Source organism: Euphorbia lathyris, chromosome 9 (genome assembly GCF_963576675.1).
Source record: "Euphorbia lathyris chromosome 9, ddEupLath1.1, whole genome shotgun sequence".
NCBI lineage: Eukaryota > Viridiplantae > Streptophyta > Magnoliopsida > Malpighiales > Euphorbiaceae > Euphorbia > Euphorbia lathyris.
The window spans coordinates 2,725,202-2,797,290 of NC_088918.1; the positions used below are offsets into that span (position 1 = coordinate 2,725,202).

The 72,089-nt window shown below is 38.0% G+C and overlaps 1 long non-coding RNA gene across 2 annotated transcripts; it reads left to right on the forward strand.

Moving 5' to 3' along the window:
- The first annotated feature begins 23,316 nt into the window (after nt 1-23,316).
- Nucleotides 23,317-26,152, forward strand: LOC136205283 (uncharacterized). Of its 2 annotated transcripts, XR_010675881.1 has the most exons (7): nt 23,317-23,678; nt 24,103-24,139; nt 24,564-24,713; nt 24,915-25,099; nt 25,194-25,261; nt 25,592-25,789; nt 25,911-26,152. It is a non-coding gene; the product is annotated as an uncharacterized lncRNA (long non-coding RNA). The 2 variants fall into 2 exon arrangements; XR_010675880.1 differs by lacking the exon at nt 25,911-26,152 and having other exon boundaries at nt 25,592-25,859.
- The last annotated feature ends 45,937 nt before the right edge of the window (nt 26,153-72,089 follow it).

The window sequence follows — 72,089 nt, forward strand, 5'->3', positions numbered from 1 at the left end:
AGAGTTGTTTATCCAATTGAGAGGACGGTGGATTGAGAGATTACCAGGTGAAAGAGTTAGGTCTGAAGCTAATTTATGTAATAAACTTAGGTCTGAAGCGAATTTATGCAATAAACACCCATTGGACTGGAGAAATATAGAAAGGGAGGATTTTGAGAGAGAGGATAAATGTCGGTTAAGATCTTCATCTGGGGAGATTCTTCCGATCTTCCACATCATTATTCTAATTTCTTCATCTGTCACGACCACAGTCACTGTCTACATCATTATTCTATTTATCCTTTGGACCATTATTGTTTCATTAACTCTAACTCTAGCAGCATAAATTGGAAGAAGAGGAAGCAATATAGAGCACAAAAGTTGGAATAATCATGAATAATGCTGATAATAAATACTTTCTTTTTCTACATTTTCTTCTTTTAATTAAAATATAGATCCATAGAAAATAATTGAAATCACATTGTTAAGATAACTATAGAGTCCAATAGATTTGTATGAAAATAAGATTAGAAATTATAAAAAAGACAAAGAAGTAGAAAGAGATTCACCGTGTTAGAAAAGGGAAAGTTTTAATGAGGAGAAATAAGGTAGAGAGAAGTTAAGGTGAGAAAAGGAAAGGGGAGGGGAAGGAGGAAGATGAGGGTACAAAAGTAATTTTACATTAGATGGTCAAATTTTGACTTTTTGACTGGTCAAACTGCTGACATGGCGCGTTGACCTTACGTTGACCGGTCATTTTTACCTGCTGTACACCAAAGTGGGAGGTCACCTATAAGTTCGTACATATTAATGAGACAAATAAACCGGTCCCAAATAAATCTGAATATCTTAATGAAGTAAAAACAAATTATAAGACTATATTATTTGAAGTAAGAACAAAATTAAAGATTAAATTATAAGAGTGTGAAGAACAAAACTAATACATAGTCAAAATTAAAGGTCGATGAAGACTTTGATTTTCGGTGAACAATGAATATAATAGTGGAATACTATTTATCATTCTTTATATATATATATATATATATATATATATATATATATATATATATATATATATTTGTGACTTTTGGATTTCCTTAACTTTATGTTTTTTTTTCATTTTCGTGTAAATCTTACTTTAATTTATTACTTTAATAAATGAGTTAGTCAATTACTATAAAGAATGTGTTAATTTAGAGAATTATTTTATTCTCTTTATTTTTAGGGTGTCAACTCATCCAAAAAGCCTCTAAAACACTTTTATAAATTCTCTGTACTTCAGCTATTTTTAGATATAGTATAGATAAGCTCATTCTTACAATAAAGATAAGCTTTTAAATAAGCAAAGACTCAAAATCCTAATATGAAATGAAAAGATAAAAGGAAAGTCCTAAAAAATGGTAAAATATAATTAATACTAAATTAATTGTAAATTTCAATTGCAATCAATACTAAATTAATTATAATCAATAAAGCCTTTAAGCCCATCGGAAACATAAATCCTAATTAGAAACGAAAACAGAAATCCTAATTGGCGATAGAATCCGACAAACAAAAGGACAACTAAAAAAACCCCTAAAAACACAAAATTGCCAAATTAAGGACTTTACAGTTCAAATTCAGCTCTCGGGCCCATTTTCATGCAAAATAAGATATAAAATCGCAAAGAACCGAAACTTTAGAACTTGACAAAATTTATGAATTGACGGTTAAATTAAATGACTTCATAAACTTCACCATTTCCTCTTCAACCCCATCAAAGAAAGTATCAGGAACAGATGAAAACCTATTGATATTCTGACCCAATTGATTGGCAGATACATCAGAAGAACCCAAAAACTCAGTCTCATTCCCAAATCCATTATTTTCCAAATAACAATTTGGAGTAGTGATATCAGGTGCCAAAGGAGGCAACTCAACTTCATCAGAAGGCATCATCATCTGAACATTTTCACTAATGGATTACCAGAAGCAGCCAAATCATCCAGAATAGTTTTAAGCTTTCGCATATATTCACTAATGGATAGATCATTCTGTTCAAACTCATGTAATTCAATGCTCAGTTGAAATTGTTTACTATCAGTGATGATACCATATGCTGTCTCTAGAGGTACCCATATGCCATGTGAATAGTGAAAGCAGGTAATGATAGAATATACTTCTTCAGTAATTGAGTGCAACAGTAGTGACATAACAACATTTTCTAGATCATCCCATACAGTATACTCAAGATTGAGAAACGGATTATCATTATTTGTCATGAAACCACCACGAGATAGAAATTTTGGTGGTGGGTATTACTTGTTATGTGATCAAAATAATGATGAAATTTGAGGGTGGATACAATAGCCATTCTCCATGCTTTGTAGTTATGTGGGGTGAGCTTGATGTGAGTTAGTGTATGTGCTGGAGGGGGTCGGGATTGAGTAACAGAATATGTATTAGGGGTTGAATGTGTAGAAAAAGTGGGAGGGGCAGCATGATTGGGGTAAAAGGTAGAGGTATGATCATAAGTTGCATTGTTAAGAAAAGAGTCAGAAGAGTGATTGGTGAAGGTGGAAGGCAATTGAGAGCTATGATAAGACGGACGAGGCCCAAAACCAGGCCCAATCGGAGGTTGAGAGAAATTACCTAGAGGAGGAAACATCGGTGGATGTTGTTGTGGTTCAGATACTTGCCGTTGATTATGTTGTCGGGCACGGGGGAACATGCCTTCATCATGTTTGTCGAAGAGGTATGTCGGCATAACAGACGACGGTGCTGTTGTCGTAAACGGCGAGTCGAACCTCCAACCAGATGAAGGTTGCAGGGAGGAGGCCGATGTCATGTTAACGGTGAACTCAGATGTGAAGCTGCCATGTTGATCAACAGCAGGGGACGGGGGCGGCGTGATGAACCTGCTGGATCCACCAGCGACCGAACTGAGAAAAATGAAAGAGGTTGCCACGGTAGCAAGTGTGCACATAGTTGTCAGAGGGGTTGAGTCGCCCGGAAAAACCGACGGTGAATGCTATTCGAGTGAAATAGTTGTCGTCCTATGAAAGGAATCAAGAGGAACAGATGCGGAAGCTGAGCCAGACGGATTGGAACCTTTTCCTGCTCGTGATACCATGTTGAACTTGTTCGATATAATGATTTGAAGATAGAGAAAGAGAGAAGGCCGAAACCTTAGAGAGAGAGAGAGAAAAACCGAATTGTAGAGAGAGAGAGGATTGAATAATTCCCATAATTAGGGTTTTCATTAAGCAAAGGTATATATATGACAGATACAGATATGTATACTAACTAGGTTTCTAAGACCTAATTAGACGTATAGACTAAATACAACTCTATTTAAGTGTTGATTGTAATCCTAGAGATAATAGGAATATTATCTCTAACACTAATTAGACTTGTAGAATAAGTACAACTCTATTTAGTGTGTGAATAATTATCTATAGAGATAATAGAAGTATTATCTTTAACAAGGACTGATATTTTTAGTATTGTTAAAAACGATGATCTTTTATATTGACACTTTTAAAATGACCATTGACGAGCTCAAAATTGAAAAATTCCATGAATTGATAATATTCAAAACAACTTTAATTCTTCAACTTTTCAAATTTGAAGTCATTTATATGTCGTTTAGTGAGGAGAGGGAGTGAACGTTTAGAAATAGAAAACTCCAAAAATAACGATTTTGAAAAATAAAAAATGTGGTTCCATAGTAAATGCGATACTAAACAACTTTAATTCATAGAATTTTCATATAAACGAATACTACAATAAATAAATTTTTCATAATATCAATTTGCTTGAATTAACGGTATATCAACTAAGCAAGAATACAGCTGCAGTCCTGTAAAATCCAAAATTAAATGAATAACAATTATAATATTTATTGGGAAAAGTATCAAATCAATGAATAAAATTCCTAAAATGAATTACTATAAATTTGATTCTAAAAGTAATATGAGACTACATGTGTCATATCTCTATATCACACAAACATCAATATCAACCTACTTAAAAAGTTATATCAAGAGGCAATAAATGAAAAAAATATGATCATCCAATTAAATAATTTTCATTTGAAATAAAGAAAATTTATAATTAATACAACAACAAAGCCTTAGTCCCGAAATGATTCGGGGTCGGCTAACATGAACCATCATATAAAACCGTGAAAATCAAGTCGTGTCAGCGACACAGATTCGCTCCCTCCACTCCGTCCTATCCACTACCATATTTTTCTCAATTCCCAATAAACTCATATCACTCTCGATCACCCTCCTCCAAGTTTGCTTAGGTCTTCCCCTACCCCTCACCACTACATCCCTTTGCCACTCTTCGGTTCTCCTAACCGGCGCATCAAGCGCTCTACGTCTCACATGGCCAAACCACCTTAGTCGGTTTTCTCTCATTTTATTCTCAATAGATGTGACCCCTACTTTTGTCCTAATTATTTCATTACGCACCCGGTCCTTTCTCGTGTGACCACACATCCATCTCAACATACGCATCTCCGCCACCGACATCTTATGGATGTGACAGTGTTTCACTGCCCAACACTCCGTACCATATAACAATGCTGGTCTAATTGCCGTCCGGTAGAATTTTCCCTTCAATCTATTAGGCATGCCGGGATCACAAAGGAAACCCGTAGCACTCTTCCACTTCGACCAACCAGCTTTAATCCTATGAGCAACATCTTCATCTACTTCTCCATCCGTTTGGATAATAGATCCTAAATACCGGAAGCAATCCGAGGCCTGAACAACTCTCCCATCTAGGATGATTGTCCCTGCCTCCCTACTCCTACGGCCGCTAAACTTACACTCCAAATATTCTGTCTTACTTCGACTCAACTTAAAGCCTCTAGATTCTAGAGTTTGCCTCCATAGTTCCAACTTCATCTCCACTCCTTCTTTCGTCTCCTCAACCAACACAATATCATCTGCAAACAGCATGCACCATGGTATACCATCTTGAAGTGAACTTGTTAGTTCATCCATAACGATGGCAAAAAGAAATGGGCTTAGTGCGGAACCTTGATGCACTCCAATCGTAATAGGAAACTCTTCAGTCTTCCCAACACTAGTACGTACACTCGTGCATACTCCCTCATACATGTCCTTTATGATGTCAATATATTTCCGCGAAATGCCTTTCCTTATCAAGGCCCACCAAAGTACTTCCCTTGGTACCTTATCATATGCTTTCTCCAAGTCAATGAAAACCATATGCAAGTCTTTCTTCTTATTTCGATAGTGCTCCATTAATTGTCTCATTAGATGGATGGCTTCCATAGTTGATCTTCCCGGTATAAAGCCAAACTGGTTTTTCGAGATCTTCACCGTCCTCCTTAGCCTTTGTTCAATCACTCGCTCCCAAAGTTTCATAGTGTGACTCATTAATTTGATTCCCCGATAGTTGGCACAATCTTGGACATCGCCTTTGTTCTTATACAAAGGGATTAAGGTACTTTTCCTCCATTCTGATGGCATCTTATTGTTTCTCCAAATTTTGTTGAAAAACGTCGTCAACCATTCGATTCCTCTTTCTCCCAAACATCTCCAAATCTCAATAGGGATGCCATCAGGTCCTACTGCTTTCTTCAACTTCATCTTACTTAATGCCATTTTGACTTCACCCTTTTGAATTCTCCGCAGGCATTCATGATTTATCATATCATGATGGATACTTATATCTCCAACATCTTGTTGGCGATCTCCATTAAATAAGTCATCAAAATAGGACCTCCATCGTTCCTTGATATCCTTATCTCCAACTAGGACTTTCTGGTCCACATCCTTCACACATTTAACTTTTCCGAGATCTCGCGTCTTCCTATCTCTCATCCGAGCAATTCTATATATGTCTCTTTCCCCTTCTTTCGTATCCAATCTTGTATACAGATCCCGATTCACCTTTGCTCTAGCATCTCGTATGACCTTCTTTACTTCCCTTTTAGCCTCTTTGTATTTTTCGTAGTTCTCGTCACTCCTACATTTCCCCAATAGTTTATAGGATTCTCTCTTACTCTTTACTGCTTGTCGTACTTCTTCTGTCCACCAAGATGTGTCCTTACCCGGTGGCATGCTACCTTTAGATTCCCCTAGAACTTCCTTCGCTACTTCCCTTATACTATGCTCCATCTTATTCCATATCGAATTTATATCTGAATCCATATTGCAAGTCCAAATATCTTTTTTGGTCATCTCATCCACAAATTTTTGTTGATTCTCCCCTTGCAATTTCCACCACTTAATCTTAGTCTCTACTTGAGGTGTTTGTTTTCTTATACATTTCCTACTTCGAAAATCTAGCACCACTACTCTATGTTGGGTTGTCGTACTCTCACCAGGGATCACCTTACAATCAATATAACTCTTTCTCCAAGCACTCCTTACTAAGAAGAAGTCAATTTGGCTCGCATTACCGCCACTCCGATAAGTCACTAAGTGGGATGTTCTCTTCATAAACCATGTGTTCATGATACTCAAGTCATAGGCTGATGAGAATTCCAAAATATCATTTCCTGCTTCATTCTTATCTCCAAAACCATACCCTCCATGAACACTCTCAAACCCATCTCGCCTAGAACCCACGTGTCCATTGAGATCACCCCCTAGTACCATTTTTTCATCCCTAGGAACCTGTTGCACCACTTCCTCTAAGTCATCCCAAAAAGCTTGTCTTATAGACACATCTAATCCTATTTGTGGCGCATATGCACTAATGACATTCACAACCTCATCCCCTATCACTAGCTTAACACTCATAATTCTATCGCTCTTCCTAGACATCGCTACTACCTCATCAATATACTCCCTATCAATAAGAATACCTACTCCATTTCTACCCTTATCCTTTCCTGAGTACCAAAGCTTATAACCCCAAGGAGCTATCTCTCTAGCCTTAGCTCCAACCCACTTGGTTTCTTGTAGGCATAATATATTTATTCTCCTCCTCTTCATAACATCTACAATTTCAGCTAATCTTCCTGTCAAAGAACCTATGTTCCATGTCCCAAAGCGTAACCTACTACCCTTACCCCTACCCCTACCATTACCGTGGACTAGCTTATTTACCCGCAACCCTTGCATATTTGACACCACCCCCGGGTCCTGGGGTGGCGCGCCGCTTCGGGGCGACGACCTAGCAACCCTTGCACATTTATCACTACACCCGGGTCTAGGAAGTGCAGCGCGTCGCTGAGTAGGGAACGCCCCAACGGTATTTATATTATGGTTCATGTCATAAGATGTGACTAAGTTTTACGCTGGCCGCCACAAACCTACCGCAACCCTCCTCCTTTGTCCGGGCTTGGGACCGGTTGTAAAGGCCACCAAGTGACCCTCACAGGCGGAGTTAAAATTTATAATTAATAAATTTTAAAAATTTAAGGTAGAAGTGAAATATATGAAGATGTTACAATCGAACTTATTATCATTTATAGTACATATAAAACTGTTGTAAAAACTTAATTACTAAACCACTAATTTACTAACGTATGAATGCCTTTTTGTTCTCCTTCAAAAAAAATACCAAGAGAAATTTCTTACAAAAAGATGACTAATAAAAAACTCTTGAAATACTAATAATTTTGTACAAACCATAATATAATGGCTAGTAACTATAAAAGCCAGTGTTACAAAAATAATTGTCTCAATATCTCATAATTAATGTACATTTTAGGATTTTGAGCATAAAAAATTATTCGTACCAAAATACATAAAAGTAAAACAAATTCAATCCATATGAGTTTTGATAAACACAAATTAAAAAATTAGTGGACTTCACCAAGTTCTGAATTTAGAAAATTAATCTAACTCCAATTAAACCTAACAATTGAGTTCATATACAGCCGAAAATCCAAATTTTAGTTAGAATTAACAATCGAAATGATTATCCCTAGCAACCTATACTAAAAAATAATGCAAAATATGCAAAGTTTTTATTTTAGTCATTTTGAAAAAAAAGACAAATAAAAAAGAAAACATCGATAAAGTAGCGAGAAATGTGGAACAACATAATTGAGAACAAAATAACTAATAGATTTGAAAAAAAAGTAAATAATTACATTTGAAAACATAATGATTTCCTGTAATTTTTGACACATTTGCTTTTCTATTTCAATTGGATTTCTTCAATTGGAGATATCTAAGTCTAGATTCTCCAGATTCTTGAAGAAAATGCTATTAATACAGTTAGCAATATGAACCGGTCCCAAATAAATCTGAATATCTTAATGAAGTAAAAAAAAATTATAAGACTATATTATTTGAAGTAAGAACAAAATTAAAGATTAAATTATAAGAGTGTGAAGAACAAAACTAATACATAGTCAAAATTAAAGGTCGATGAAGACTTTGATTTTCGGTGAACAATGAATATAATGGTGGAATAGTATCTATCATGCTTTATATATATATGTATATTTGTGATTTTTGGATTTCCTTAACTTTATGTTTTTTTTCATTTTCGTGTAAATCTTACTTTAATTTATTACTTTAATTAATGAGTTAGTCAATTACTATAAAGAATGTGTTAATTTAGAGAATTATTTTATTCTCTTTATTTTTAGGATGTCAACTCATCCAAAAAGCTTCTAAAACACTTTTATAAATTCTCTGTACTTCAGCTATTTTTAGATATAGTATAGATAAGCTCATTCTTACAATAAAAATAAGCTTTTAAATAAGCAAATACTCAAAATCCTAATATGAAATGAAAAGATAAAAGGAAAGTCCTAAAAAATGGTAAAATATAATTAATACTAAATTAATTGTAAATTTCAATTGCAATCAATACTAAATTAATTATAATCAATAAAGCCTTTAAGCCCGTCGGAAACATAAATCATAATTAGAAACGAAAACAGAAATCCTAATTGGCGATAGAATCCGACAAACAAAAGGACAACTAAAAAAAACCCTAAAAACACAAAATTGCCAAATTAAGGACTTTACAGTTCAAATTCAGCTCTCGGGCCCATTTTCATGCAAAATAAGATATAAAATCGCAAAAAACCGAAACTTTAGAACTTGACAAAATTTATGGATTGACGGTTAAATTAAATGACTTCATAAACTTCATCATTTCCTCTTCAACCCCATCAAAGAAAGTATCAGGAACAGATGAAAACCTATTGATATTCTGACCCAATTGATTGGCAGATACATCAGAAGAACCCAAAAACGCAGTCTCATTCCCAAATCCATTATTATCCAAATAACAATTTGAAGTAATGATATCAGGTGCCAAAGGAGGCAACTCAACTTCATCAGAAGGCATCATCATCTGAACATTTTCACTAATGGATTACCAGAAGCAGCCAAATCATCCAGAATAGTTTTAAGCTTTCGCATATATTCACTAATGGATAGATCATTCTGTTCAAACTCATGTAATTCAATGCTCAGTTGAAATTGTTTACTGTCAGTGATGATACCATATGCTGTCTCTAGAGGTACCCATATGCCATGTGAATAGTGAAAGAAGGTAATGATAGAATATACTTCTTCTGTAATTGAGTGCAACAGTAGTGACATAACAACATTTTCTAGATCATCCCACACAATATACTCAAGATTGAGAAACAGATTATCATTATTTGTCATGAAACCACCACGAGATAGAAATTTTGGTGGTGGGGTATTACTTGTGATGTGATCAAAATAATGATGAAATTTGAGGGTGGATACAATAGCCATTCTCCATGCTTTGTAGTTATGTGGGGTGAGCTTAATGTGAGTTCGTGTATGCGCTGGAGAGGGCCAGGATTGAGTAACAGAATTTGTATTAGGGGTTGAATGTGTAGAAAAAGTGGGGAGCGGCAGCATGATTAGGGTAAAAGGTAGAGGTATGATCATAAGTTGGATTGTTAAGAAAAGAGTCAGAAGAGTGATTGGTGAAGGTGGAAGGCAATTGAAAGCTATGATAGGATGGAGGATGCCCAAAACCAAGCCCAATCGGAGGTTGAGAGAAATTACCTAGAGGAGGAAACATCGGTGGATGCTGTTGTGGTTCAGATACTTGTCGTTGATTATTTTGTCGGGCACGGGGGAACATGCCTTCATCATGTTTGTCGAAGAGGTATGTCGGCATAGCAGACGACGGTGCTGTTGTCGTAAACGGCGAGTCGAACCTCCAACCGGATGAAGGTTGCAGGGAGGAGGCCGATGTCGTGTTAACGGTGAACTCAGATGTGAAGCTGCCATGTTGATCAACAGCAAGGGACGGGGGCGGCGTGGTGAAGCTGTTGGAACCACCAGCGACCGAACTGAGAAAAATGAAAGAGGTTGCCACGGTAGCAAGTGTGCACATAGTTGTCAGAGGGGTTGAGTCGCCCGGAAAAACCGACGGTGAATGCTATTCGAGTGAAACAGTTATCGTCCTATGAAAGTAATCAAGAGGAACGGATGCGGAAGCTGAGCCAAACGGATTGGAACCTTTTCCTGCTCGTGATACCATGTTGAACTTGTTCGATATAATGATTTGAAGATAGAGAGAGAGAGAAGGCCGAAACCTTAGAAAGAGAGAGAGAAAAACCGAATTGTAGAGAGAGAGAGGATTGAATAATTCCCATAATTAGGGTTTTCATTAAGCAAAGGTATATATATGACAGATATAGATATGTATACTAACTAGGTTTCTAAGACCTAATTAGACGTATAGACTAAATACAACTCTATTTAAGTGTTGATTGTAATCCTAGAGATAATAGGAATATTATCTCTAACACTAATTAGACTTGTAGAATAAGTACAACTCTATTTAGTGTGTGAATAATTATCTATAGAGATAATAGAAGTATTATCTTTAACAAGGACTGATATTTTTAGTATTGTTAAAAACGATGATCTTTTATATTGACACTTTTAAAATGACCATTGACGAGCTCAAAATTGAAAAATTCCATGAATTGATAATATTCAAAACAACTTTAATTCTTCAACTTTTCAAATTTGAAGTCATTTATATGTCGTTTAGTGAGGAGAGGGAGTGAACGTTTAGAAATAGAAAACTCCAAAAATAACGATTTTGAAAAATAAAAAATGTGGTTCCATAGTAAATGCGATACTAAACAACTTTAATTCATAGAATTTTCATATAAACGAATACTACAATAAATAAATTTTTCATAATATCAATTTGCTTGAATTAATGGTATATCAACTAAGCAAGAATATAGCTGCAGTCCTGTAAAATCCAAAATTAAATGAATAACAATTATAATATTTATTGGGAAAAGTATCAAATCAATGAATAAAATTATGATCATCCAATTAAATAATTTTCATTTGAAATAAATAAAATTTATAATTAATAAATTTTAAAAATTTAAGGTAGAAGTGAAATATATGAAGATGTTACAATCGAACTTATTATCATTTATAGTACATATAAAACTGTTGTAAAAACTTAATTACTAAACCACTAATTTACTAACGTATGAATGCCTTTTTGTTCTCCTTAAAATAAAATACAAAGAGAAATTACTTACAAAAAGATGACTAATAAAAAACTCTTGAAATACTAATAATTTTGTACAAACCATAATATAATGGCTAGTAACTATAAAAGCCAGTGTTACAAAAATAATTGTCTCAATATCTCATAATTAATGTACATTTTAGGATTTTGAGCATAAAAAATTATTCGTACCAAAATACATAAAAGTAAAACAAATTCAATCCATATGAGTTTTGATAAACCCAAATTAAAAAATTAGTGGACTTCACCAAGTTCTGAATTTAGAAAATTAATCTAACTCCAATTAAACCTAACAATTGAGTTCATATACAGCCGAAAATCCAAATTTTAGTTAGAATTAACAATCGAAATGATTATCCTTAGCAACCTATACTAAAAAGTAATGCAAAATATGCAAAGTTTTTATTTTAGTCATTTTGAAAAAAAGACAAATAAAAAAGAAAACATAGATAAAGTAACGAGAAATGTGGAACAACATAATTGAGAACAAAATAACTAATAGATATGAAAAAAAAGTAAATAATTACATTCGAAAACATAACGATTTCCTGTAATTTTTGACACATTTGCTTTTCTATTTCAATTGGATTTCTTCAATTGGAGATATCTAAGTCTAGATTCTCCAGATTCTTGAAGAAAATGCTATTAATACAGTTAGCAATATGAACCGATCCCAAATAAATCTTAATGTCTTAATGAAGTAAAAACAAAATTATAAGACTATTATTTGAAGTAAGAACAAAATTAAAGATTAAATTATAAGAGTGTGAAGAACAAAACTAATACATAGTCAAAATTAAAGGTTGATGAAGACTTTGATTTTCGGTGACCAATGAATATAATGGTGGAATAATATCTATCATGCTTTATAGGTTTATTTCCGACTTTTGGATTTCCTTAGCTTTATGTTTTTTTTTCGTGTAACTCTTACTTTAATTTATTACTTTAATTAGTGAGTTAGTCAATTATTACAAAGAATGTGTTAATTTAAAGTATTATTTTATTCTCTTTATTTTTAGTGTGTCAGCTCATCCAAAAAGCATATAAAACACTTTTTCGAAATTCTTCCTCCTTCAACTATTATATATAAAAACAAAGTAAGCATAGTCTTTACATATATATATATATATAAACTCATCCTTACAATAAAAATAAGCTTTTAAATAGGCAAAGACCCAAAATCCTAATATGAAATGAAAAGATAATAGGAAAGTCCTAAAAAATGGTAAAATATAATTAATACTAAATTAATTGTAAATTTCAATTGCAATCAATACTAAATTAATTATATTCAATACAAGCCTTTAAGCCCATCGGAAACATAAATCCTAATTAGAAACCAAAACAAAAATCCTAATTGGCGATAGAATCCGAAAAATAAAAGGACAACTAAAAAACCCCTAAAAACACAAAATTGCCAAATTAAGGACTTTACAGTTCAAATTCAGCTCTCGGGCCCATTTTCATGCAAAATATGATATAAAATCGCAAAAAACCGACACTTTAGAACTTGACAAAATTTACGGATTGAGGGTTAAATTAAATGACTTCATAAACTTCACCATTTCCTCTTCAACCCCATCAAAAAAATTATCAGGAACAGATGAAAACCTATTGATATTTTGATCCAATTGATTGGTAGATACATCAGAAGAACCCAGAAACTCAGTCTCATTCCCGAATCCATTATTATCCAAATAATAATTTGAAGTAGTGATATCAGAAGGCAAAGGAGGCAACTCAACATCATCAGAAGGCATCATCATCTGAACATTTTCATCACCACCACCACCACCATCATTATCAGAATAAAAAATTAGATCAAGAAGATCAGGAGGAGGAGGAGGAGCTAATAATGGATTATTGATTTGTTCAGTTTGATGATCATCAGGTGAAATAATGGAAGTAATAGAAGAACCAGGAGGCATATCTGCATAAATAAAATTAGTACGGGCTTTTACACCTGGCAGGGACCGAGCAGAGCGATCATAGGCCAAAGCTGCTTCTTCGGCAGTATCAAAAGTGCCGATCCTGTACCATTGCCTCTTTCTCATTGATTGGATACTTATTCGAGCTACATATCTTCCTGATGGATGTTGCCTCACTCCTAAGTATCTCAGTGTTGTTGTTGCTGCTGTTGTTTGAATGTCGTTTTGTTGCTTTCTTTTGGTTAATGTTGATGATGGTGATGAATTTTTGTGTGTGTTTCTGCTTGAATCCATGTCTTCTCTTTGAGGATTAATTGTGTTATGTTTTTCACGAGGGCTATTTAAATAAGGAGATAGTTATCTGTCATAAGGACATAGTAAAGATTTTGTAATTTCTGCAAGTTGTGGAGTTTCGGATATTTGATTAAATTTGGAACCTTACAATTCATTATAATTAATTTAGTATTAATTAGGATTGACCTTCTTTAGGATTTTTCTATTTAGTTTCTATATTTTAGGGTTTTGGGTTTCCTTTTAGTTCTTGTTTTAGGGTTTTGAGTTTTTGTACTATTTAGAGGCTTATTTTTATCATTATTATAATAGGGTTTATTTCCATTGTAAGGATGAAATTTGTTTAGGAGTTTGGAGGTTGACGAATGTGAGAGTTATAGGAGGTAATGGAAAGGATGGAAATGAAAGTTAAAAATTAACATTTTTTGGTAGTTTATAGAACCTAAATGAGGTTAAAAGTTTAACTTCGTTTGAGAGTTTAAATATGGAGGGGAATGAAAGTTAAATTTACTCTGCAGAGATAAAAAAAATTTAATGAACATTCTGTTACTTCCATTAACCCCCAATAGGGTTCAACAAGTGATAGGTAAACGTATGGACACTAACACAACAAATGGGTGATATGCTTCGACTCATGAATAAAGAATTACTAATCCTAGAAGGATTTCTAATGATGAGGGATGAAGAAATCCCTACATCTGAGAGTATGTTGATGGAGATGATTCTGGTAAACACTATGAGGACGAACCGTGTAGAATCGTCGACCATATATCATGGAAGATGATTGGAGGGCACTTGTTGACATCAATGAGGGGCATCGATGGAGACTCTTTATTTATTGGTGAAATGATATTTGATCAGGAGATTGTGGATGAGGGTGATGATGATAAGGGTGACACCGTACTTGTTGGTGGACTGATATTTGAACGGAAATTGTGGATGACAGTGATGATGACGATGATGAAATTATGCTTACAATTGAACCGATCTTTGATGAGGAAACTATGGGTGAGGAAGTGGTGCACGAAATTAAGGTATTATGTACCTTAAATGGGAAGACCGTAGACGATGAGGTTAAGAAACAGCTTCATGGTGAGTTTGAAGTGAGAGATTATATGCAAATGGAGTTTTCCACATGTAATTGTAAAAGGTTGCCAAGAAGATTGAGCTAGTAGAAATCAATGAGAATGTGATTCTTCAGATGATGAAAATTCGAGGATGAATTTTGTACACCCTGAGGAGAATGTTGCAGTGATGATTTTGTAATTTCTACAAGTTGTATATGAATTTCCATATATATTAATTAATTATTAATTACAGTTGAAATTTACAATTAATTGTAATTAATTTAGTATTAATTACAATTTACCCTTTTTTTTTAACTTTCCTTTTATTTTTTCATTTCCTATCTAGGTTTTGTTTTAGGTAGGGCTGTAAATTGGCTGAGCCGCTCATGAGCGGCTCGGTGATCGGTTCAATAAAAGTTCGGGTCAGCTCGGCTCGATTTATAAATTAGCCGCTCGTAAGCATGATTTTTTGGCTTGATTCGTAAACAAGCCAAGCTTGAGCAGGCTAAATCTCAGCATGAACTTCAATTCTTAACACGGAACTTTATACTTTTTAACACCGATAGCCACTCAACGCCTTAAAACGACCGTTGATGGCCTAAAAATAAAAAATCCAAAGCGTAATGATATTCTAAGTAACTTTAATTCTTGAAATTTTTCGTTTTGTGTTCATTTAGGTGATGTTTTGTTAGGAGAGTGTGAGTGAATTTTTAGAGAGAGAAAGCTCCAAAAAATGTGATTTGGAAATAAAAAATGTGGTTTCATGGTAAATGTCGTTCTGAACAATTTTAATTCTTGAATATTTTCATTTTGAGGTCGTTAACGTTCACTTTGAGGAGTTAGTTAAAATTGAGTGGTCACCGTTGTTAAAAGGTGTAATGGTCATGCTGTTAAGAATTGAAATTCAGTGGCCACAATGTTAAAATGTTTAAAGTTGAGTGGCCATGGGTGTAATTTACCCTTCCTTTTTGGTATTATCTTTTTGGACATTGTTTGTTGTTTACGCTACATCTCTTCCTTGGATGATAGCATCTTATACAAAGTCGGTGGCTCTTTTTAAGGATCTCCCTTTCTCTTTTGGAAGGCTCCTCGAGTTGTTATCACCACCCATATCATTAATGATCTGCGTAGAATCAAGGAACTGAAGGGAACCCAATGTTTCTCCTCCTCTTGCTTCCCAGGAACAAGTGCATGCTCTTACTTTTCATCCACTTTAGAGGATGTAACTAAATCCTAACAATACCTTGTACAACCACAGTCCTAGCTCACAGATTTCTTAAGCACTTAATGAGTCCTTGACCCTTTTTCACACCTGACTACTAGTCCCTGATCGCTTATTCTGATACTACTTTTTATTCTGATACCACTTTTTAAAAAAAGTGAAGGACTTAATTGAAATGAATTTTTTATTTAAACAAAACAAAGATCTTTAAAAGACAATTTCAATCTAAACAATTATTCCACTCTAAGTCATTAATTTTAGGGTAAATAATTTATTAGTCCCTATCTTTTTATCTAACACACTGTTTAGTTTTCCTATTTTGAAAAACATAATTATAAGGTCCCTTATAACGTGACAAGTTAGTTCCAAGGGGGGGGGGATAGGAACTTTTTAAAATTTTTTCCGTTGATGCTGACTTCTTTTCTTATGAAAAGGTTTACACAGCGTGACTAAGCAGTTTGAAGACACAAGCTTAGTCAACTTGTGACTAAGTCTGTTTCTTTCCTTGATTCAGAAAATAGCACTTAGAGTCTATTCCTGAACTCAGCTTCTTAGTATACTTAACTCAGCGTGAGCTCGTTACTTAGTCAGTTTTATAGCAAGCAATATGTAAAGGAGTTTAAGGGTTAGAAAGATATTACTCAGCAGACTTATCCTGGTTCGGCCTCTCCGCCTACGTCCAGTCCCCGGAACTCGTTCCGAGCTTTTCGAATTCTCTACTGAGCTCTTTAAAGGTAGAGCACGAAACCTTTTACAATAGAAGCTGAGTATACAAGAGTACCTTCCTCTATACCTCTACTCACTCCTATATCTGCCGCTAAGTACTATAAACGAGTACTCAGCCTCTCCTTTCTATTCTTCTAGAAATGATAAAGTGTTTGTCCTAAACAACAATTGCTAAGACACTTTAGATGATTGAAATCACTCTAGACTTTTATACAATAATTGGAAATTGGTGTAAGGTATTTGCTTTGCTTTTCTCACAGAACTTCAAGTATAAATCTGGTCAGCGTTTCGACTAGTTGAAGATCTGCAGCGATTGAAGCAAATGGGAGGCCTATTTATAGTGACACTTGAGGCACCTGGTCATTTCGAATTTTGAAATAACCGTTGGAGGGAAACGGCTTCCTATCGTTGTCACTCAGTACGCGCTCAGTTTCGTTGGCCAATGAGATTCATGCATCTTCTGTCCACGGCAGTGCTCAGCAGCTTTTCGTCTAGCAAACAAAATGTTTCGACACTTTTGGCAAAGTCTTCTAGACAGCTTCCTGCGCCTTTTGAACTTTACCCTAAGTAGAAATACTTTGTCTACAAGTTGGTTCTTGCCTACCGCTGTCCTGACTACTTGTCGATTAACTCAGCAGCTTCCTCTTGAAGCTTTTGTTAGAAGGCTTCTCGATCCTTCTACACGCTGAGTCGTCGTTTTGCTTGAAACGTCTTCGTTTCATCTTCTTGGGCTGTGAGGTCTTGATTATGTTGACTTGGGCTTGACTTCCACTTATAGGCTTTTAGACTTTTAAATCTTAATGTCTTATAGATAAATAAACTCAACATTGAACAAACACATTAGTATAAATAAATCAAAGCATTTAAATTTAATTTGTTAGAATATTTCTTTATCACTTACTTAAATAATTTTGTCAAATCAAAATCATGTGGAAAGGTGTTTCAACAAACTCCCCCATTTTGATGTTGGCAAAACTATTCAGCGAGGAACTCAATGTTGAGCTCTCCCATGATAGTTGACCTAATATCACTCAGTATACTCCTCCGTAAGGGTTGAGCAGCTGACTTAGATTTACTTTAAACATTTCAAGGTTTAATCAAGTAAGTCTAAGGAAAGTTTTCAGAGTTAGGTCAGCTTATAGAACATATTCTTTTTAACTCAGTTTATGCGGAAGATTTAGATATCAGAGTGCGCTGAGCGTTTCTTTGTTCAATGTGTTTAATAAGTCAACTTATAGAATAACACAGCATATAATCATAAAGCAATGTAGACATTTGATTTAATGAAGATGCGTTAACTATTCAGCACAAAACATAAGTAAGCATCACATAAGATTGGTAAAGTTTAGAAAAGATAGATGCATGCATAGTTTTGTATTTCAGGGTCAGCGTAATAACAATCATAAGAGAAAGACTACAAGTTTAAACAAACACTAAAAAACTAGTCAATCTATTTCTTCTTGTAGTTCACTTGAGCTTCATGCTCTTTAGCTTTTCCTTTGAATTTCTGCTGACTTCCTGAAGCTCCTACTGAATGTTGAGTTCTTTGAGCTTGTTCTTTCTCCCCCGTTTTGCCAGCATTGGGAAGAGGAGTAATAAAGGTTTCTTCAAGGGCAGCAGTAGTTAATCGTTTAGAGAATGCCTTAAACCGGCGCGTGCTTTCATTTATGCCATCAAAGACAGGAACACCCTCATCCACGACAGCACGTGGAATGCCTATATGTGCGGCACTGAGCATACTCAAGATATATGCTTGAGACTTTCCAACCCAGTGTATACTGTCAGTGAGCACGGCAAAAGCTTGATGAAACATCTTCAACAGAGACGTGTCGAAATACTGACGCTGAGTATTGGAGTGACGGACGTGATTGAAAGTAGCTCGAGAGTACTTCAGAATTTCATTCGTCTTTAGCTGGTCAGTTTCCATCTCTTCCTTACTCAAGTTGAGTAGACGGACAACCTCACCAATTTGCTCAATGGAGCATTGGGAGGAGGAAGAGAGTTGCTCACTTGTTTTGGCTTGCGCTGTGTGAAGCTGGTTGAAAAGGTGGTGAACTTCAGCAGAAGTTGCATACATTGTGTTCACAGCTGACAGTTGATGAAGTTCTCCTTGTAGAGAGTTAATATGATTAACCATAGTCAGCTGGAGTTTGGCCAGCTTGGTTAGCGATTCCTGCTTGGGCTGTTGAGATAGTAATGAAGTCATGACACTCAGAAGATCCTTCATACCTCTTATTTCTGTGAGAAGCTGAGTGACAAACGAAAACTGAGTATGCTCAACAGAAACTGACCCAGCGGCATCGGCATTTGTTTGATGGATTTCTTGGAGTAAAGCTTGAGCTGAGTTAATAATTCTTCTACCAGACTCAGAGGCATTCAAGTAGGAGAAAGATATATCAGTGTGTGGCTCAGCTGCCGGAATGCGAGTAGAACCAGATTGTGGAGGTGTTTGGTTCAGCTCGATGTTAGAAGTGCCAGCATGAACAGCGGCTGGACTTGTGTTTGGAATTCCAGTAGAAACTGACTGGATTACACTCTGCACTTGAACTTGTTGAAGAGGATGATCGGCAGAAAGTGTTACTTGCTCAGAGTCAGGCTGAAGCTGACTAGATTGTGGAAGTTGAGGAAGTTCAGTATTAACCTTAGCAGGTATGTTCTTAGTTTGCTCAACGTGTTGAGGAGCAGAACCTTCGAGCACTTGCTCGGCATCTTTTTGGCTTTGGGAAGCAGGTAAGACGACATGTTCCTTAGGATTAGAAACAGAGGCTTGCTTTTCTGTTTGCTCTGGTGGAGAGAGCTCAGTTTCAGGTAGATCAGCAAAGTATTTGAACTGAGGTTCAGTGAGGTCAGTGATGGAATCCTGTAAAGGTGAGTCAGATAGCAAGTCAATGACGGGGGTTCTATTAGCCAACTTTTTAAGTCTTCTCAACCTCTTAGCCTTTGGAGGAGGAGTGTCAGCTAGAATAGACTCGAGAGAGTCAGATGGTGAGTTTTCTCCTTGATCAGCTTGGCTATTGGCTGTTGGCTCAGCTTCTTCCTCAACTACTTCAGTGTTTTCATGATGGTCAACATCTGATGGCTCATCTTGCTCATCATTCATTGTTTCCTCATTGTGGAACTGACCACCCAGTTCTTCTTCTTCTTCTTCAAACTGACCACCTAATTGGTCTTGTTCTTCCTCTTCATCTGACTGTTGTTCAGTGTCAATGTCTTGACTTCGTACATAATGTGAGTTGGGAGGAACGATGACGTCAGTTGGAAGGGCATCAATGAGACTTAATTCAGAAGAGTTTTTCTTTTTCTTTCTTAATGGTTGCTCATCAGTACCCTCTTCTTCTTCTACCTCAGGCTCAGCTTGCCTTGGTCTTTTCTCAGCTCACTTGGACTCAGCCTGTCCTTGTTGAATTTGAGGCTTAGTTCCTCTAGTCACTGACGCGGCCTTCCGCGGTTGTGGAGGAAGGCCGATCTTAGGGATAAGTGTACCCCGTCGTTATCAAGTAATAAAATTCTGGAAAAGTCCAGGTATCGTCCACAGGATTTATTTCTGCAAGTATCAAGCTACTTGGTCTCAGGTGTTATCTAGGCTTTGGGGGTTTTGAGTTTGATTTTGCTTAAGTTAATCTACTCCTAGGTTGAATTATACTACTCCTAGCTAAGTTGTCTAATTCTAGCTAAGTTATTCTATGCCTAATTAAGTTACTCTACCCCTAATTAAGTTAAACTACTCCTAGGTGATCTTTTACCAATGTAATTATCCGAAGGAACATGAAGGGATACAATGATAATGAAAATAGATTGTTTAGACAACGAAATTAAAACCTAATCTAAGTCACTTGTGTCCGAGGCGATTAACCCTACCTATCCTCTTGAGGTCCCTAGTTCGTGATTCCCTTGTAAGGCCGAAACTAGCTCTAAGGCTCAGCAATTTGGGCTTAATCTTCTATAGGGTCGTCAATCCTATAGGCACTGACTAGGTCAGATTCAGCTCGCAATATGTGCCAACTTAATTTTGGGATTATCGAATGAGTTAAACCAATCAGACAAAGCGTAAGACAAAGATTAAAGCATTAAAACAATTGAATAAACAAAACTATAATATATATCAAAGATGAAAGTATTGTCACGAAGATACAATGAGCCTAGGATTCATAGCATGGATCAGAGGCTAGACAGAATATAAGAGAAGAAAAATCCCTTTCAGGGAACCTGTCTACCAATGCAGGCGTCTTCCTAGGACTTAAGGATAGAACTTGAGCAATCCTCGGTGAGCGGAGCTTCGGAGGTGTCTTCAATGGAGGTTTGAAGGATATGGAGGAGGTGGAGAGGATTTCTCAAGGTGAAAGCTAAGAAAATTACAAAGATAAAAGATGTCTAATTTACATTGGAAAAATCCTATTTATAGGCGCGGCTCGGGCCCTTTTCTTGACCTATTTCGTGTCCTTATGCAGGTAGGAAGTCGTGGGGCCGGTCGTGGAGTCGTAGGGGCGGAATGGGTCTTTTTGACCAATTCCCGCAGGTCTGCTCGCCGAGCAGGGCGAGCTGCTCGGCGAGCAGGCTCCCTGCTCGCCCGAGCAGGCCTCTGAGGGCCTGCTCGGCGAGCAGGCACAGCCTGCTCGACGAGCTGGCCTACGAAGGCCAGCTCGCCCGAGCTGGCCTAAATGGGCCAATTCATCGAGCAGTCTTGCCCGGCACGCCTCTGCGCGGTCGCTGAATGCCAAAAGTGTGTTTTTTCGCCCGAACTTATCCTGCGCATGCACAAAAACTCCAGATAGCATTAGTCCAAAGGCTAAATTGACCCTCCAATCGCTTATTTTGAGCAAACGCTTCGTTTGGTGCGACTTTTGACTGATCAATTAGCTTCAAAAGATAACGGAATTATAATATGCATGCCATTTTGGCCGTATTTGCCTAAAATTGATCATAAAACGAGCCTAAACAACGAAAAGTAAATAAGACATTTCTAATTTCTAACTAACTCACACAAAAGCATTTAAATGCGAGAATTGCTCGCTTATTAGCTAAATAACGCTAAAAACCGTCCTAAAACCGTAGCCAAAGATAGGCATTTTTGACCCCTATCAAACCTCCTCGCACTTAAAATTTTACTTGTCCCCAAGTAAACTAAAAAAAACTAAACCCGCAATCACAAGCAAGCTAGAAAACCTCCCGGTTTGACTAGGTGCTTGACACAATTTCGAGCATCTATAATTACATGCATTTGGAAATACAAAGTAGAGACACGATATCCAAAAGCCGCATTTCAATTATCATAGGTCATATGTTTTAAGAAAAAGGACACATGTTCAATTAAACGAGCTTGAGGGGATCACTAAGTAAAACACCTCACCATAGGTAGTTCACTCATTTCACACAATTTTGGTGGCTAAAGTGTTTACTCTCGGCTTATGTTCTTGCTTAGGATTACGTTGATTTTGCACGTTCATCCGAGTTCCTCTACTATGCTATATGACTCCAATGATATCAAAAACAGCCTCGAATTGGGGTTGTAATGTGGTTAGCAGAGGGTTAAAGGTACAACAAGGGTTAATAGTTCTAGAGCTAGAAAAACAAAGTTAAAATGGCTTTAGCAAATATGAAGTGACTGAGCTTTTTATTCATTTTTTTTTTCTTGAGACATTCTGATTTTATGAACTGGGGAATGAAGTTCTCCCCTTTTTGTTCGTCTCTTTTCTTTTTCTATTCCTTTTTCCTCTTTTTTTTTTAATAGTGATGCTCATTCACCTCTTAGCCTTTTAGCTTGCTACTAGAATGCCATAATCAAAGAAAAAGCGCTAGAAGAAAATAAGGCTCAATATGAGCTTTGCAAAAACTTGGGTTAGGTAACAAACTAAGTGATAGTTTGCAAAAATTGGCTTAGAACGAAAGAAAATATACAAGATACAAAATACAGGCTCAAAGGGGCTTCCTAGAGTAGATGAAAAAGAGAAAATAAGGTAAAGAAAAGGTTAATTCTAATGAGGTTAATTCATCGTTTAACATCTCAAATCATCGCATGTAGGTTCAACTCAGTATTAGGTGCAAAATCTGTAATCTTTCCACAAGTCAAAGAATTCACACAAAAATGTCAAGAAAAAGAGCTTTTTGATGTTCGCTCTTGCACTATATAGAAATGCTCACTTGTATTGCACCTCTTGTGTCGCACTTAAAGATAAAGCGACACAATAGAGTAACTAGTGTCGCACGTTCTGTAAACGCGACACAACTAAGTATTTTGTGTCATCACTTGTGTCATGCTTTAAGAGCGTGCGTCACAAACGTGTTACTTCTTGTATCGCATGTCTTACAGTGTGACACAAGAGCAAACTTGTGACGCGCCTTTACCAAAGCGACACAAGGAGTGTGTTATCTTTACAAAAACTTCAGATTTTAATCGTTTGTTTATTGTATTAACAATTCTAAATAGGCATATAGTTCACATTGGCCCTAAACTATATCTTGAAAATAGATTAAGGACTTGATTGGTGATTTTAATTGTTTAGGGACCTAATTGATTTTCAAGGTATAATTTAAGGGCCTATATGAGCTTTATGCCTTCTAAATAACTTAATAAAAAATAAAAAATAAAAAACATCTAATTAGACCTAATTTTGTATCAGAACCCATCTATCTATCTCCCCCAACCCAAACGACGAAGAAGAAAAGGGGCGATTCTTCTTTCTCTCGCCGGCCATCTCCTACCTCCGCCTGTGTTAGTCGCCTACCGACACCTGCGTTCGTCGCCTGCCTCCGCCTGCGCCCGTTGTCTGCCTTCGCCTCCGCCCATCGATCTATGAATAACTCAGGCTATTTGCGTTCACTCCTCTCTAGACTTCTTTTGCGATCTCCCTCTTTTTTCTCCTCTGCTTTATGCTGAAATCCTAGAGGTTCCAATGGTGCTGGTGATGCTTAACCAAACAACGATGATGGTTCTTCCTCTATCGATCAGTTCTTCCTCCATCGATCAGTTCTATTTCACTAAAGGTAAATATCTCCAAAGAGGTGCAGTGTCTACTGATTTAAGTTTGGTGAACTCATAGGCGTTATTTTGATAGACAATTGAGCATATTGATAGTCGATCTTTATCGAGATTATACTTTGTCCTGTTCTGTTTAATGTAATATCGAGTCCATTGAGTATTGCATTGATGTTTGTTGTGCGTGTTTGTGATTGTTTAAGGTGAGAAGTGGAGGGAGTTAGGTTTTAGCTAGTGTCAAGGTTGGTAGACTAAATCGATTTTATGCAAGTTCAGTTGCTAGTAATGATGAAGATGGAACTGGTCATTGTCATCAAATAGTGATATCTTCTTTGATTTATTTCATGGATTTTATTTATGTTTAGCAATGATTTTGTATTTTTTTAGTATAAACGTGAAGGAATTCTCTAAAGCATTTTCAAATTTCAACAGGGCAGAGTAGCAAAGTCTCCAGGACCTCTTCATTCAGGTATTTGTTGTCTATCTAGTGAAAATTTGGTATAATTGCTTGTCATACAATATTTTATAGCAAATGTTCTTGAAATGGAACCAATGACAGTTAGATATTTGGGTCTTGAACTATAAGCTTGAGCTTTTAGTTCAAATGGCTCAATGACACTAGTAAAGTTAACAGCAGTTATATTATATAAATTGATATCTTCTATGTGAATTTGACATGGAAAATCGTGTTATCCCATCATGTTGTTATGCGTCCATAGTGTGGCATGACACATGAATCATGACCAACGTGTTGTTTACATCTTGCTGTATTCATCAATGTTAGCTTGATTACATTTTCATGTTTTAAGAAGTTCTTTTTGTCCTGTTTGAGTTTGACTGTTCTTTTTGTCCTTTTTGTGGTAATGCATTTTTATGGACTTTTTAATTGGCAGTACACCCCTGCTATTGATATCTGGAGCATCGGATGTATATTTGCCGAGTTGCTAACTGGGAAACCGTTGTTTCCTGGAAAAAATGTAGTGTATGAATTGGATATCATAACATATTTGCTTGGCACTCCCTCAGCAGAGTCCATTGCACGGGTTTGTCACTCTCTCTTTCTCATTTGCTATTGGAGAAGCTTTATGGTGTTGAAAAAGCTCATCTAAATTTCTGGAACAATCGATTTAATGTTAAGCCTAGCTCTGATCTCATTTTGCAATTTTAGGTAGCTAGTTTCATTAATTTAGCTTAACTAATTGTGTTGTTGTTGGTGATACGTAACGTATCTAAAACACTTACAGTTCCTAAGGGAGAAAAGATTCAAACAGACGATAGAAGCAGGAGAATAAAAGAAGATGACCAAGTTAGATATGAGGTAGCCACAGCTGCATTAAAGAGGAGTGTTCACTTGTTTTGTGCGTTGCAGGCTAGCGATGGCCATTGGTGTGCTGAAAACTCAGAGCCTATGTTTTTTGTACCTCCTATGGTATGGTATATGCTCATTCTCATTCTCGTTTGTTTTTCTCTGATTCCTGTGCATATATTGGATTGGATTGCTAGTATTTTGTCTTTACATACAGGCCATCTTCATACTGTATTTACTAGAGAGCATTACAAAGAGATCCTTCGTTACATATAATGCCATCAGGTACGTTTTTCACTTCTTTCCATCAAATTTCTACCTAATTAATTAATTGTGATATATACGGTTTCCATGTGATTATTTTCATATGTTATCATATCCTATCCTTTTTATTTAAGGAACTATATGGCCACGTCAAATACCTATTTATGTCCTTAATTAATTGAGAATATGACATATATATAAATACAAAAATACAAAATGAAATTGTGTCAAAATGAGAATGGTTTTTAATTTTTGGTTATATGATAACAAAATAAGAAAAATTATTGGGTTGCAAATTATATATGTTTGTGTATGGAATTATTCTTTCTAAATAAGTGATTGTAATTGTAGAACGAAGATGGAGGATGGGGATTGCACATAGAAGGAAATAGTATGATGTTTAGTACAATATTAAATTATATATGTATGAGAATACTTGGAGAAGGACCAGACGGTGGAATTCAAAATGCTTGTGAAAGAGCTCGTAAATGGATTCTTGATCATGGTGGAGCAACTTCTATTAGCTCTTGGGGAAAGACTTGGCTATCTGTAACCTTTTCTTTCTTTCTTTTATTTAACACCATAAATTATCAATTATATCCACATTAATTTTCCTTCAGCAGAGTCCGATTCCTTTTCTCTTCTAAATGATATTTTCCTTTTCCTCTAGGGAGCGCATCTGCTCAGCAGATGAAACTGATATCGCCGTCATTAAGCGATCTGCAAAGTCGGTTACACTTAAACTGATATTTGCTTAAGTGTTTTTTTGGAAGTTGTTAGTGTTTGTTCATCTTCCTAGTTTTTTTTGTTACAAACTTGAATATGACAAGTTGAATTAATTGTTATATACAACTATTTCTTAGAAAAATTAAGTTGTGATTATATTTTGAATATGTATGTATTTATGCAATGTGGTACTTGTAGTTTTATTGTGTATGTTTTATAATATCATGTAGATTCAAGTAAATTTTGATTATCAAATTTTACGCTGGATGCTGGAAAATTTTGTAATTTTTTTTCAAAAAAAATCAATATTTTGTGTCGCGTGTGGTGAAGGAGCGATACAAAGTGTACCAGATTAACTCGGGAGCTTGTGTCGCACCCTTGGAGTGCGTCACAAGAAGTATTGCTCTATTGTATCGCGCCCGTGTGATAAATGACACAACAGATGAGTAGCTTGTGTCGCTCTCAAGAGCGATGCAAAGTTCTTGTGTCACACCCTGTTGTGTCGCATAAAAGTGCGACGCAACAACATAAAAAAGTGCGACACAAGTAAGCATTTTTGTACTAGTGTTAGACTCAAATTCAACTCACAGTTCTTGGGTTTCAAATTTGTGCTTACTAGTTCTCCCCAAACTCGAGTTTAATATCACATGCCTTCAATTCTTAAGTTATCTACCTAAGTAATGATTTTAGCATTTCTTCAAAAGTAGGGTCTAAATGCAAACTTTAGCTCATGCTTTTACAGATACAAGGATTGTGTCCTACACCTAAACTAGTTGTCATGCAATCTTCGATTCGGTTCTCAGCCCTCAAGGACAAATAACGAAGTTTAGATTCGAAGGAGGTTCACGGTTTTAGGTCCTAAACATGCAAAAACATAAATAAAACCCGAAAACATTTAAACTAAACTAGACACGACGCAACAAAAATTTAAAAATTATACAAATTTTTGTAAGTTTGTCTACCCCTCCTTCTCGCACTTAAATCATGCAATAAGTTCCAACATTGCATATAAAACAATAAAACACATGTGAAAGAAGTTAGGGTGGAGAAGACAACTTACTAACCAAAGTTAAAAACAGAAATCTATAATTGAATTAAAAAGAAAAACAAACCTAGAAAAATTTTAATCCAAACTTGGGTTGCCTCCTAAGAAGCGCTACTTTATAGTCGGTTAGCTCGACATGGAGTTCCTTCCTAGGTGTAAGCTTCTACTCGCGGTTGTGGAGGAAGGCCGATCTTAGGGATAAGTGTACCCCGTCGTTATCAAGTAATAAAATTCTGGAAAAGTCCAGGTATCGTCCACAGGATTTATTTCTGCAAGTATCAAGCTACTTGGTCTCAGGTGTTATCTAGGCTTTGGGGGTTTTGAGTTTGATTTTGCTTAAGTTAATCTACTCCTAGGTTGAATTATACTACTCCTAGCTAAAATGTCTAATTCTAGCTAAGTTATTCTACGCCTAATTAAGCTACTCTACCCCTAATTAAGTTAAACTACTCCTAGGTGATCTTTTACCAATGTAATTATCCGAAGGAACATGAAGGGATACGATGATAATGAAAATAGATTGTTTAGACAACGGAATTAAAACCTAATCTAAGTCTCTTGTGTCCGAGGCGATTAACCCTACCTATCCTCCTGAGGTCCCTAGTTCGTGATTCCCTTGTAAGGCCGAAACTAGCTCTAAGGCTCAGCAATTTGGGCTTAATCTTCTATAGGGTCGTCAATCCTATAGGCACTGACTAGGTCAGATTCAGCTCGCAATATGTGTCAACTTAATTTTGGGATTATCGAATGAGTTAAACCAATCAGACAAAGCGTAAGACAAAGATTAAAGCATTAAAACAATTGAATAAACAAAACTATAATATATATCAAAGATGAAAGTATTGTCACGAAGATACAATGAGCCTAGGATTCATAGCATGGATCAGAGGCTAGACATAATATAAAAGAAGAAAAATCCCTTTCAGGGAACCTGTCTACCAATGCAGGCGTCTTCCTAGGACTTAAGGATGGAGCTTGAGCAATCCTCGGTGAGCGGAGCTTCGGAGGTGTCTTCAATGGAGGTTTGAAGGATATGGAGGAGGTGGAGAGGATTTCTCAAGGTGAAAGCTAAGAAAATTACAAAGATAAAAGATGTCTAATTTACATTGGAAAAATCCTATTTATAGGCGCGGCTCGGGCCCTTTTCTTAACCTATTTCGTGTCCTTATGCAGGTAGGAAGTCGTGGGGCCGGTCGTGGAGTCGTGGGGGCGGAATTGGTCTTTTTGACCAATTCTCGCAGGTTTGCTCACCGAGCAGGGCGAGCTACTCGACGAGCAGGCACTGCTCGTCGCGAGCAGGCTCCCTGCTCGCCTGAGCAGGCCTCTGAGGGCCTGCTCGGCGAGCTGGCCTAAATGGGCCAGTTCATCGAGCGGTCTTGCCCGGCACGCCTCTACGCGGTCGCTGAATGCCAAAAGTGTGTTTTTTCGCCCGAACTTACCCTGCGCATGCACAAAAACTCCAGACAGCATTAGTCCAAAGGCTAAATTGACCCGCCAATCGCTTATTTTGAGCAAACGCTTCGTTTGGTGCGACTTTTGACGGATCAATTAGCTTCAAAAGATAACGGAATTATAATATGCATGCCATTTTGGCCGTATTTGCCTAAAATTGATCATAAAACGAGCCTAAACAACGAAAAGTAAATAAGACATTTCCAATTTCTAACTAACTCACACAAAAGCATTTAAATGCGAGAACTGCTCGCTTATTAGCTAAATAACGCTAAAAACCGTCCTAAAACCGTACCCAAAGATAGGGGTTTTTGACCCCTATCAGTCACAAATTTTAGCTTTTTCTGTGTAGGAGCAGCTTGGCTAGAGGTGCTTTGAACAGTTTTCCTCTTGCTTCCCCTTTTTCCTTTCCGGGTCTGCATCCCCTCGTTTTCTTGAACAGCGGCGCCTTTTCCTTTTTTTGCCACAATCGGTTGGTCATATGCCAGGCCGAACAGGGCAGCAGTTGTAATCTCGGTTCCCATATTGTGGATTTCCTCAACTAAATCTACCTTGTGATCCTTGAGGATTCTTATGATGATGGAGCCTAACCTAAGGGTTCCTGTGCTCCGTTGAAAGCCACCGATGATAAAGATAGGCATGTTTATAGGCGTATAGGTCAGCATGTGCCATATGAAGCACTGCTCAAAGTTTGTTGCTGAGTTGGTGCAGTTGATCTTGGGAAAGATGAAATTGGTCAATATGTAATGGGCCATCTTCTGATGCTGACCCATGGAGGTACTTGAAATTTCCCCAACATGACCAGGAGGTTTGCAGAACTCAGATTTGTAGTCGGTTTTATCTTGGTCACCTGATTTACGAAGTATTGCTCCTTCGTTCTTCAGCTTGAATAGTGAGGCAAGATAAGCAGGGTTGATGAAGATATCCTTTCCTCGTACCTTAGTAATCATGTAGTCCCTATTATCATCCGCTACTCTTAGGTTAGCATAGAATTCCCTCACTAACTCGGGGTAGGTATCCTCGCGTACTGAGAACAGCTCGGTCCAGCCGTTCTTTTTAATCCACTCACAAAAGGGTTGTTCAGCCTCCACAAAACCCTTTGAGAACCATCTGGAGTGGTCTACCTTATAGCCCCTAACGCTTTCATAAACCAGGGAGTAGGTGCGTTCAACGGGCTTCTTCGGTTGTTTTCCTTTCGAGGAAGTGGCTTGGTCAGCTTTGGTTTGCTTCCTCAGTGTAGTGACCTTTGAATGGTCACGCTGGGTAGGAGATGAGGGATTTTCGTCGGAGCGATTATCAGTGTAACCGGCACCGGAGATATTCAGAGAGACTTTTGTAATGATTCTCAGAGAAGTTTGAGAGTTTGAGAGTTTTTGGAATTAGAGAATTAGAGAGGATTCGAATACCAGAAATTTCTAACCGTAAAGAGGTACAAGTGGGAATTCGTCCACTATTTATAGAATTGTTGAGTTGATCCGAAGCGTTGAGATGGCCGTTTGACCTCGAGATTCTCAAAAGACAAATATTCTGGCATTTATGACACATTCGGTGCATGTATTTTCTAATTATGGCGCATACGTCATCCTAGGTGGCTATTTAATTCGCGTGCAAGTATTTATTTCACAACGGGTCTTTTACTCATTGTTTGAAAATACAAAGACGTTTAATGTTCTGAGTAGTCAGTTTTACGCAGAGGAATGGTTCATGCGATTAATCACTTAGTTTGAGATAACCACTCAGCGTGCATATTTACTCAGCATGTAATAGATATTGATTTAGAATAAATCACTCAGCATGGTAATCAACTCAGCATGCATATATCATAGATTATACTTTGGAATTTTACTGAAGAGGATTAAACATACCAATGGCTTCCCTCAGTATGTTGAATTGCTCACGAGCCAGTGGCTTTGTGAAGATATCCGCAAGCTGCTCATCCGTTGGGACATAGGTCAGCTTGATCTCACCCTTGAGTACATGATCTCTGATGAAGTGATGCCTTATGCTGACATGCTTCATCCTGCTGTGCTGGATTGGGTTCTTTGATAGGTCAATGGCACTTTTGTTGTCACATTTGACTTCAATCATTTTAGTCTGAACACCAAAATCTTCAAGCTGTTGCTTAATCCAGAGGACTTGAGCAACACAGCTTCCAGCACCAATGTACTCACCTTCAGTGGTTGACAAGGCTACTGGCGACTGCTTCTTACTAAACCAAGACACAAGACAGCTTCCAAGGAAATGACATCCTCCTGAAGTGCTTTTTCGTTCAAGCTTATCTCATCCATAGTCAGCGTCAGTGTATCCGAGAAGTGTGAAATCATAAGTATTAGGATACCACAAACCTGCATTCATTGAGCCTTGCAAATATCTAAGGATCCTTTTTACAGCCATGTAATGAGATTCCTTAGGGTTAGATTGATATCTAGCACAATAACATACTGAGAACTGAATGTCCGGTCTACTTGTTGTTAAGTAAAGTAGAGAGCCAATCATACCTCGGTATAATTTACTATCTACCGACTTACCACTTTCATCAGCGCATAGGACAGTGTCGGTGCCCATGGGGGTAGATATTGACTTACAGTTCTCAAGTTCATATTTCTTCAATATCTCCTTAGCGTACTTAGATTAACTTATGAAAATGCCATTTTTCCCTTGTTTGATTTGAAGTCCAAGGAAGAAGTTGAGTTCTCCCATCATTGACATTTCAAACTCAGTCTGCATCTGCTTGCTAAATTCCTTGCACATGGACTCATTAGTGGCACCAAAAATAATATCATCAACATATATTTGAGCCAGTAGGGTATCTTTACCCTTCCTCTTAATGAATAAGGTTGTATCAGTTTTTCCTCTGACATAATTTCTAGTCAGCAGGAAATTGGTCAGCCTCTCATACCAAGCACGTGGTGCTTGCTTGAGACCATACAGAGCCTTTTTGAGTTTATAAACGTAGTTTGGGAATTTAGGATCTTCAAACCCCGGTGGCTGATTAACATAAACTTCCTCGTTTATAACTCCATTAAGAAACGCACTCTTAACGTCCATTTGAAACAATTTAAAATTCATAAAACTTGCATACGCACATAAAATTCTTATAGCCTCTAGCCTTGCCACTGGGGCGAAGGTCTCACCGTAGTCAATACCTTCTTGCTGACTGTAGCCCTGAGCTACAAGTCGTGCTTTGTTCCTTACTACGTTTCCTTGCTCATCTACCTTGTTGCGGAAGACCCATCTTGTTCCTATGGTCTTTTGACCTTTAGGCTTTGGCACCAAGTCCCAAACTTCATTTCTCTTGAACTGATCAAGTTCTTCTTGCATTGCTCCCATCCAGTATTCGTCGTTCTCAGCTTCTGGGAAGTTCTTTGGTTCCAGAATTGAGACGAATGCTACGTTGCTGAGGTATCTCCTTAGTTGGTTTCTTGTCATCAGGGTGTTTTCAGCAGCATCAAGAATGGCACTCTCTGAGTGTCCTCTTGGTATTCTGATCTCCTTTGGTAGATTGATGTCTTGTGCTGGTTGTGTTTGAACAATCTCTGCAGGTGTAGATTGGTCAGCGAAAACAATTTGAGGTTCACTTTTACCTTTAGTCAGCCCTTGAGGCAGTGACTCAGCGGCTGTTTCTTGATCAGCGGGTGCTGAGTGTGGATCATCCTTGGTCCGCGGCTGGCTTCTTCCTGCAGGGTTAGTTTCATCGAACTCAACATATACTGACTCTTCTAAGACTTGAGTTCGTTTATTGAAAACTCTGTATGCTTTGCTGTTTGTTGAGTAGCCTAAAAAGATAGCTTCATCAGCTTTTGAATCAAACTTAGCTAGGCTGTCTTTGGTATTTAGAATAAAACATTTACAGCCAAAGGCACGAAAGTATCCAATGTTGGGCTTCCGTCCTTTCCAAAGTTCGTAGGGGGTCTTCTTTAATATGGGTCTAACTAGAGCCCTATTAAGTATATAGCACGCTGTGTTAACAGCTTCTCCCCAAAAATACTTTGGAAGCCTATGCTCACCCAGCATTGTCCTGGCTATTTCAACCAAGGTTCTGTTCTTCCTTTCAACAACCCCATTCTGTTGAGGCGTTCTAGGAGCAGAGAAGTTATGGTCAATGCCATTGGTTTCACAGAATTCAATAAACTATTGATTTTTAAATTCTCCACCATTATCACTTCGGATGTGAGCTAACTTAAGGTCTTTATCATTTTCAAGTTTTCTTACTAGTGTTGAAAACATCTCAAAGGTTTCATCCTTGCTACTCAGCAAGATGATCCAGGTGTACCTAGAAAAGTCATCTACAATGACCAAGGAAAATCTTCTGCCACCCAAGCTCAGCGGCTGGACTGGACCGAAGAGATCCAGGTGTAGTAACTCTAATGGACGCTGAGTTGAGACGATGTTTTTACTATGAAGATATTTTCTAGTTTGTTTTCCTTGCTGACAAGCGTCGCATAATTGAACTTTTTCGAACTTAAGTTCAGGCAGACCCTCAACCAATTGCTTTCTTGCTAATTTGGCCAGGAGGTCCATGATCACATGACCAAGTCTCCTATGCCATAGCCAAGAATTTTCTTCCTTTGACACTAAGCATACAGTTTTTGAAAACTTCTTTTCTAAGTTCAGCATGAAGACATTATCAATGCGAGGGGCAGTTAAAATTAACTCATTTGTTTTACCCTCAAGTATTTTACATCCAGTGTTATCAAATATAACTTTTCTCCCATTGTCACATAGCTGAGCTACGCTGAGTAAGTTATATTTGAGTCCGCTGACTAGGGAGACTGACTCAATAGTAGGATTGCCACCAATGGTTCCTCACCCTACTATCTTACCCTTTTTGTTGTCTCCAAAACTTACACTTCCACCTCGTTTACGCACAAGTGTGATGAACTGAGTTTCATCACCAGTCATATGCCTCGAGCATGCGCTGTCAATATACCACATCTTTGACTTCTCAGCACACCTCAGGCTTACCTGCAATATAGCTAGTTGCTTTTAGGTACCCAATTCTTTTTGGGTCCTTACTTGTTAGGTTCAACAGGTAAAGCATCATATTTAATTTTATGACGACATACTTGGACAGTGTGTCCATTTTTCCCGCAGAAGTCGCAGCTGACCTTCCGCTTGGTATATCTCACTGACTGGTCAGCATCCCAGTGCTGAGCATGCTAGCACACCTTTGTGGTGTGTCCTTTCTTCCCACAGAAGTCACACTGGACATTCCGTTGAGGATTCCATCTCTGCTGACTAGTACTTCGGTACTGAGTGTTCAGAGGAATATTACTTTTATTCGGAATCTTAAGTTGATTCTGAATAGATGTGACGTCCTTTCTCAGTTTCTTAGAATCTGATTGGACCTCCGTGACAAACTTGTGCATAACTTCTATGTTGCTATGCAAAGTTGAGTTGTCTTGGAGAAGATATCGAAGGTCACTGAGTTTGACCTCTTCGACCTCGTCACATCGCCTGCTGAGTGCTCTAACGTTTTTGTTACACTTTTTGACAAGTGTGTAGAGGTCACTCAGGGCATTAATCATTTCATTTCTGAGCAAAGGTAGTGATATTACCTCAGTTGAGTGTGCCTCATCGTCAGATGCAATGGAGGGGTCAGCTTGCTCAAAAGTACCAGGCACAGCAAGCTCATCTGCCATAAAACAGATCTTTGCTGACTCAGTGGCATCAGCTTCAGATGATGATGACTCATCACTATCACTCCAGGTCGCCACCATTGCCTTCTTGCCGTTCTTCTTTTCTTTCCCCAGCGTGGGACACCTTGACTTGATATGGCCAGTTTGATGACATTCAAAGCATGTAATGGGCTTTGAGCTGTCTTTCTTGTACTTGTTGTTGCTGGACTCAGCTTTGTACTTATCAAACTTCTTGTAAGGCTTCTTAGAATATTTGTCATTCTTTCTGAACAACCTTTTCATCTTTCTAGTGAACATAGCCAATTCTTCATCGTCTGTTGAGCTCCCATCAGTGGAGTCAGCTTTCATGACAAGAGACTTTTGTTTCTTGTCTTCAGACTTCTCCTTCACCTCGAAGTTCTTCATTGATATCTCATGGGTCAGCAGCGAGCCAATGAGTTCATCATACTTGTAGGTGGTTAAGTCTTGAGCTTCCTCAACAGCAGTTTTCTTTGCTTGCCAGCTTTTAGGAAGACTCCTAAGAATCTTCTTGACTTGCTCTTCCTTAGTGAAGATCTTGCCAAGTCTCTTGAGCTCGTTGATTATGTTTGTGAACCTTGAATTCATGTCAGAGATTCCTTCATCATCATTCATTTCAAACAGCTCGTACAACCTCATGTGTTGGTTGACCTTGGATTCCTTCACCTTGTTGGTTCCTTCATAGGTGACCTCCAGCTTCTTCCAGATCTCCTGCGCTGACTCACAACCTGAAATCTTGTTGTATTCTGCAGCATCTAGCGCACAGTGAAGCATGTTTATAGCTGAAGCATGATTTTGTAGCTTCTTGAGATCATCTTCTGTCCATCTAGTCTCAGCTTTAACAACCGTTTGGCCGTCAACAGTTTCAACAGGAACAAACGGGCCTTGGACTATAGATAGCCATGCACTCATATTTGTTGCCTGAATGAAATTTTTCATTCTATTCTTCCAAAAAGGTATAGTTAGACCCGAAGAATAGAGGAGGCCGAGAGATGGACAGCCCCTCAGGTAGAATTTCCACGGGCCATCCACGTTGAAAGAGCTCAAGATTGTTACGAAAAAGAGCAAGTAATGCTAAAATTTTAGTTTCTCAACTTTTTTTAACCGTAACTTTTTGTTACTATTGTTATTATAACTTGCAAGAAAATTAGATTTTTTTTTTATTTCTTTCCAGTTATGGCTTCAAAAGCACATTTTGATTTATTAGTTAGTACCTATTTTAGATTTTAAAGCATCATTGCATTGAGGTGCATATTTGTGAATTACAAATTTGAGGCATATTTGTGAATTACAAATCAGATTTTTCTTGTCATTTGTTACAGTATACACATGTTAGATTTCATGAGGGAAAAAAGCTAGTCACTTGTGTCAACCTGTTATAAAAAAAGGCTTCATCATTACATTCTCAACAATGCATTGTGGTCATCGTGCTCCAAATGGATTCACATATGGCCACCCAATTAAATAAATTTCATTTGAAATAAATAAAATTTATAATTAGTACTCATTCTGTTCTTTTATATAAGTAATTTAAGAACTTTCATCAAGACCAATGCAACATTAATTACATTATTATATGTAATTATTATAATGACTAATTCACCTTTAATATCCGTCTCCTAAATTTACACTTTTTATGCAAAATTCTCTCTCTTCTTAAAAATTTTAGGGTTTAATTAGGATTATTTGCATTAATATTAAACTTCTCTCTCTTATTATAAATAAGGGTAAAATTGAGAAAACATTTCTAGAAGTGCATTGGTAATACAAAACGACATATAAAAAAAAACAAATTAAAAAAGTCAAAACGTCATAGAATAAAAAACGAAGGGAGTAAATTTTAAGAATTGAAGATAAAAGTGAAATATATGAAGATGTTACAATTTAACTTTTTTATCATTTATGGTAAACATAAAACTGTTGTAAAAACTTAAGATGGGTGACCTCTTGGGAAGTCCTCGTGTTGCACCCCAAAACTTTGAGGGCGATCCTTGGCTCAAAGGTAAACGTTGTTGTCGTGTGACTGAGAGGTCACGGGTTTGAGTCTTAGGAGCGGTTTCTTGCCAAAAAAAATTGGCAGGGGAAGGCTTGCCCCCAGTACACCCTTATGGTGGGACCCCTCTCCGGACCCTCGCTTAGCAGGGACGCGTAGTGCATCGGGCCGCCCTTTATGGTTCACATAAAACTATTGTAAAAACTTAATTACTAAACCACTAATTTACTAATGTAGGAATGCCTTTTTGTTCTCCTTTAAAAAATATGAAGAGAAATTTCTTGCATAATGATGACGATAAAAACACTTAAAATACTAACAATTTTGTACAAACCACAATATAATGGTTAATAACTAAAAAAACAAGTGTTTAAAAAACAACTTTCTTAATATCTCATAATTAATGTAAATTTTAGGATTTTGAGCATCAAAACTTATTTTTATTTACCTTCATTTTGAGTTCATATCTAACATAATCCAAATAATAAACATCTTATCAAGTGTATTGGACGCTTAAAATCTCTTTGTCTAAATGATTCGGCAAAAAACTTAACTTCTTGACAATAATAACAATGTAGAATCCAAATGAAAAATGAATTTAGAATGATAATTATGAAAAACATGATTTATAATTGAAATAAACTTTATTGTAAGTATAATGTTTCAACACCTCTTTAATTATTTTAGGGTTAATTACATATAGATGCCACATGGTTTGGCCACTTTGCAGATGGGTATGTGGTATTTTGTTTTTTACAAACGCAACCTTGTGGTTTGCAAAATTTTACATTTGGGTTCACTTTGCCAAAATTTGGCCGATAACGATATTTAAATGAAAATTTTCATGCGTTAAATGATATTATAAGCAACTTTAATTCTTCAACCTTTTACGTTTGGGGTCATTTAGGTGTTATTTTTTTATGACAGAGAAAATTAATGTTTAGAGAGAGAAAACACAAAAAATAATGATTTTAAAAAACTCAAAATATGGTTCCATAAATATGATACTAAACAACTTTAATTCTTGAAAATTTTCATTTTGACGTCGTTATCGGCCAAATTTGACAAAGTGAAAAAAAACAGAAAATTTTGCAACCACATGGTTGCGTTTTTAAAGAAAAATACCACAGGTATCCATCTGCAGATTCGTGTACCCACAATGCATCTACTTTTAATTAACCCATTATTTTATTCAGTATATGTCTCCTCCAACTTCAATGAATAAGTATTGTGTGAAACTTTTTATCTATTTGTACCAAAATGTATAAAAGTAAAAAAAAATAAAATTAATCCATATGAGATGGATAAACCCAAATTTAAAAATTAGCAGACTTGACCAAGTTCTGAATTTGAAAAATTAATCTAACTCCAATTAAATCTAACAATTGATTTCATAAAAAAAAGAAAATCCAAATTTAGTTAGAATTAACAATCGAAACGATTACACCTAGCAATCTATACTAAAAAAAATGCAAATGTACAAAGTCTTTATTTTAGTCATTTTGAATAAAAGACAAATAAAAGAGAAAACATAGATAAGGTGGCAAGAGGTGTGGAACAACATAATTGAAAACAATATTTCCTATATTTTCTAACACCTTTGCTTTTTCCGATGTCAGTTGTCCACTCATCCAAAAAGCCTTTAAAACATTTGTTTTAAATTCTCTATGCTTCTGCTATTATAAATAGTATAGATAGATATAGTTAGATAAGCTCATTTTTACAATAAAAAAGCTTTTTAATATGCAGGGACTCAAAATCCTAATATGAAATAAAAAGATAAAAAGGAAAATTCTAAAAAAATGGTAAATTATAATTAATACTAAATTAATTTCAATTAATTAATTGTAAATTTCAATTGCAATTAATACTAAATTAATTATATTCAATACATGCCTTTAAGTCCATCGGAAAGATAAATCGTAATTAGAAACGAAAACAGAAATCCTAATTGGCGATAGAATCCGAAAAATAAAAGGACAACTAAAAAAAAGCCTAAAAACATAAAATTTCCAAATTATGCCGAATTCAGCTCCCAGATCCATTTTCATGCAAAAATAAGATACGAACTCACAAAAAACTGAGACTTTACAACATGACAGAATTTACCGATTGATAACTAAATTATATGCCTTCATTAACTTCACAAATTCCTCTTCAACCCCGTCAAAAAAAGTATCAGGAACAGATGAAAACCTATTCATATTCTGACCCAATTGATTGGTAGAATCAGCAGAAGAACCCAAAAACTCAGTCGAATTCCCAAATCGATTATTATCCAAATAACAATTTGAAGTAGTGATATGGGGAGGCAAAGGAGGCAACTCAACATCATCATAAGGCATCGTCATCTGAACATTTTGATTCCATTTTTCTCCCCCAAAATTAGAGAAATTAGATGAACCAAAATTAGAGTTCAAAATCATATCAGGAGGAACTGATAAGAGATTATTGAATTGTTGAGTTTGATTATCATAAGGTGAAATAATGGAAGTAACAGAAGAACGAGGAGGCATATCTGAGTAAATGAAATTAGTACGAGCTTTTAAACCTTGCAGGGACTGAGTAGATCGTTCATAGGCCAAAACTTGTTCTTCAGTAGTATTAAAAGTGTCGAGCCAGTGCCAAGGCCTCTCTTTTATCGATTGGTCACTTATTCGAGATGCATATCTTCCTGGTGCTGGCCGCCTCACTCCTAAGTATTTCACTGCTGCTACTGCTTGGACATCGTTTTGACGCTTTCTTTTGGTTGATGTTGATGATAGTGATGACTTTTTCTTTATGTTTCTTCTTGAATCCATGGCTTCTCTTTGAAGATGAATTGTGTTATGTTATTGATGAGGTCAGTTTAAATAAGAAGATAGATGCAGTGAGGATTTTGTAATTTCTACAAGTTATGAAGTTTCAGATATTTGTGTCGGAGAGAAAAGAAGAATATAAGAAGTGAAAGTAAGGTAGGAGGAAGCTTTTCTTAATTTTATTCCTTTTTAATTTATCAAGAAATATAACTATTATAAACTTAATGACTCTTAATGACTAATTAAGAATTTAACTTAACATCACATAACTTCTTATAAGTTATTCTAAAGCAACTTAAGTAATTCTAATAGTTAGAAGTTAATTTATTTTGCTAACAATTAAAATAAAGACTATTAATTATAAATTTATTATTTCAACAATTTGATCAAATTTTGAACTTTACAATTCATTGCAATTAAGTTAGTATTAATTACAATTTACGTTTTTAGGACTTTCCTATTTAGTTTCTATATGTTAGGATTTTAGGTTTCTTTTTAGTTCTTGTTTTAGGGTTTTGAGTTTTTTACTATTTAAATGCGTATTTTTATTATTATTATAATAAAGCTTATCTTCATTGTAAGGAGGAGATCATTGTTTGCATTTATTTGGAAGTTTGAAAGGTGACAGAGGTAAGAGTTAAATAAGGTAATGCAAAAGAAATGGAAGTGATGGAAATAAAAGTTAAAAATTAATGATTTTTTTGTTACTTCCATTAACCCTCACTTTGGAGGTTAGAGTTTGGAGGTTAAAAGAAGTAAATATTTAAATTCCATTAAGTTTCATTTACTCTCCAAAACAACTCTCAAACAAGGTTAATGTGATATTTAACCTTCAATTACTCTCATTTACCTCCGTTAACTTCCTTCCAAATAAGAAATTGTAATTGTTTGCATTACTGAAGCTCTTGAGAATTTTGAAGGTTACTAATTAGGGTATTCACACATCGAATCAAATTAGCAATGAATCTGTGTTTATTCGGTTGTGTTAGTTGGTATCAGAGGCTGATCAACATATTCACCATGGAGAAAGTGATCAGGGCCGGTTCGGGACTATTTGAGGCTCTAGACGAGATACGAAATGTATGCCCTTTATATATAAGTAAAATTATAGATATACATATATATTTATATATAATATTGTCTCTCTTTTGATGTAGAAAATGCCTTAGAATTGAAAAAAATATATATTAATATAAAACGAAAATTTTTATATTTATCTAAAAAGTACTCTAACCTTTTGCGATGCAAAAAATCACTAATTAAATTTTTATATTTAGTCCTTCAATGTCTCTTTTTTTTTGTATAAAGAGAAACTATAAAAATTATCAATACACTGAATTAAATCCCAAAATCAAAAGAAAATAAAAAATAAATTAACAAGACGAAAAATAATTTTGTACCTATTATTTGTACACATTTCGTTTTGATGAAGATCAGTATAGTGTACAAAAATTAATCGAAACTAATTGGAAATGAAATATTTATTTTTGTAAATAGAGTATAAATTGTAAAGAAATTTAATAGTTTGTAATTTATAACAAGGGTAGTATATATATATATATATCTTTTTTTTTATATATATTTTAAAGTTTTTAAAAAAAAAAAATAGACATTGAATATGGATTTGATAAATAGTAAATATAAATCTGATAGATAGGTATATATTGAATTTGGAGGATTTGAATAGAAACTGCTCTACTTCCATTCCATATCTTATATAATATATTATTATTCTTAAAGATTGCGGCTGGAGGTGTGCTTAGAGATGTAGGGGGCGTCTGGCTTTCTGGGTTCTCCCAGAATTTAGGGTTGGGTTCTTCCTTTTCTGCGGAGCTCTGGGCTATTCTTACTGGAGTCAATCTTGCTAAAAGGCTGGGTGTTAAGAGGCTCTCTGTGGAGTCTGATAATTTGGAAGCAATCAAAATGATTTCTGAGAATCATTCTATGGGTCTTAACAGTCGCAACCTCATCAAAGCTATTATAAGGCTTTGCTCCTCCTTTGAGTTCGTAGAGTTCAGACACATTTTTAGAGAGCAGAATCGTGTTGCTGATCGCTTGGCGGCGGCGGGCCATGAAGGGACGTTAGGCGTTACTACCCTTCCTGTTTCCCCTAGTTTCATCTCTCATCTTCTCTTAGAAGATAGGATTGGGGTTAGCTTCCCTAGGCTAATTCCTGGGTAGTTTATTGTTATTCGTTTTTCTTTTCATTTTCTACCAAAAAAAAAAATATATTATTATTCTTTTATATCAGTAACCTTTATTTTATTTATATATATTACGTTTCATAGTGGGGCTCTACTAATCCCATAAGATATAATATATATACATATATATTTGAATTCTATTTATAACCTATATTAAACTAAAAATATATACGAGGCCCTTAATATTTTTAGGCCATAGGCAGTGGCCTTGGCTGCCTTAAAGGCAAGCCGGCTCTGAAAGTGATGTGTGGATGATGTTTATGGCTATGATGATCTGCAACACCTTGAGCAGAGCAGCGGGTTGAACAAGTGATATGTCAGTGATAAGGGACAAAGAAATCCCTTCGTCGGAGAGTATGCTCATAGAGATGATTATGATGAAGACTATGATGATGAACCGTGTAGAATCATCGACCACATGTCGTGGTGGATGATTGGAGGGGGCTGCTCGTTGAGATCGATGAGGGTGTTGCTGTCGAAGGAGACTCTTTGTTTATTGGTCAACTGATCTTTGATTAGGAGATAATGCGAAAAATCACAATTTTATTAATCAATAACCGTATCCTTACAATAACAATAAGGGGGCATTTGGGAAATGAATAAAAGGAAAGTTCTAAAAAATGGGTAAATTGTAATTAGTACTAAATTATAATACTAAATTAATTGTAAATTTCAGTTGCAATTAATACTAAATTCATATATATGGAAATTCATATATAACTTGTAGAAATTACAAAATCATCACTGCATCTGATGAGGGAATCCTGTCCCTAAACCCGAGCCTGGAGCTAAGAGACGAGGACAGTGAGAGTCGGGCTAACCAGCCAGGCACGCGAGGCGTGCTCGACAAGACGCGAGGCGTAAAGGACTCCCTTGCCGAAGAATTGTCCAGGAGATCAGTGACGCGGGGCGCATCTCTAAGTACGCGAGGCGTGAAACCAGAGTCCGAAGTGAAGATTGTCCAGGAGGCCGACTACGCGGGGCGTACCACCAGGGGCGCCTCGCGTGAAGTCCATCAGTGAGGACCACCAGGATCAGAGGCTTCAATACGCGGGGCGTGAATCCGGAACGCCACGCGTGAAGTGCTCGTCGAAGACTCTCCCATCTCAGTGGCTCAGTCACACGGGGCGTACCAAGGTCCACGCGGGGCGTGTCCTGCCAGGAGAATACTTCTCCTCCAAGTTCTACCATTGGAGGGGGACCAATCCTGCCCTTGGTTAATTACTGTTTTGCCATCACCCAACATTTACTAGGTTGCCATTAATTCTTACCCTTCCCATCCTACCCCTTGTCCTATGTGTTGTTAGAAACCCTATTCAAGGGCTTTTAGTCTTTTCCCTTTTATTTTGTTGGAGTATATAAACTCCATTATTTGTAATGAAACCTAACTTTTTATGAAATTTATCTCAAGCCTCCATTGGAGCTCAAGGTTCATCCTTGTTTTGGGTTTATTCAACCTTCAAGTTTAGCTTGAAAAGATTGTATTCTTTGTGAGTTTACGATTAAAACTCTCAGTCGATTTCACGCTACATCAGTTGGTATCAGAGCCGAGTCGTTTTCCTTCCGGAGACTTCTTCTCGGAAATGGTTCAACCACGTATCACAAACGAAACCACCGGATCCATGGAGCAACGAGTTGAGACGCTAGAAGGCAACGTGAAGCATATTATGGAGTCTCTAAGAGCGATAGAAGAGAAGCACGACACGAGTACCCGAGATATTCGTCTCATTCTTGAAGAACTCACTATAACAACCCGCAATAATCAAGCTCTCTTGACCGGAGAGCCTCCCCGGCGGTAAGAAGAACAAGCCCGTCCTCTACTTGACCGACAACCGACACCACCACCGAGGAGAACTTATGCACCCCAAGCCATGGACCCTCGGGTTCAAGAGGTAAGGCAGACTAATCCTGTAATCATTAGAAATGCGGACAGTGATAGTGATGGGGACTTGTTTGATGATTACGATATGCCTAGGATTGCTAGGAATATGGGGATTAGGATGGATGATAATGCTATGCATGATAGACCTAGACATGATGTGCATGCGAATGATGTTGTTGGTCCCGCGCATGTGCGTGCGGGGAATACGGATATTGTGCATAATGATGTTGTAGGTGGTTATGAGAGGGAGAATGTTGGTTTGAATGACCCGTATGGGGGTCGGGGTAATGAAAAAGGCAGATATCGGGGCGAGCCGAATGTGAGAATGGGGTTTGGAGGCAATTTTGAGAGGGACGACGCCTTCAAATTGAAAGTAGACTTACCGTCATTCGGGGGAGAACTCGACATAGAGGGTTTTCTCGATTGGTTGTTAGAGGTGGAGCGGTTCTTTGATTATGCGGGAATACCGGAGGATCGGAAAGTCCGTTTGGTAGCTTACCGGTTGAAAGGCAGAGCTTCAGTTTGGTGGGATAATGTTAAAGAAGGGAGATGAAGAGGAGGAAGGGAGCCGATTAGATCTTGGCTTAGAATCAAGTCGATGTTGAGAGAGAGATTCCTACCACCCGATTACGAGCAATACATCTACAGCTCTTATCGAAATTGCTCACAAGGTGCAAGGAGTGTGCACGAATACACCTCGGAGTTCTTGCGGCTTTCGGCAAGGGCTAACTTGTCGGAAACCGAAAGCCAAAAGACTTCAAGGTATCTTGAAGGATTGAGGTACAACATCCAAGATCGGATTGGAACACAGATGGTGATTCAGGTGCAAGACGCCCGTAATTTAGCATTGAAGGCTGAGGCACAGTTGAGTTTGAGGGGACGTGAAGGCTATAGGAGAGCCGGGGTTGAGAATACTTATGGTGGAAGAGGAGCTCCCAAGGGGATTGATAAGGGCAACGGTATTGCAAGTTCGAGCGATCCCAAGGCGCCAAGTGCGGGTAAGGCACCTAGTGGAGATGTGAGGCCTTTTAAGGCGACATAACCCCTATTTGAGACCGGCTCCATTCAAATGCTTCCGATGTAATTAGTGGGGTCACCGCTCAAATGAGTATCCCAAGAGAAGAAGTGCCAATATGGTTGAGCGGTATGAAGCCGATGAGGAATATGATGATGAAGGGGATGTGTGTTGTGAGCCGATTGATGATGACTATAATGGGGAGTATGATGGTGGACAAGCCATACATGTAGTAAGAAGACTTGTGGTCTCAAGTAAGGTGGAGTCGGATCAACGGCATCAATTGCTCTGAACCCGATGTCTAGTGCAAGGGGTGAAGTGCAATGTGATCATTGATAGTGGGAGTCAAGAGAACATTATCAGCGACATGGCAGCCAAAAGGTTTGGATTAACTATTGAGGCGCACCCTAATCCGTATAGTGTGGGGTGGATCAAGGACGTAGGTGAGATGAAGGTTACCCAAAGGTGTTGGGTACCCCTTGAGATCAGGGAATACCAAGATGAGGTCTATTATGACATCATGGAGATGGATGCTTGCCACTTATTGTTGGGGCGTCCATGGCAATTTGATCGAGACGCTACCCATGCCGGAAAGAAGAACACCTATCGGTTTGTAAAGGATGGAGTTCGATATGTGCTAACACCTCTAGTGGGAGAGACCAAGAACAAAGGGAAGTCTACCTTGATCGTTTTCCCAACTCACAAGACGTTTATTAACGAGTGTGAGGAGAGTCAAACGGTCTATGTAGTGATGGTAAAGTCTAGCACGCCGACAGCTGGGGTAGGAAGTGAAGACGGTGAACTTTCGGAAGATGTGGGGAGATTGCTCAATGAGTTCCGTGACGTCTTTCCGGAAGAGTTGCCGTATGGGTTGCCACCTCTACGGGACATCCAACACCATATTGATCTAGTGACGGGAGCTAGCTTGCCTAGTCTTCCTCACTACCGGATGAGTCCCAAAGAGAGTGAAGTGATGAAGGAGAAGGTGGAGGAGTTGATAAGAATGGGCTACGTTAGGGAGAGTATGAGTCTGTGTGCGGTACCGGCTTTGTTGACACCCAAGAAAGATGGGTCGTGGAGGATGTGTGTGGATAGTCGGGCCATCAATAAGATTACCATACGGTACAAGTTCCTGATTCCCCGACTTGATGATATGCTTGACCAATTGGGTGGGTCCAAGGTCTTTTCGAAGATCGACTTGAGGAGTGGGTACCACCAAATTCGGATTAAGGCAGGAGATGAGTGGAAGACGGCGTTTAAGACGCATGATGGATTATATGAGTGGCTAGTGATGCCATTCGGGATGACCAATGCACCAAGCACTTTCATGAGATTAATGAACCAAGTCTTACGCCCGGTGATTGGGAAGTTTGTGGTGGTCTACTTCGATGACATTCTCATCTATAGCAAGACACTCGATGAACACGTGGAGCATTTGTGGGATGTCTTAGTGTTACTTCGGGAGAACCAACTCTTTGCCAACACAAAGAAGTGTGATTTCGTGATGGAAAGTTTGGTGTTTCTCGGGTATGTGATCAGTGGGGATGGCATCCGGGTGGATGAAGAGAAAGTTAGAGCTATTCGGGAGTGGCCGACTCCGAAGACCGTTGGGGACATTAGAAGCTTTCACGGGTTGGCTACCTTCTATAGACGGTTCATCCGAAATTTCAGCGCTATTGTGGCCCCTATGACCGAATGCTTGAAGAAGGGTAGAGGCTTCAAGTGGGAAGACGAGCAAGAGAGTAGCTTCGCATTGATAAAGGAAAAGCTAAGCACCGCTCCGGTTTTAGCATTTTCTGATTTTGATAAGCTCTTTGAAGTTGAGTGTGACGCGGTGGAGTAGGATTTGGGGGAGTATTGATGCAAGAGAGGAGGCCTATTGCTTATTTCAGTGAGAAGTGTTATCTTGCATTTTCATATAGTTTTTAATATATTTTAATTATAGTAATCATACATTTTAAGATAGTTTTTAATATTTTATAATTGTTTTATGTTTAGTTTTGTGTTTTAAGAAATAATTCTTGTTCCATATGTATTTAGGTATTATTTGAGGCAAAAATGCAATTATGGAATCATTACTGAAGTAAATAAAGTTGCCCGACCAGAACTCCATCCAGTTGCGACCTCATAGCAGTTCAAGAATGAAGAATCCATGACTCTTTAAATAAGTCTTTATTGTCATAAATTCCTCAATAACCCTCCAAGGAATGTTATGACTATTTGAAGAGTCTTTTGAATGCTCAAGAAAGAGTTAAGCTACTTAATGCTCTCTTTAATTCTATTAAAGTTAAAAAGTTGCAAAGAAGAATTCAACTCTCTATTAATCTTCTTTTTAATTACATTAAAGTTAAGAAGTTAGAGCAAAGAATTCAATCCTCCATTAATCTTCTCTTTAATGGCATTAAAGTTGGAAGTTTCAAAGAATGCATGAAGGCATGTGCAACTATAAATACCTACATTTGGAAGCATGAAAGCAGACCTGGAACAGACATGGAACATGCCTCACCACACTCTCTTTAGCTCTCTCTTTTAGACTTTTTTTTTAGTTTTCTTTTTGTTCATTTCCTTTCTACCTTTGTAACTGATTCTAGTTTTATTTCAAAATTTATTCTCCTTCATCTTTTCTTTTCTTTTCTTTAATTATGTTTTCTAGTTTGTTTTCTATTAAATTTCTTGTTTTCTTTCCATCTACCATGAACTAACTCCTCCATAGCTAAAGCCATGGCGGATCCTAATCGAAGTATATGATTTACTTGCAATCTGATTTCAAGTTCATAATTTATTAATTAGAGAATTAAACTATGGAGCTTAATTTCCTAGTTAGATATTTGACCAATATTTAGCTAAATTACAATTAATGATTTTGGTTGACCGACACTAAGATAATTAATGGAATTACATAGTTTAGACCTGTGTCTATGCGGTGCGGTTTTTCAGGGTTTAGTTTCACGACTTAACTTTGGGGTTATTTCAGAGAACTTAATGCTTTCATTATATCTTTATTCTTGACTGGACCAAAGCTAGGTTAATTACTTTAGGAAATAATCACAGTCTCTAGATTAAAACTTAAGAACTTGAATATGATTGTTATGTGGATTATATACATTAGGTTAGGTGAAGCCTTACTCTAGTGATTTACATCATATTTAAATCCATTTTGTTCCTTCTTTGTTTACTTTATTTAGTTGTTTTAAATTCATTAGTTTAGTATCTCAAACAATTCAAATTTTGATTGCTTAGATAATAGAAATTCACAAAAATCAATAGATATAAACACAATCCTCGAGGGAACGATACTCTACTTATTCTTTATTACTTGATCACGATGGGGTGCACTTGCCCTTAGTTTTGCACGATACACATTTTGAGCATCAAGTTTTTGGCGCCGTTGCCGGGGATTGTTTGTTTTATAATTTTGATTTAGTTGAAGTTCTATTAATTTAAGCGTGCGTTTTTTTATATTTTGTTCCTTTTTACTTTTTTTTCTTTTATGTTATTTTGCAAGGTGATGGACCAAAATAGTTATCCATGGTGGTTTAATGCTCCAACATTCAACAACCACTTAGAGATGCAAGCTCAAGCCAATGAGGATAAATTTTTGATGTTTATGAAGGATAACTTTCCAGATGTCTCTCTTCGCGATGCGACATGTATACATTGCGGTGGTTTACATTTTGAACTGGATTGTCAATATCAAAATTCAAATCTTTATACACATTCTTGTTATATGGATGATCAATATGAGTTGCCTAGAGAAGAAATTTCAAGCACGTTTTCCCCATATTGGGAGAATGGTTATGTGTGTCATCAAGATTCTCAAACCTTATCACCAAATTTTGAGCATGAGAAGGATCCACAATGGAATGAAATAATCGAAATTGTTGAGCAGATAAATAATAAATTCTCTTCATTGGAGACTTTTACCAAAAATATTGATGCTTCTCAGAGAAATATAATGAAAACTTTAGAAGGTATGATTGCAATTACGTCAACTGATGAACCATATTCAGATTTTTCCAGTGAAGCATATAACTTGATTGAACCTCAACATGAAGAAGTCCTTGAGGAATGTTTAGATACATGTTTGGTGATAAGCTGTGAAGATATTTCAATTGGAGAAAAAAAGCTGGAAATTTCAAATCAAGTGGAAAGTTCTATCACCCGAATAGCTGAGATCACCACACCTGAACTTGTGGTGCAGAAATCCATGATTGAAGAGTTTGAAACAACCCCGACTGAAGAATTTTACGTGTTATATGACTTAACAAAAGAGTCAAAAAGGGAGACATCTAAACTCTTACATAATTTTTACAAATTTATGTCATGGATTTTATTGATTTATTTTGAAGCTAAAAATCCAATTTGCATTTATAGAATATTTATTAAAGAATTTGGATTCCTTATAAGGCTTCATTCATTTACATAAAATGGAGGTTTGTAGTCAAGCTAAACGACCAGTGGCGGAACCAGGAACCTGGATGACCCGGGGCTCAAACATATTAATAAAAAAAAAAATCAAAACGTAAAAAAAAAAATCAAAATTAACTGTGCAATTGACAGTTAATTTTCAAAGTCCAGCCCGTTAGGGCTCGGCAAAATTTTTTTTTTGTCTCCAACGCATTAAAACTGTAAAAATGTTATCATTTTTTTTAGAAACTAGCATTGACCTAATAGAAAATTAAACATGTTTACTTTTTTTAATGGTAATGACATAATAAAAATGAATATTAAATATGTTTATTTTTTTTTTGTAAAGACATATTAAAAATGAATTCAAAAGTGTTATGAAAATAAAAATAAAAATAAAGAGTTCTTTTTTTTTTGGTAGAAAAGGAAAGGAAAGCAAAACAAAACAAGCAACTACACCGGGATTAGCCTAGGAAAGTTAACCCCAACCCTATCCTCTAAAAGAAGAGGAGAAAGAGCGATAGAGGGAACGGTAAGGATAGAAACACCTAACACCCCCTCATGGCCTGCCACCGCCAAGTGATCTGCAACACGGTTCTGCTCCCGGAAAATGTGGGTGAACTCAAGGATACCAAATGAGGGGCTAAGCCTCTTAATAGCTTTAATAAGGTTGCGGCTATGAAGACCCATGGCATGACTACCCAAAATCATATTGATGGCCTCCAAGTTATCTGACTCCACAGAAAGCCTCTTAACACCCAGCCTAATCGTCAGCTGGATCCCAGAGAGAATGCCCTAGAGCTCCGCAGAGAAGGAAGAACCCAAACCCAAATTCTGGGTAAACCCAGAAAGCCAGGCGCCTCCCGCATCCCTAAGAACACCTCCGGCAGCAATCTTACCATTACTGAGGCAGGAACCATCAGTATTCAGCTTCACAACCCCCTCTCTCGGCCTGCTCCAGCTCACGAGGTGGACATCACTACTCGGGGAAGATCTGGCAAGGGACTCACCTTTGAAACTATCAATAATAGAGGAGAGTTTCTTCAAGAAGAACTCAGCTAAGTTAAGCAAAAGCACAGCTTTATTATCAAAAATCTCCTCGTTCCTCCATTTCCACACTTGATGATAGATAATGGCAAAGAAAATGTCCTCATGCTCCATATAAGACAATAACTTTCCCCTAATACCATCTGAGAACCAGTCGTTCACAAAATGGGACATGAAGGAAGAGAAAGTATGATGAGGGAGAATTTTCTTCCAAACCTCTTCACTCTTAGGGCAATCTCTAAGAGCGTGGCACAACGATTCAACATGGCCTCTACATCTACCGCAAGCTCCAGAGGTCGCCAAATGCCTTCTGTATCTATCTGAGTTAGTAAGTAATCTGTCTTTAACGCCCAGCCACATTTAAATTAATAATGGTAACATATTTTTTATAATTATTGAAAAAAAAAATTAAAATAAATAAAAAAATGAGATTGAAGGGAATCGAACACAGGACCTCTTAAACAAAAGCAAGCATACTTAACCATCTCATCTACCTTTACATATTGAAATAATACTACATAGAGTCAATATAATTCTGTCCAAAATATTACGAGACACTGTTACTAAATTTTTTTTTTCTCAATTCTCGGGCGGCCAGCCGGGGCTCGAGCCCCGGCCAACCCCCCTAGTTCCGCCCCTGTAAACGACTATAATCTTAGCGCTTTCAGGAGGCAACCCGAGTTTTTATTTCTCTTAATTTATCTTTTATTTACAATATTTCTTTAAGTAAGTTTTATTTATTTGTTTATTTATTTTGCAGGTAAAAAAAACAGAAAAACAGAAAAACAAACAAATTGGTCCAACAGTTGAATTGAACTATCCTATCTCCTCTACTACCTTCGGTTTAAGGGAGTTTTTCTTTAACCCTTTTACTTTTTCACTTTACTTTTTATCGCATTTTTGGAAGTAAATGCATGCTCTAAAGTGTGAGGAAGGGTAAAAAGGGTTTTATCTATCTTAGTTTAAGTTTTTATTATTTATTGTCTATGTTTGTGTTTATTGTTTTTTTAGGATAATTTCATTTAGTTGCATGCTTCCTTACATGTTAAAATCATTGTCTTCACTTTTTCAAAAATTTGAGATGGACTTAGGAAGAAAACTCGTAAACAATTGACCCTTAATAGGATAAAACTTCACCATGACAGTCATAAATTTTGAAATTAAATTTTTTTTTATATAGAATTACAAAACTGAGGAACTTTGGATTAAAATGGGAGTTCCGGAGACTACACTTGTGGACTGAAAATAAACATTGAACTTGTCATTTGGTTAAACTTTTTGGTACAAATATTAACCCGAACATATGTGAGATTTTGAGACCAAATATTTGATCATTTTATTACACATTGCTCGGTTTATTTTTTTTCTTGAATGTGCTCATACTTGCTATTGTCTATAGAATTTGCATCAAATGCTAGTCGAAACCTTGTGCATCTAGTTGGAACTTGGCGTGATCAAGGCAATTAAGTGTAGCCCTTTGTTAATGTTAAAACTTATTTTTCCTTGTTTAAACCCAAAACCCTTTTACATCGTGTTTAGTTAAGCCCCGTTGAAGCCTACTTATGCCACTTTCTTTGTTTCACCATATTACAACCCCTAACGTCTTAAATACCTTTTTCTCACCCGTGAATTTACAATTATTGTGCACAAATAGGAATGATTTAGGGAGCTCAAAATTTGTGGAAAATAGGAAGCCGAGAATTATTTTTGCTACTTTATGTGCTATTGCTAAAATAATAATAATAATAATAAAAAAGACTCAAAAGAAAAAAATTAAATTAAAAAAAGAGAAAAAGCATTGGTTTGAGTCATTTAGTTCGAGGTAGAGATTCATGCACAATTGATCAATCTCAGGAAATGCATTTAAAGCAATGAACTGTAATATGTAATAATAAGATAAGAACAAGGATAAACAAGTGAATACTCAACAGTATGAGATTCGTTGTAATCTTGGAGATAGAAGTGGGTAAGAAGAAAAAAAAAAGTGATTCTCATATGCTTGCTTATGGAACTCTTGTTTCTGGCCTTGTTCTGGAATTAATACCTAATGGAGAAAATGAAGGAAAAAAATTATTTTCTCATCAGTAGCACATGTTATATTTATCGGCTAATCTTTGAAGAGCTTCGAGTCTTATTATATCTATTTTGCACAACTAGTTGTTTATTCACTTCTCACATATTTTCCTTATCCAAACCTGTCCCTAAACCAACATTACAACCCGTAAAAGACCTTGGGATCTTGTTTCTGACTTGACAAGCATAATGGTAATGAATGGATGACAATGCAAATTCACCGTAGCCAAAGCTAGTATAGGGCTTGAGAGACAAAATTTACACCCAAATACTTGAGTGAAATGAGTGACCACTAGTGAGGTACCAAAATAGTTTGCCTTTTGATTTTGTGACATGATTGAAGATACGTCTGCTTGTGCTGGTTTGCGGAGAAACGATTAGAATCTTTTAGCATCCAAACCTTTTGTTTTTCATTCAAACTTGTGAAATTGAGATCTATGAATGCCAAGTGAAGTAAATCGTGTTATTGTGTGAATTATTTATAGTGAGTATTCTAGAGTTTGTTTTGAGTCTAAGGCTTGCTTGAGGACAAGCAAGGTTCAAAGTGTAAGGAAGTTGTTATCTTGCATTTTCATATAGTTTTTAATATATTTTAATTATAGTAATCATACATTTTAAGATAGTTTTTAATATTTTATAATTGTTGTATGTTTAGTTTTGTGTTTTAAGAAATAATTCTTGTTCCATATGTTTTTAGGTATTATTTGAGACAAAAATGCAATTATGGAATCATTACTGAAGTAAATAAAGTTGTCCGACCAGAACTCCCTCCAGTTGCGACCTCATAGCAGTTCAAGAATGAAGAATCCATGACTCTTTAAATAAGTCTTTATTGTCATAAATTCCTCAATAACCCTCTAAGGAATGTTATGACTATTTGAAGAGTCTTTTGAATGCTCAAGAAGGAGTTAAGCTACTTAATGCTCTCTTTAATTCTATTAAAGTTAAGCAGTTGCAAAGAAGAATTCAACTCTCCATTAATCTTCTTTTTAATTACATTAAAGTTAAGAAGTTAGAGCAAAGAATTCAATCCTCCATTAATCTTCTCTTTAATGGCATTAAAGTTGGAAGTTTCAAGGAATGCATGAAGGCATGTGCAACTATAAATACCTACATTTGGAAGCATGAAAGCAGACCTGGAACAGACATGGAACATGCCTCACCACACTCTCTTTAGCTCTCTCTTTTAGACTTTTTTTTAGTTTTCTTTTTGTTCATTTCCTTTCTACCTTTGTAACTGATTCTAGTTTTATTTCAAAGTTTATTCTCCTTCATCTTTTCTTTTCTTTTCTTTAATTATGTTTTCTAGTTTGTTTTCTATTAAATTTCTTGTTTTATTTCCATCTACCATGAACTAACTCCTCCATAGCTAGAGCTATGGCGGATCCTAATCGAAGTATATGATTTACTTGCAATTTGATTTCAAGTTCATAATTTATTAATTAGAGAATTAAACTATGTAGCTTAATTTCCTAGTTAGATATTTGGCCAATATTTAGCTAAATTACAATTAATGATTTTGGTTGACCGACACTAAGATAATTAATGGAATTACATAGTTTAGACCTGTGTCTATGCGGTGCGGTTTTTCACGGTTTAGTTTCACGACTTAACTTTGGGGTTATTTCAGAGAACTTAATGCTTTCATTATATCTTTATTCTTGACTGGACCAAAGCTAAGGTAATTGTATGTGAAATAAGATTAATCTTGACTGGACCAAAGCTAGCTTAATTACTTTAGGAAATAATCATAGTCTCTAGATTAAAACTTAAGAACTTGGATAGGATTGTTATGTGGATTATATACATTAGGTTAGGTGAAGCCTTACTCTAGTGATTTACATCATATTTAAATCCATTTTGTTTCCTTCTTTGTTTACTTTATTTAGTTGTTTTAAATTCATTAGTTTAGTATCTCAAACAATTCAAATTTTGATTGCTTAGATAATAGAAATTCACAAAAATCAATAGATATAAACACAATCCTCGAGGGAACGATGCTCTACTTATTCTTTATTACTTGATCACGATGGGGTGCACTTGCCCTTAGTTTTGCACGATACACATTTTGAGCATCAAGAAGTTGTGTGACTCGAGAAAAAAATGGGCCACCTATGACAAGGAATTCTATGCGGTGGTGCGGGCTCTCAAGACGTGGGAGCACTATCTCATTGGAAAGGAGTTCATGTTGTATACCGACCACCAAGCCCTCAAGTACTTGGGAAGTCAGAAGCAGCTCCGGAGTTCCATACATGCTAGATGGTCCGCTTTTGTGGATAAGTTCCCCTATAAGCTTCTCCACAAAGCGGGTCAACAAAACAAAGTCGCAGATGCTTTGAGTCGAAGGGTAGCACTCCTCAAAACAGTAGCCTTGGAGTTAGTAGACTTTGAGCACATCAAAGGGGAGTACCTTGACGATCCGAACTTTGGGAGCGAGTGGGAGAAGTGTAGGAACGGTGCCGAGGGAGGCGAGTACCAGTTGGTGGATGGGTTCCTTATGAGGGGAAGTCAGTTGTGCCTTCCAAACACGTCCATACGAGAACGGGTGATTCGGGAACTACATGGAGGGGTGTTGGGGGGCCACTTTGGTAGGGATAAGACCTTGGAAGCATTTGGCTCTCGATACTTTTGGCCTAGGATGAGGAGAGATGTGGTGTATATCCTAGAGCGATGTGAAATTTACCAAACCTCCAAGGGGCATACTACCAATGCCGGATTACGTATGCACCTGCCGGTTCTGGAAACTATTTGGGAGGATCTTTCAATGGATTTTGTGTTGGGACTACCAAGGACTCAACGTGGTATGGATTCTATTTTCGTGGTGGTGGATAAGTTTTCGAAGATGGCTCATTTCATCCCGTGTCGGAAGACTAATGATGCCACTGCCATTGCTAAGCTCTTCTTCCGGGAGGTGGTGAGGTTACATGGGGTCCCAAAGAGCATAGTGTCGGATCGGGACACCAAGTTTGTTAGCCACTTTTGGCGAACTCTTTGGGCTATTCTCGGCACCACTTTGAAGTTTAGTACCACGGCTCACCCACAAACGGATGGGCAAACTGAAGCGGTCAACCGGACCTTGGGAAATCTATTAAGAAGCAAGTGTCGGGACAAACCCAAGATGTGGGATTATGTGCTTGCCCAAGCCGAGTTTGCCTACAACTCCGCCGTGAGTTCAACCACCGGGAAGTCACCTTTCGAAGTTGTGTACACCAAAGCCCCAAACCATTCGCTTGACTTGGGGGAAGTTCCGAAGGGAGAAAAGAAAAGTGTAGCGACACACAATTTGGCCAATGACTACCACCAAATGCACCAAGAAGTTCGGCAAAGCATTGAGGAAAAGAATAGTAAGAACAAGGCCAAAGTCGATGAACACCGAAGAGATGTGCAGTTTGAGATGGGGGATGAGGTGATGGTGTACTTGGGAAAAGAGCGCCTCCTGCATGCTCCTACTAGCAAATTGAGGCCGAGGAAGTATGGCCCTTATCGGATCACTAAGAAAATTAGTGCTAATGCCTACCAACTAACCCTTCCTAATTGGCTTGGGAAGATGTCTTCTTCTTTTAATGTGCAGGACCTTAGCTTGTGGAAACCGGAAGGAACGTTACCAACCAAGGCGTCGGAGGCGGAGTCCGACTCTTTCAAAGAAGGGGAGAATGATGAGGGCATCCTGTCCCTAAACCCGAGCCCGGAGCTAAGAGACGAGGACAGCGAGAGTCGGGCTAACCAGCCAGGCACGCGAGGCATGCTCGACAAGACGCGAGGCGTAAAGGACTCCCTTGTAGAAGAATTGTCCAGGAGATCAGTGACGCGGGGCGCATCTCCAAGTACGCGAGGCGTGAAACCAGACTCCGAAGTGAAGATTGTCCAGGAGGCCGACTACGCGGGGCGTACCACCAGGGGCGCTTCGCGTGTGATAACATCGAGATATTATCCCAAGGACCAAAAGGGATATTCACCTCAAAGTACGCCACGTAGTGATCCCCAAAGGGAAGCTGGCTGGCGGATCTCCATGGATCAGCTCTAAGAGATCCGCTGGCGGACCGATGAGGCGAACCTCTCCATTCACCTGATTCGCCTCTATAACGGCTGGCCGCCGACTCAGCCATAAAAGATCATTAATGAGTTATTAATTAGCTAAACCACCAGGTTAAAGATAACTCGTAACCGCCATTAATGAAGCATTAATGGAGACTTTCTAGTTACCTAGAGGTTACAACTTCCCAGCTATATATAGCCCGATCTCCTAGGCTATCAAGGTACACACACACACATTCTCACGGTCTTTGTCAATTCAGTTTGTTTTCCTTGAATCGCTTTACTAACTTTGGCATCGGAGCTTCCCCCCGTCGAACCCAACGACGCCCCCCACAGGGACAGACGTCGATCGGATTTTCCTCACCTGTTAACATTGGTGCGGTGAAGGTGGACCCTTAATCAAACAAAGGGTTTTTCGTTCACAATAAGAAACTATGACGACTGGAGATCTGAATCCTTCTTCAGGGATCGAAACACCATTAGTTACACCATCTAGTGCTGGCCGCACAGACACAACTGCTCCTGCAACACACGTTGAAAGTGGTATGAACCCTGATGCCTTCATCAGCATGTGTGCACAAGCCATTGGCGAGTGGTTTGGAGCCGAGACAGGGGATCGCCTACGGTCATTCATGACTATGCCTCCACACTGGAGCATGGCGTCCACATCGACTGTATCATCTCGGCCCTTGTTAAACTTTGGACCGGGCGCCCTGAATTCTTCATTCCTCCAAGCTCACGTCACGGATTCTATGATAACCTCCACAACGTCCGCTGGTGAACGGCACATCAATCGTGAGTTATTTCCTGATGGCGCTGAAGGAAGTCAAAGAAATGACACGACCCTTCCTGGCGGATCTGGGGGTCCACGGTTGAATCTTGGTGGGTCCAATGTACCCAGGCGTCCACGGACGAATTTATCCCTTGGCGGATCTAAAGGGCCAACTCACAATAAGCATAAAAGAGAGAAAGGTAGACGGACAAGGTCACCTTCGCCCCGGTGAGCGAGATCCTCCCGTCGTGGTAGATCGCCCCCATCTACTGGCCGTAGACGAAGTAAAAGGCCAGAAAAAACATCCCATGTAGGTGGACCACCACCGCTGCTGCCTTCAGGAACGGTTGGGCATACCCCGTCAGAAGGCCAGAGGGGAGGAAACGGTCCGACTCCCCCAGGTGGAGGAAACGGAGGAGGGGGTGGTGGTGGAGGAGGAGGCGGAGGAGGAAGTGGACGCGGTAATGGAAGAAGACGTTCGCCATCAGATCCATCGTCTGATTCAAGTTCTTCTTCTTCTTCTTCTTCTTCTCCAAGTAGATCGCCACGAAGAGGCCGCCCTAGGGCGGATCCGGAAAATTTTGATGATAGAGTAAGGGCCCTGGTGCTCCGTATGAATGAAGAAAATGCCAGGCACAACCCGTTCCCCAATAGAGATTCGCCTTTCGCAGTTTGGATTGAGGCGGAGGAGACGGAAAGAGCTTTTAAGATTCCCAATCTCGCAATATACACAGGCAGGGATAATCCAGAAGCTCACGTTCGAAAGTATCGGATACTGGCTAGGCTCAACCGAGCTACTGAGCCCGTGCTCTGCAAAATTTTTGTCACCACGCTGGGGGGCCCAGCCTATTTGTGGTTTCAATCTCTACCTCCAGGCTCGATTAACAGCTTTGATCAATTGAGCAAGGAATTTTGCGCTAAATTCGTCGGTTGTATTCCTGCAGTGGTGAAATCTGGGAAGCTTTTTGAGTTAAAGCAAAAGCCAAATGAGTCCCTTCGGGAGTATGTGGACACTTTCAACCAGTTGTGCATACAAATAGTTGATGTGGATATCTCTGTAGCTGTGGAATGTTTTGTAAGAAACACCACCTGTAAGAGTTTGCAGGAAGATCTCATTCGAAAGAAACCCACCAGCATGGCAGAGTTGATGGAACGTTGTAAAGATTTCATAGAGGTGGATGACATTCGCCGAGGTTCAACATCATCGCCGAAAAAGGACAAAGGCGAATCTCGTCCTCGAGATAGAGACATGGACAAACATCAGGACTCTTCCTCTAGAAACAGGCGAAGAGATTCTAAGGGCAAATCAACGTTTGTCACCTCTTTCACACCTCTCAATGCTTCTAAAAGTGAAGTTCTTATGTGGATTGAGAACAGTCAACACAAACGGAGCATTTCATATCCCGAACCAAAGGGAGGGGAGTACACCAATAATGGTAAAAATCCTAAAAACTATTGTAAATATCACAGGAAAAATGGCCATGACACTGACGCATGCTGGGAGTTAGCTCGAGAAATAGAGCGCCTCATAGAGAGGGGCAAATTGGATCGGTTCATCCAAACTGAGGACAAGAAAGGAGATGGTGATAGATCCAAGGAGGACCCAAAGAGGAAAGGAAAGGGTACCATCAATGTCATAGCGGGAGGACCTGGGTACCAGCCAACGTTGAAAAAGGCAAAGACTACCGCCCTTGACAGGACGTCGTTAAATCGCCCCTTTTCCGATTTAGGTCCTGAAATACCACCCCATGCAGATGCACTGGTCGTCACTATGACGGTGGAAGGCTGGGAGATGAAAAGGGTAATGATTGATACTGGGAGTTCATGCAATGTCATCACCAGAGGTGCTTTCGCCAAACTCATGATTGATCCTGTTCAAGTAGAGCCAACTGTGGTCGATATCTTGGGAGTGACGGGACATACTATTCAAACAAAAGGCCAAGTCACTCTAGATTGTGAGCTTACAGATGATGATCAAATCTGGAAGGGAGATCTAGAATTTTCTGTCTTGGATGGTCAGTTAGCTTACAATATCATCCTCGGACAGCCCTTTATCTCCGAAGTTGCAGCTCTTATCTCCATTCGCCACTTAACACTTTACATTCCCACGACCAAGGGAGGTGTAATGATCAGAGGTAGCCAAAAGGTGGCTCAGGAGACATATTCGGCATCACTAATGATTCGCCCACAATCTAAGGAGGAAGACGAAGAGGAACACGTCACAATGGCCTTAGGCGAGACTGAAATGTACCTTATGACGGATGAAAAGCAGGTGCGAATGGCTAAAGGGCTCAAAGGTGAAATCAAAGATGCAATCACTAAAGTGCTTTGTGAGGCGGAGGATGTCTTCGCATGGAAGGATGAAATTCTCCCTGGAATCAGTCCAGACGTGATCACTCACAAGCTCAACATTGATAAAGATGCAGTTCCCGTGGCTCAGAAACGGAGAAATCATGGCCCGGAAAGACAGAAGGTGATAGAGGAAGAGATCGCCAAGCTCCAGAAGGCGGATGCCATTGAGGAAGTGCTTTACACTCAGTGGTTGGCGAACGTCGTTTTGGTGAAAAAGGCTGGCGGATCTTACCGCATATGCATTGACTTTACAGATCTCAATAAAGCTTGCCCAAAAGACAACTATCCTTTGCCATGTATTGATATGCTTGTAGATGGAACTTCCGGTCACGCAATGTACTCCTTTACTGATGTAAAGTCTAGTTATCATCAGATCCCTATGGAGCCCTCTGAAAGAATCAAGACCTCGTTCGTAACACACCAAGCCACTTATTGTTTCAAAGTCATGCCCTTTGGGCTTAAGAACGCAGGTGCAACTTATCAGAGGATGATGAACAAGATATTTGCAGATAATAAAGGGTATAACTATTCTGTATATGTAGATGACATGATCATCAAAAGTACGACCATAGAAAAGCATGCGGATGATATAAAGGAGGTACTGGACGTACTCCGACGCCACAACATTAAGTTGAACCCAAAGAAGTGCACTTTTGGGGCAACGTATGGAAAATTCCTAGGTTTCATGATCAGCAAAAAGGGAGTTAGCCCAAATCCGGACAAAGTTAAGGCAGTTCTGGAAATGCAGGCACCACGGAATATCAGAGAAGTACAACGCCTTAACGGGCGGATCATAGCCTTGGGCAGGTTTATCTCTTGTTCAGCCCGCAGATGTCAGCCCTTTTACGATGTCATTAGGAAGCAAAAGGCATTCGAGTGGAATGAGGATTGTGAAAGAGCCTTCGAATGAATCAAGCAGTTCCTCACGGAACCACCCATGATGAGTCGACCTTTGAAGGGAGAGGACCTCTACATGTATGTATCGGTTACGGACAAAGCCGTATGCACAGTCGTAATACGAGAAGAGGATGGCCAGCAGTTTCCAATCTATTACGTGAGCAAAGTTCTGAAAGATGCCGAAACCAGGTATTCAAAGCTTGATAAAATGGCACTGGCTGTTGTAACCACGGCAATCCGCCTTAGGCCATATTTTCAGGCGCATACTGTAGTGGTTCGAACAAATATACCAATGAGAAAGGTGTTGCAGAAACCAGACACTTCGGGAAGGCTGATGGAATGGGCAATCCGCCTGGACGAATTCGATGTGAGGTATGAAAGCAGGTCAGCTTTAAAAAGTCAAGTCTTGGCGGACTTCGTGAATGAATTCACTGATGAAGGGATAGATCATCCCAAGCCTCCGATTGAGGAATGGTCGATGTACACCGATGGTGCCTCCTCGGCGGATGGAGCTGGCATAGGCGTTGTGATCAAGGGTCCCCAATACATAAAATTACGGTACGCAGCAAAATTAAATTTCCATGCAACTAATAATGCTGCTGAATATGAAGCTCTGATATTGGGATTACGCCTACTCAAAGAAATCACTCCAGAGCGGATTGTGATCTATAGCGACTCTAAACTAATGGTCAACCAAGTAATCAAGAATTACGAGGTAAAAGACGAGGTTCTGGCCAAATACATAGCGGAAGTCAAAAAGTTGCTGGATCACCTTGAAACTAAGGAAACTAAATGGGAACTGATTCACGTACCGAGGGAGTCCAACACAGAGGCAGATCATTTGGCCAAAATAGCCTCTTGTGAGGAGAGCTGGGCGGATCCGGATTGTCCCTTCGAAGTTAAAATTGCTCCAGCATTCGCATCAGAGGAAGTCTCCCTACTCACAACAGTGGAAGATGATTGGAGATCGGTCATCCGCCAATATCTGCTGAATGGAACCTTACCTGAGGACAAAGAAGAGGCACGGCGGATAGTTAGGAGAGCGGCTTATTTCTCCGTCATCAACGACTGCCTTTACAGAAAGTCCTTTAGTCATCCTTGGTTGAAGTGTATTCTACCGGAAGAAGGACAACAAATCCTCAAGGAGCTATATGAGGGATCATGTGGGGCACATGAAGCATCCGCCGCCATCTTGAAAAAGTCCAGGTTAGCAGGTTTCTACTGGCCTACGGCTGAATTGGATGCCCAAAAATTAGTAGAATCTTGTCACAGTTGCCAGATTCATGCGAATGAATCACATACTGCCAAACATATCCAGAGGCCAATCATAGAAGGACGTCCATTCGCCCTCTGGGGAATTGACATTGTTGGCCCATTTCCTCCGACTCGCCGACAAAGGAGGTACGTGGTAGTGGCAGTAGATCATTTCACCAAATGGGTAGAAGCCGAAGCTGTTTCTTCCATTACTGCAGAACGAATGGTGGAATTCGTCAAAGACAACATTGTAGGAAGATACGGTGTTCCACATACCATCATCACCGATAACGGAACACAGTTCAACTGTGGCGAGTTCAAAGCTTTCTGCGAAGGGTTGGGCATCCTGAACAGATTCGCCTCCGTTTATTATCCCCAGTCCAACGGGATGACTGAAGTTACCAATCGAACAATCATAAAGGGGATAAAGAAGAGATTGGGAGAGCATGATAAGAAATGGGCGGACCATCTGACAAGTGTTCTATGGGCTTATCGCACCACCCCAAGGACGGCCACAGGGGAAACACCATTCGCCCTTTCTCATGGTGTGGAAGCCGTGATCCCAGTTGAAATACAAGTCCCCAGTGATCGAGTGGCCTTTTATTGTGAAGAAGACAACGGCAAACGGCTAAGGGAGCACCTAGATCAGATAGAAGATCGCAGGGACCAATCTTATGTGCGCATGGCGGCGTATAAACAGCGAATTGCAGCTTATCATGATAAAAATGCCAAGCTTGTGGATCTAAATGTGGGTGATCTTGTGCTCCGAAAGGCGGACAAAGTCCAGTCTCGAGAAGGCAAGGGCAAGTTAGGGCTTAACTGGACAGGTCCATATCAGATAGTGGACAAGATTGGATCCGCCACATTTAAAATCCAAGACATGGAGGGTAATACATTGCCACGCACATGGAACCTTCAAAATCTCCGCAAATATTTTGTCAGAAAATAAAGTGTACATATGGTCTTGAGTACTCTTTTTCCTTTAATAAGCTTTTTCCCATGTGGTTTTTCTTATTAAAGGTTTTAACGAGGCTCACCTATAAGACCTACTTGCTGTAATAAGGCATTTTTCCCATTAATAAACATCATTTGTTCTATTATCTATGCTCTTTTTTTTCAGCAATATCAATATTCCAGTCTTAAAAAGAGGGGGGGCACCCAACGCTCTCCACATTTACAATGGATCGCTATCTTATAGCTACGTTCTTTTCGCCTTGCGGACATAAGAAGGTCAATCTTATGGGCGGATTCGTCTCTAGGCGGATCCCAATCTCCAATAGAGTTAAAACGATCCTTGGACGCAAGGTCTTTACACTCTTTTATCCTTCCCAGAGAAGGATTCGCAAGTCCTACGGGTGGATCATTTCACCTCAAAGATAGGTAGCAAATTGATCACCTAGGCAGCTTTACTTCCTCTAGAAGGAATAGAACAGCTTCTAAACCTTCACAAAGGTTCATAAAATGAAGTATGGCTGGCCACCTACTTCAAATCCTAGATGCCTATATATTTCCTTGCGCAAACGTAAAGGTAAAAATAACATAGCTTCCATAAAAGGATCAAAACAAATTATACTTAAAAATGTTTTTACAATGTCACAAATAAAAGCAAGCTAAACAACAATAGGAGCATCATCCTTTGCGCTTTCTTCGCCTACAGAGCTTGCCTGGGGATTCTCCTTCTCCACGTCCGCTGACTCGCCGTTAGGAGATACCTCCTTATCCCCCGAAGGTGTGGGACCAAGGGGAAGAGCCTGATCAGGGATTGGTTCTGCATCCGCCTTGAGGGACACGTCACCAGGCTCATCCGCCAAGACCGTAGTAGAGGGTTTGGTTTCTTCCACAGGCCCCTTCATCCATCTCCGAACGTAATCACGGATGTACTCCTTAGCGTCTGGCATTTCATTAAACTTCGCCACCTCTTCTGGTTCGGGGACTGTGAACTGCGGGTCCGTGAAGTTAGTCTCAGGATGCACCAAGGAGAAGTAGGCCATAAGCATCTCGCCATAATAAAAATCTTGTACACCCGCCGTGTATTCAGCTTCTCCAAGGGCGTCTTCATGGCTCCTGGCATCAGACGCAATCTTTGCCTTTAAACTCTTGATTTCCTCATCCCTGAGAACTAAGGCGGCTGTGGCAGAAGCAAGGTTTGCATTCGCAGAGGCAAGACATGCATTGATAGAAGCCATAGTGGAATTGGCTTCCACTATCTCTTTCTCTAATCTCTCGATAGTTGCCCTATCCGCCACATTCTGAATGAGCTCAGTTTCCATGGCACGTAGGCGAGCATACAACTGTCAAAAACAAATGATTCGATAAAAAAAGCAAAAAGGATTAAGGAACTAGTATTGACTGTATCCTTTCTAAAGAAACTCACCGAAAGGAGCTCCGTCTTCCCCTTTTGGGCATGAATTGAACCAGGAATCTGGTTATAGTTCCTCTGCACTTCGCCCACTTGACCCAAGGCCTCATCCAAATCATTTAGGATGGATTCGTTCTCGAAAGAACCTTGGGCTCCCAATTTGGCAGACCAGTACCCACCAATATCGGGCTTCGCCGTCTACACAAACATGAAAGAGTCAGAACTCCGATCCAGAGCTTGATGAACAATGGAAATCAAAGATAACCTACCTGTGCAATCTCCCCAGCAGGTCTGGCGGACCTCAAGGCATCCGCCATAAGCTTAGGAATTCCAGTGGTGTTAGGTTTCCTCTTCTTCAACGGCGGGTCAACCCCCGTTTCCACAGGACGTTTGCCAGTAACAGTCTCAGGATTCGCCGCTTGATCTTTCTTTCGTGCTTCGGCCTCCAAAAACTTCCTACGCGTCTCTGCAAGAGCGTGATTGGCCTTAGATAAACCCCTGCCAAAGGAAACATTAAAATAATCAAGGTTCATGAAGAAATGAAAGGTACCTTGGTCAAATTGTGTAATCTTTGAGTAAATGAATTGATCCCCTTCACGGCGAATCAGTGGGATATCACTCATCATGAAGGCTAAGGCATCCGCATATGTCCATGCATCCGCCTTGATTTGCTTCATGAGCTCCGCCACCTTCTCATCACTATCCGTTAGGATACGCATGTCACCCGCCATATGTAGCGGCCTGGGATTCTAGACTGAAGGAAAACCCAGTGGCTCGCCATCCTTTATCTTCACGTAGAAGAATCTCTCGTCCCAGCAATGGACATTAGACATTTTGTCACTAAAGGGCGAATATACTCCGAATTTGGCGAACGTGAGATAGGATTCAGACTTCCTTTTTGAAGGTTTGTGAAAAGCTCTAAAGATACGGCCTGTATATGCAACGCCTAAATTCGAGGCAAGGTAGCAGTCTAAAGCTATGTCCAACCAGCAGTTAGGATGTAGCTGGCTGACTGTGATGTCAAAGTAAGAGAGGATGTCCGCCATCATCTTTGGAAGAGGAAGTCGGAACCCTCTCTCCACATGACTACAATGTACTGTGAGGAAGCCGCTACGCGGATATGAAGGACGTTGATGAGACGCGCCGAGCTGAGTCTCATAGTTTTTAATCCAGGGAAAGCGATTCGCCAGATCCACTAAATCCGCGGCGCTCATACGAGACGGAGTGGACTCCGCTCTGGGATTCTTTTTCCTAGGGGGAATCGAAGAAGATGCCATTGATCCCGGAAACCACCTATGGGCACCGACCGGAGCGGCGCCAGAGATAGAAGTAAAAAGGGATGGATTTCTAGTGGAACGAGTCTGATAATGATTACGCGCCGAGTTATCAAACTCAGCTAAATCGGAATTAATCGTGTCCTCTGAAGAATGGGAATTCCCCGATGACGAGGAGGTCCAACTAAAATTGACTTCTATTTCAGAATGGGAGGTTAAATTAAAAAGTTCTGAAGTTGATCTAGAAGATGAAGATGAACTTCTAAACATCCAGGAAAAAGTTAAACGAAAGAAAACGAACTTACATGAGAAATCGGAAGCTTGATGCGAAACTTTGAGGAAATCCCAGAAAAAGCTTCGAACGCAGGAGGAAAATGAAGAAATGAGGAAGAAAGAGAAAGCGTAAGAAGAAGAAAGGAGTCTTCTCCTTCCTGGGACAGTGTGTCCACTACACGTGTCGATCATCCACTGGCATTGAACAGCGTGCTCATTAATGCAAAGGTTTATGACGGCGCGCGGAAGTTCAAAAGCCGTAAAGGACTTTAAGAGCATTTTACGGGGGCTTCTGATAACATCGAGATATTATCCCAAGGACCAAAAGGGATATTCACCTCAAAGTACGCCACGTAGTGATCCCCAAAGGGAAGCTGGCTGGCAGATCTCCATGGATCAGCTCTAAGAGATCCGCTGGCGGACCGATGAGGCGAACCTCTCCATTCACCTGATTCGCCTCTATAACGGCTGGCCGCCGACTTAGCCTTAAAAGATCATTAATGAGTTATTAATTAGCTAAACCGCCAGGTTAAAGATAACTCGTAACCGCCATTAATGAAGCATTAATGGAGACTTTCTAGTTACCTAGAGGTTACAACTTCCCAGCTATATATAGCCCGATCTCCTAGGCTATCAAGGTACACACACACACATTCTCACGGTCTTTGTCAATTCAGTTTGTTTTCCTTGAATCGCTTTACTGACTTTGGCATCGGAGCTTCCCCCCGTCGAACCCAACGACGCCCCCCACAGGGACGGACGTCGATCGGATTTTCCTCACCTATTAACAGCGTGAAGTCCATCAGCGAGGACCACCAGGATCAGAGGCTTCAATACGCGGGGCGTCAATCCGGAATGCCACGCGTGAAGTGCTCGTCGAAGACTCTCCCATCTCAGTGGCTCAGTCACGCGGGGCGTACCAAGGTCCACGCGGGGCGTGTCCTGCTAGGAGAATACTTCTGCTCCAAGTTCTACCATTGGAGGGGGACCAATCCTGCCCTTGGTTAATTACTGTTTTGTCATCACCCAACATTTACTAGGTTGCCATTAATTCTTACCCTTTCCATCCTACCCCTTGTCCTATGTGTTGTTAGAAACCCTATTCAAGGGCTTTTAGTCTTTTCCCTTTTATTTTGTTGGAGTATATAAGCTCCATTATTAGTAATGAAACCTAACTTTTTATGAAATTTATCTCAAGCTTCCATTGGAGCTCAAGGTTCATCCTTGTTTTGGGTTTATTCAACCTTCAAGTTTAGCTTGAAAAGATTGTATTCTTTGTGAGTTTACAATTAAAACTCTCAGTCGATTTCACGCTACATCAGCATCATTCTTCTCAGGGTGAACAAAATTCATCCTCAAATTTTTATCATCGAAGAATCACATTCTCATTGATTTCTATGGGCTCAATCTTCTTGGAAGATAACTTTTTATAATTACTTGTAGAAAACTTCATTCATATAGAATCTCTCACTTCAAACTCAGCCATGATGCTTCTTCTTATTAGGAGACTCAACATCTTTGTTTACTGTCTTCCCGTTTGAGGTATATACTTTCTTAATTTCGTGCACCACTTCCTCACCCACAGTTATTGCCAAAGTTCTTGAAAATTTTGAAGGTTACTAATTGGGGTATTCGTGCGCCAAATCAACTATTTGCAACGAATATATCTTTACTTCATAATTATCATTACCGTCTATATTCTAGAAATTACTACCGAATTATAAAGTTAAAACAAATCTCTAGAAGAAGCAAGAAAATTCTATGCAATAGATCCATCTAGAAACTATAAGATTGTTGACATAAATTGCGACTATTATTTGGTGTGTCCAATGAGTTAGTTAGTTATAAATAAGATAGTTTGGATGTGTGATAAATGTGTGAAAATCAAATGCTAAGCAAGAAAGTCATAGTTGTCTCTAACATGGTGAGTTATGAGAGATATGCAACAAAAAAAAAAAAAAAAATTAATATGTTATAACAGTAAAATATTTTTGATTGAAATGGTCTTCTAAAAGCCTTTTGTTTGCTTTAAATAATAAAAATTATTTCCAATCAAGTCCTACACTTTATTTAACATCAATTGGATGACATCTATTTGCAAGTATTTAGCTTACACTCCACATTCCTATTTGGTGGTATCTTTTCAGACATTGTTTGTTGTTACGCTTTATCTCTACTTTGGATGGCAGCTTCTTATATGAAGCCGGTGGCTCTTTTTGAGGATCTCCCTTTCTTTTTGGGAAGGCTCCTTGAGTTGTTATCACCTATGATGCACGGAAATGGAAACGGAAACGGAAACGGATACGGAAACAGAAACGCGATTTCTAAAAAACATGAAAACAGAAACATAGGGGAAACGTGTAAATATTAAAAATATAAGGGTATATTTATAAATATTAAAAAATATAGTAAATATAAAAATAATCATAAATTATAAATACATAAACTAATTATTGATAAAATGAAAACAAATTAATTAAAAACTACAAATTTAATAAAATAAACATGTTATTAATATCAAGTATCAATTAATTAATAAAAAAGGTGTAAAATTAAATCTTTAGCTAAACAGTAAAAAAAGAAATAACACTAATTATATAATAAACAATATAAAATATAAAAGGTCCAAATCTAACTCACCCAAATATTCTAGAAGCCTCTGTCCATCACACTATTGAAGAAGGCACAGAAAAGAAAAAAAGAACCAACTACGAAGGACCTGATATCAAACTGGTATTCTGATTTCCAAAACTAGTCAAAGAAGAAGCAATCGCAATCGGTACTTGAAAAAGAAGAAAAATAAGACCAAACAGACTAAAAGAAGAAGAAAATCGCAAACTCAGAAGAAGAAGAAAAAATCATGGAGATACCTGCGTTCAAGTGTGCAGATCGATTTCAGTATGAACGAACTTGAGGTTTGAATCTCTTTCAGATTTTGGAAACGCGTATCCAATTTTCGTTATTTATAGAAACGTGTCCGGTTCGTTTCCGTTTCCATGCGTTTCCGTTTCCCACATCTTGTGGAAACGTAGAAACGCTACTTCAGCAACGTTTCCGTGCTTCATAGGTTATCACCACCCAGATCATCAGTGATCGGCGTAGTTCAAGGAATTAAAGGGAACCCAATGTTGCTCATCCTCTTGCTTCCGAGCAACAAGTGTATGTTCTTGCTTTTCATCTACTTTAGAGGATGTAACTAAATCCTAATAATACCTCCTATAACCACAATCCTCGATCGCGAATGTCTTAAGCACTTGATAATAGGTCCTTGACCGCCTTCTCGCACCCAACTACTGGTCCCTAATCGCTTAGGCTGATACCACTTGTTGAATAAAGTGAAAGAATTAATTGAAAAAATTATTATTTAAACAAAGGCTTTAAAAGATAATTTCAATGAAAAAAAAAATCCATCCGAACTCATTAATTTTAACTCACTGGGTCACACATAACTATCACTTTCTCACTTAGTATTTAATTTTTCCATACACATCCAACCTATTTATAGATAACTAAGGAGTGTTTACTCCATTTTCTTTCCATGTTTGTCTGTTCACTTTAAAAGTAAGAATTTTATATGTTTGGTTAGACACTTCCTTTTTTCCTTTTATAATTAGAAAGTAGTTGTTTATAAAAGCAGGAAATCCCCGCTTTTTGGAAAAACATTTTTCCCAACAGTAAACCGTAACATCAAACAACAACAACAAACAGCTGGTAAATCAAGTCCGTGGAAATACGAAACAATAGCCACATTTTATATCAGCAATTATGTAGTGTCAAGATGGACCGGTTGTATACATTTTTCTTATTTCTTTTAGTGACTTATAACTATAGAATTTAGTAGTAAATTCTAGAATATAATCGTGATGATAATTCAAGAATATATATGTTATTTGCCCTTTTTTTTTGTTTTTATTGATCTTTTTGTCAGACATAATGAAGACCTTAAGTACTAGTTTAAACTTTAGGTTGAAACCGTTTATTGACAGAGCCTTAAAAACCAAGTTGACCATAGCTCGAATCTTGATATTCTCATTTATTGATTAATTTTCAATATAACCCAAGCGGCATTCGCGTGAGGGGTATGTAAAAGATAATATTAAAAGCTATTTTTATACCTTAACAATGGTTTCGTTTTCAGATGGTACAAACAACATTGGTAAGTTGGATCAATTTCAAACATCATTATAAAACTAATACAAATATGCTGTTCCTTATTCAGCACGAGTTGCCCATTACTTTGGATTTTAGAAAAGTATTTCATATTTTTTGTGATTTAATAATAGAATTGTAGATTGGTATTTTTAAATTTGATGAAATATTTAGATTTTTGTTTCTAACTCGTATAAAATACAATATAATTATTTATTTTTTCAAAAAAATTCACGTCTATTCATTCGTATGGTTGTGATCTGTAACTATTGAGTGATAAATGACGTAATTGTGAAGTGTAGATCACATGATTTATGACTGAAAAGACATTTTTATGAATTATTTCTGAAATTGACCAAACTTATCAACATTAAAGGTAAATTTACTCTTTGGTGCTACATTAGAAGTAAAATTTCACAATTTTCGACATTAGAGATAAAGATGCGCCTTACTGTTAAGGTTGATAATTTTATATGATAGGATCGATATTCGGGTGAGGATTTTGATCTTAAATCTACAAAGAAGTATCTTCTCAAGCCAATGCTTGAAAGAGTAAATCTCATGTCTTGAATATCACTTTAACAATGGAGGCTAGGTTTTTTATTAATTTCATAAAAAGTTGTCTTTCAATGCAAATGAGGATGCTTATATACCTGTCCTAAATCAACAACAAAAACCTAAATATCCATCTAGGGTTAGAACTTAAAAGACAAGCAATAGAGATAAATAAGGAATAAAGAGGCTAAGTGGCATTTAGGTTATTATCCCTAAATGGAAAGATTATAAATACATGAATGGCAAAACAATAAAATCCGGAATAGGATAAAAAAACTTACAGCTTGGTCTCAAACTTCCTAGTGCACAAATTCCTTCCCACACGCGGAGTGAACAATCTCACATGGCGTGTGAGTCATTCCACACTACGTGTGGATCATCTTTTGTCCCTTGTCGAGCCAACTTCGTTCTTCCTCGGTTACAGTTGCAACCTCACTCACTGAGTGGGCTGACTCACACACCGCAACTCCGCAACTTGTCAGAATTTACTGAATTGATTAGTACCTTTAAAGCCATGAGAACGCAAAAACTGAGTCTCATTCCAAAATCCATTATTATCCAAATAACAATCTGATGTGGTGATATCAGGAGGCAAAGGAGGCAGGTCAACATTATTATATTCATCATCACTTTTAGTCCATTCTTCTTCTTCTCCACCATATTTGGATGAATCAAAATTAGAGGAATATGAATCAAAATTAGAGTTCAAAATCACATCAGAAGCAGGAGGGGAGGAGGAGGTAATAAGGGATTATTGATTTGTTGAGCTTGTTCATCTTCAGGTGAAATAATGGAAGTAACAGAAGAACCAGGAGGCATATCTGAGTAAACAAAATTAGTACGAGCTTTTAAACCTCGAATGGACCGAGCAGAACGATCATAGGCCAAAGCTGCTTCTTGGGCAGTATCAAAAGTGCCCAGCCAGTGCCGCTCTTTTGTTGATAGGTCCTTTATTTCAGCTACATATCTTCCCCATGGCCTCCTTCTCACTCCCAAGTATTTCATTGATGCTGCTGCTTCGACCTCGTTTTGTTGCTTTTTTTGGTTGATGTTGATGTTGATGGTGATGATTTTTTCTTTGTGTTTCTGCTGGAATTCATATCTTCTATGTGAGGATTAATTGTGTTATGTTATTCATGAGGTTAGTTTAAATAAAGAGATGCTGTGATGTTTTGTAAGTCTCGCAAGTTGTGGAGTTTCGGATGTTTAGATTAAATTTTGAAAATTTACAATTAATTTAGCATTAATTGTAATTGTAATTAATTTAGTATTAATTATAGTTTACCGTTTCTTTAATTTGTCTATTCAGTTTTTGTTTTAGGGTTTTGAGTGTTTGACTAATTAAAGGATTATTTTTTACTGTAAGGATGAGATTATTTATTAATGAATTGTCATTTTTTGCAGTACTAAAGTTCTTGAAACTTTTGAAGTGACTACTAATTAGGATATTTGTACGTCGAATTAATTATTAACGACAAATATGTTATTTGTACGTGGTTATACCAACTGACCCAGTAGGATAAACAAGGATTTGTTGCTAATGGTTTATTCCATGCACGAATACCTTTAGTAAAATTCGAAAATTTCGAAAATTTCAAGAATTTTGGTAATGATAAAAATCACATTTTATTAATCAATAAATTGCCCTTATCATGAAAATAAGTCTTTAAATAGGTAAAAACTAAAAATCCCTAAAATAGAAACTGAATTGGAAACAAAAAGACAAAATGAAAGTAAAAAAAAAAAGTAAATTGTAATTAATACTAAATTAATTACAATTAATAGTAAATTTCAATTACAATTAATACTAAGTTAATTGCAAAGTAATACTAAGTTAATTGCAAAGTAATATTAAAATCGATATTAAATTAATTGAAATTAATTGCACATTTCCGAATTTGACGGAAACATATGAAACTCCACAACTTGAAGAAATTACAAAAGCGCCATTTATCAAAAACTGTAAAAACCTTAATTCAAATTGTACAAAATATAATTTCAAACACAGATGAGTTAAATATTGCTTTTTTTTAACTCAATTGGATATTCACAACTAACTATTTTGATAATCAAATACGTAATGACAAAAAAAAAATAAATAATCATGAGTTTAATGTGTCCAAACAAAAGATTAAGGACTTAATAAACTAAAAAAATATGAAAGATTAGGGGCCTTATAATGCTTTTACTTATATAATTAGTGTTTTAGGTTAGTTAATGATTGTTTATTAGAGATGGGGTAAGTGCGAAATTTAACCTTAATGTTTAGAAGTGTAGATTTAGCTGTAATGTATGAAATGATATAAATGTACTCCTAATGTTTCCGAGAAAGATCATTTTAGCTCCAAGATACTAAAAATTTAAAAAGAACGATTTGACTGTTATTTAACTGTCACGTTGGATATTGCAAACAAGTTTGTCGATAAATTGAAGTAATTTCGTATTTTTTATTGGTTATTTGTAGTTTCTTACCTCAGATTGTTGGTGCAGATACAACTAGCTCTTGATCGTAGATACGCGATTTGAAACACAAGCTTCATAATTTGAGGCTTGATAATGAATCCATCTCCATCTACCTCCAAAATGCAAAACACATCAGTGATCAATTGACTGCTCTTCAAAATCCTGTC